This window comes from Mytilus edulis, chromosome 3, assembly GCF_963676685.1.
Source record: "Mytilus edulis chromosome 3, xbMytEdul2.2, whole genome shotgun sequence".
NCBI lineage: Eukaryota > Metazoa > Mollusca > Bivalvia > Mytilida > Mytilidae > Mytilus > Mytilus edulis.
Window position 1 is genome coordinate 55,262,298 of NC_092346.1, and position 72,089 is coordinate 55,334,386.

General features: G+C 33.0%; 2 protein-coding genes across 2 annotated transcripts; both read right to left on the minus strand.

Moving 5' to 3' along the window:
• Positions 1–14,278: 14,278 nt before the first annotated feature.
• Positions 14,279–18,738, minus strand: LOC139514892 (uncharacterized). Its single transcript, XM_071304483.1, has 3 exons — positions 18,513–18,738; positions 17,703–17,761; positions 14,279–15,036 (listed from the first exon to the last, which is right to left on the minus strand). The coding sequence occupies exons 1-3, from the start codon at positions 18,646–18,648 to the stop codon at positions 14,641–14,643; spliced, it is 591 nt and encodes a 196-aa protein (XP_071160584.1). The 5' UTR covers positions 18,649–18,738; the 3' UTR covers positions 14,279–14,640.
• Positions 18,739–25,026: 6,288 nt separating this feature from the next.
• On the minus strand, positions 25,027–30,624 carry LOC139516883 (ribosyldihydronicotinamide dehydrogenase [quinone]-like). The gene is made up of 4 exons (XM_071307303.1): positions 30,322–30,624; positions 29,052–29,302; positions 27,929–28,030; positions 25,027–25,424 (listed from the first exon to the last, which is right to left on the minus strand). Exons 1-4 carry the CDS (start codon positions 30,500–30,502, stop codon positions 25,179–25,181), a joined length of 780 nt encoding a protein of 259 aa, XP_071163404.1. The 5' UTR covers positions 30,503–30,624; the 3' UTR covers positions 25,027–25,178.
• Positions 30,625–72,089: the final 41,465 nt, after the last annotated feature.

The following is a 72,089-nucleotide window of genomic DNA, read 5'->3' on the forward strand; positions in this document are numbered from 1 at the left end:
CAAAAATTTCAAAAATTTCAAAATGCTCCAAATTTTTTGAAACTTCATAGTAACGATGAGCAACTTTGGTAGATGCGTAATTTGGCGTTGGAATTTCCAAAATGTCTGCCGTTACCATGGAAACAATGCATAAGTGTCAAAATGCTCTAAAAACCTCAGGGTTTGGTAAATAATTTTAGTATGCTAGAACTTGAAATCATCAAATTTTTACACAACATAGTTCTCCACTATATACAGGTTTTGAATGATTTTGACAATCATTGGAACTCTTCTGTTACCATGGATACAGGACCAAATATTTCAAAAATTTCAAAATGCTCATAAATTGATTAAACTTAATATGATTGTTGACTGCCAAGTCTGGATGAGACTTTTGACTTTGGAATTTCCAAAATGGCCACCGTTGCCATGGAAACTGCAAAAAAGTCAAAAATTCTCTAAATGCTTTGAACTTAATGAAACTTGATATTATTGTTAACTGGCAAGTAAAGATGAGACTTTTGACTTCAAAATTTTCAAAATGGCTGCCGTTGCCATGGAAACAGCAGAATTGTGAAATTTTTTAGAATGCTCTCAATGTACTGAAAATTTACAGAAAGATGTATTGCCATGCATATATGTGCATTCACTGTTAAACGATTCTGAAATGGCTGCAACTTAGTGGCAATGGGGGGAAGGGTGACATCCGCTATTGCTTGCAATGGCAATTCTAGTTATTATGGCACCCTCAACGGAGTTGGGGTGACATATTGTTATTCTACGTTTCTTTTTTTTCTTTTTATTATTATTATTTTTATTCTTCCACACATTTTGTCCATACTATTTCTCAGAATTGGTCAAACCAATGTTGATGGAACTGTACCATAATATGAACCGCCATGTTAAGTTGTGCAAGAGACATTGGAATGGTAAAAAATGGCCGCTGTTACCATGGAAACAGAACAAATGTGAAAAAATCCAGTTTTTAGTTTCGGTGAACTGTTTGGTTATGCTTTAACTCAGAAGCATTATATTTTAATACAATATAGGTGCCCACTATATACAGGTGTTTGATGATTTTGGCACTCATTGGAACTACTATGTTGCCATGGAAACTACTCCAAAAAATTCAAAAATCTCAAAATGTTCCAAACTTAATGAAACTTCACAGTAACGATGAGCAACATTGGTAGATGTGGAATTTGGCGTTGGAATTTCCAAAATCGCCGTTGTTACCATGGAAACAATGCAAAAAGGTCAAAACTTTGAATTTTCACAGAACATTCTAGAACATAAATGCTTAATTTATTCTAGAGACATTAAATGCTATATGATTGTATATGATTATGGAGGGAAAAAATTGCAGCGGGGGTTTGACTTTGGAATATTCAAAATGGCCGCCGTTACCATGGAAACAGCAAAAATACAAAAAACTTCAAAATGCTTCAAATTTATTGAAACTTATAACAAATGTTGCTCAGCTAATGTAGACTTGACTTTTGAGTTTGGAATTTCCAAAATGGCCACCGTTACCATGGCTACCGCTCGCCTGGCAATAGGGGAGGGTGCCATCCGCTATTGCTTGCAATGGCAAATCTAGTTATTATTTTTATTCTTCCACACTTTTTTGTCCATTCTATTTCTCGGAATTGGCTTGAACAATATTGATGGAACTATACCATAATGTAGACCACCACATTCTATAGTGCAGTGGGGTATGGCACCATCAAGATGGCTGCCGTTGCCATGGAAACGAAACAAATGTGAAAAAATCCTGTTTTTTGTTTTGGTGAACTGTTTTGATATGCTTAAACTCAGAACCATTATATTTTGATACAATGTAGGTGCCGGCCATATACAGGTGTTGGATGATTTTGGCACTCATTGGAACTACTATGTTGCCATGGAAACTATACCAAAAATTTCAAAAATATCAAAATGCTCCAAACTTCATGAAACTTCACAGTAACGATGAGCAACATTGGAAGATGTGGAATTTGGCGTTGGAATTTCCAAAATATCTGTTGTTACCATGGAAACAATGCAAAAAGGTCAAAAATTTCAAAAAAAATAAAAATGCTGTAAACTGGATGAAACTTTACAGGAATGGTCACTAGCATAAGCAAAGTTGACATTTGAAGTTGGAATTTTCAAAATGGCCGCCGTAACCATGGAAACAGCAAAAATGTCAAAAACTTCAAAATGCTCAAAACTTAATGAAACTTAACAAATATGATAATTTGAATGTGCAGATGCACACTTTGACTTTGGAATTTTCTAGATTGCTGCCGCTCGCCTGGCAATGTGGGAAGGGTGCCATCCGCTATTGCTTGCAATGGCAAATCTAGTTATGGCACCCTCAACGGAGTTGGGGTGACATATTGTTATTGTTCGTTTCTTTTTGTCTTATTATTATTATTATATTTATTCTTCCACACTTTTTTGTCCATACTATTTCTCCGAATTAGCTTCAACAATATTGATGAAACTATACCATAATGTAGACCACAACATTTTATAGTGCAGTGGGGTATGGCACCATCAAGATGGCTACCGTTGCCATGGAAACGAAACAAATGTGAAAAAATCCCGTTTTTTGTTTTGGTGAACTATTTGGATAGGCTTTAACTCAGAACCATTATATTTTAATACAATGTAGGTGCCCACTATATACAGGTGTTTGGATGATTTTGGCACTCATTAGAACTACTATGTTGCCATGGAAACAACACCAAAAATTTCAAAAATCTCAAAATGTTCCAAACTTAATGAAACTTCACAGTAACGATGAGCAACATTGGAAGATGTGGAATTTGGCGTTGGAATTTCCAAAATGTCTGTTATTACCATGGAAACAATGCAAAAAGGTCAAAACTTTGAATTTTCACAGAACATTCCAGAACATCAATGTTAAATTTGTTCTAGAGACATTAGATGATATATTGGTATGCCTACATGTTATGACCATATTAGGAAATTCCAAAATGGCCGCCATTGCCATGGAAACTGGACAAAAGTTTAACATTGACCCTACGGGAAAATACACTTAAGCTGCATTTTTTTTTTAAATATAACAACAATTCCACGCATATCGTAATCAGGAGTATGTGCACGTAATGCTGTACTGCTAACCTGTACTAGAATATGCTAGAATAAAAATATGTATTTTATTTAACGTGCTTCTTTTCTATACAAAAATCGCGCTTTTAAGAGAAAATCGCCATCGACAGAATGAGAAACACTCAGAGTACATATTACTGACATTTCTGCACTTGCGTTAACGTACATATCCGTGAATGACACACCTGTTAAAATCTACACATTAGCTGAAATCAATCGATAAACATGTAATTTAATTGTACACGATAAGTTACATGTATTGTGTGATACGCGAGCTATTGAAGAATAAATTGAACAGTTAGTACGCCGCTCCGTCAATATATACACGTGTTGTCTGTCCAACGTCCCCTCTAGAAAGAATATTAATATGCTAAGTCCACGATAATATCCTTGAGTATCACGTGACACCACCTTCCTACTTGCGGGCGTGTCTAATTTTACATTTAAAAGGATTCCCAATCTATGTATAGAACTTAAACGTATTCAACGGAAGAGAAAAAAAAGGGGGGGGGGGGGTGTTGTCGTGTGTGTGAAGAAATGCTGATTCCCACATGTATAATAGATATTTGACTTTTGTACACTCATAAGTATTGATGCTACTGTGACCATGTGCAGTACGGGGTGCCATCCTCAGCTATTGCTAGCAATAGCAAATCTAGTTATTATTCTTATTCTTCTCTTTCTGACCCCTTAAACTGTCCTACCATTTTTTGGGAAGCAGTACAGGATGGAAATTTTATATTTATTCTGGGTATAGGTCTGCATCATGGGGGTTGCAGAACCCAATGTCCATGATACCAGGGTGTCATCTTGGCATAATTAGGGGGGCTCAAAGATGGGTGGGGTAAATTTTTTTTTACATATCCTAAATTTTCTGCTGTATGTAGAGTAGATGGAATTACAATTTTTTTTATAAATGTTTACAGACACATGTCAGCTTCAAGTTGGAACCAATTTCATTTCATTAGGGGGTCTCCTTGGCATAACTTTAGGGGGGTCAATTTTTATGGAACATTCCAGAACATCAATGTTTAATTTGTTCTGTATACATTAGAGAGTTTATGGTGATATATAATTATGGAGAGAACAATTTGCTGCAAAAGTTTGACTTTGGAATTTTCAAAATGGCCGCCGTTACCATGGAAACAGCAAAAATAAGAAAAAGGTCAAAATGCTTCAAATTTAATGAAACTTATAACATATGTTGTCAGGCTAATGTAGACTTGACTTTTTAGTTTGGAATTTCCAAAATGGCCGCCGTTGCCATGGAAACTTCAGAAATGTATAATTTTTCAAAATGCTTCAAAATTGATCAAACTTAAACAGTTGTTGTTTACCATAAGCAGACATTACTTTTGACTTTAAAATTTCCAAAATGGCCGACGTAACCATGGAAACAGAAAAAATATGAAAAATATGAAAATCCTTTAAATTGAATGAAACTTTACACACTCGTTATGCGGCATCATGGATACCACAGAACAATGATTTGGGGTCCGTTTTGGTGACTTTTGTGTTAGCATCCTAACACAGGATTACTTGTTTAAACACTGTCTTGCATATCTCATGGAATATCAAAACAGGATCAGTGTTTTCTTCTGGTGTTTAACGTAGACGGAAATGCTGCAATTGTTCCCGAATTCATCTTTAAGTTTTTACCATATAAACAGACAGTTATTGTCTATACACTATGTCTTGATGTCTTTATAACCTTTAAAAAGGTTCAATAGATTTAACACCAACACATAATTTTCCTGTACCGGCTCAAGCAAAAAAATCAATCTCGTTGAGATAATCAATGATAATCTATAAATATTACCAAAGACAACCACTCCCCCAGCCTGAAAATGACGTCTCGGCATTTTCTGCTAAATAGAAGCATTGATAGATGACTTCAAAATATCCAGAATGGTTCGACCTGTCTCTGTCTGTAGATCTTTGGAAAAAGTTGTCTGGTCTGCAAAATATTTCTAAAACTGGATCCTCTTTTCCCAATCAGACATTGTGGTGATTGCAGACTTGCCATTTCGAATTCACCAGTGGTAAACCGGAGTGTTGATCTTCATTCTCTGGTTGAATGACGAATAGGAACCGGTTTATCTTTATCATCTGTATCCGCCTGAGAAGTTTCATGTTCAGGAGTATCTACTTGAACAATCTCATCTTGTGAAGAGACAATAACAATCAAAACCAAAGAGTAAACAAGACTCACAAAACCAAAGGACCTTTACATCAACAGTTATAAATAAAAGATAAGAAACAACACGAACTCCACTAAAAAGGGGGAAGTGAAATCAGGTGCTCCGGAATGGTAAGCATTTCCTGCACCGTATACCGCACCCGTCATGTTTTTTCTTTATTCAGTTCGGTAATGATGGAAGGTTATTATGACTGTCAGGTCCTCATCAGCACTAACAGTGTTTACTGAAGATTGGGCGTCCCATCCTGTCCCTGTAGTCTGTAATTCATCAGTTTGAACGTTGAGTCATTTTTAAGTGATGCTTGAATCAGTCTCCTTGTCCATCTTTGACGACATATCCCCAGTTTGATTCCCCATCAGATGTTGTATCCTCAGAGTAGTCATTCTGAGTGGTTGGCGCGGTCCCTTCTGTTTTGTCTCCTCTTGGCAGGTGTTGGTCTTTTTCGGGTTATCCTTGGAGCAAGTGCTGGTGTCTTACTTATAAATCCTATAGGAAGGAGTAAATTCATGTGGAGAGTTCTTATTCTTCCTTCGCCATTTTCCTTCTTAACTGAAAACACTGGTATGTCACTGTTCGGTTGACTGATAACATGATAGGGGTCATGCTCTCATCTGCCAGCCAATTTGTGTTCCCTCTGTATCCTGGTTAAATGGTACCACCTCTGACTTTCATGTTGTAGGTTTTCTTTTATTTGGTTCTTATCTGGCCTTATCTGCTGAGTTCGTGAGCTTGAGTTATCCTGTGGCGCAACTTCTTGGTGTGTTTCGAGCTTGGTTCCTACACGTTCTCTCTTAACCCAAATACTACGTCCATTGGCAATCTTGGATTTCTACCAAACATATGCAGATAAGGTATCTGTCCAGTGCTGTCATGGCGCGTACAGTTGTAGGCGTCACGTGGTAGGCGTGAACTAGTGAAGCAACATAATCTTTCCAAGCAGCTTTCTTGTCTGGTTCCAATGATCCTAATATGTCCAATAGTGTTCTGTTGAACCGTTCACACATTCAATTGCCAATAGCATGGTAGCTGGTAGTTCTGGATTTTTTTCATGCCAGTGATGTAACACAGTTTTTTAATCACTTTAACATCAAAATTGGCTCCTTGATCCTAGTGTATTCTCTCTGGTATCCCGTAGTGGAGAATAAAATGATTGTACAACGTTTCAACTGTAGTCTTGGCTTACTGGTTTCTTGTTGGAATTACCCTGGCAAATCTATTGAAATGATCTGTTATCACTAACAATTGTTGATGACCTCCCTTGGATGGTTCCAGTGTCAAGACGTCCATGCAGACTAGTTCTAACGGAGAAGTAGTTGTGATGCTCACTAAAGGTGCTCGTTTGAGTGGTGGTCAGGATCTTAATGCTGAAACTTTTCCCAGTCAATAAGGTTACAGGTGTCTGTTCCTCTTGGATCATAATCATCTAATACTAACTCTGGGTTGACCGTCAGGTTTTCAATGTGAGACCTTGAAACCATGGAAGTACTGATGGCTTGAACCGCTTCAATGCTAATAGTTAGACGGCTAAGAGCATCTGCATCTGCATTGTTTCGTCCTGGTCTATACTGTTTGTCAAAGTTGAATGCTACAAGTGCTGCCTTACAACGATGGCCTGTTGCATCAGACTTTGCGGTGGTCAAAACATAGGTTACTGGATTGTAGTCAGTGAGGACTGTGAACTGTGGCCGTAAATATAGTCCTTGAACTTGTCGCAGATGTCCCACTTAAGTGCAAGGAATTCTCTCTTATGTGGTGGGTAGGAATAAGATTTTTCAATGGCCTACTGATCTTATTTCAATCTTTATTGATCTCCTGTAGTATTCTACGAAACCTAAAAATCTACGTACATCCACCGGTGTTGTTGGTTGATGCCAGTTAACTACTCGGTCTGTCTTGTCCTAGTCGATCTTACTCCTTCTTCAAAAACTACATGATCAATGTACGTCACCTTCCTTTAAATAAAATCACAGTTACTTTAAGCTTCAGGTTGACCTCTCTGATACGTTGAAATACAAGCTGTAAATTTTCCAAGTGCTCTTCGAATGTCTTTCAAAAAATGATAATGTTGTCAAAAATTATGCAACAGATCTTAGGGGCGTTTACATTCCTTCGAATGGTCAAATCTTATATTTCCGGGCTTGTATTTCCTATCACTATTTCCTTAATAGAGGATTGCCGCTCACAAGGAAGCTATGAAACCAAGAGTTCCAAATGCTGCAGTTGAAATCATCCCTCTGTAAAAAGTTGTACTGTCTTTGATTTTGCCAATTGTTGTTTTGTCTTTGATTTTGCCAATTGTTGTTCTATCCTGAGGTTTGATTTCAGCCTTTGTGGCCTCCCCTACCCCTACCTCTATACCTACCATTACTTCTGTATGGTGTGTGTTCCTGTTGACGTTGATCACATAGTTCCGTAAACTGACGGATCAACTGTTGTACCATACCTTTCAATTCCTCAACATCCTTTGTTTCAGTTGAAGTTGTAGAAGCTGCCTTAGAAGTGTTAGGTTCAGTGGCTTTTTTCGGTTGATGATCTTTCTCAATCTGTCTAAGTGCAACTCTAAGATGGCCACTAACATCTTTCAATTCTTGTCTCAATCCGGTCCACAACAAGGATGGTGTTCATCTCGGGATACTGAATAATACCCTTTTCAACTCCTTTTCCTAAATGCCTCATATCGCCTTTTAACGACAGATCATCTATGGACCACTCATAGAGTTGTTTTAAAGATTCATTAATTTCTCTTTTGATGTATGTTTGCCAGATTACAGTTGCCTAGTTGACCATTTTTATACCCTAGCTAACCCTTGGGGCTTTGTATGATTGTAACAGACTTTCGCCATAAACATTTTTGGTTATTAGGGCAAATGCCTTCTGCTGCCACTCAGTTTACTTAAATCCTTATTTGTTTTATGAATAATTACCATATAGATCGATGAGATATACCGTAAAACAAATGTTAGAAGATTGCATGTTCGATAGGAGAAATAAATATGATAATGTAAATAAGTCTAGAATTTCATTTATTTAGATAAATTTTCAAATTGTAATCTCTGCAAACATATGTATAAACCTGTGAGATAGTAAAATAATGGCAGAAACTTAAATAAAAAGTAAATATGAAATAATAAAATTGCATTTTACAACAAGGAATAATAAAATTGAGAATGGAAATGGGGAATGTGTCAAAGAGACAACAACCCGACCATAGAGCAGACAACAGCAGAAGGTCACCAACAGGTCCTCAATGTAGCGAGAAACTCCCGCACCCGTCCTTCAGCTGGTCCCCAAACAAATATATACATCGGCCCAGCGAGAATGGACGCCATACTAAACTCCAAATTGTACAAAAGAAACTAAAATTAAAAATAATACAAGACTAACAAAGGACAGACACTCCTGACTTGGGAGTTGGGACAGGCGTAAATATGCGGCGGGGTTAAACATGTTTAAGCGATCTCAACCCTCACCCTATACCTCTAGTCAATGCAGAAAAGTAAACGCATAACAATACGCACATTAAAATTCAGTTCAAGAGCAGTCCGAGTCTGATGTCAGAAGATGTAACCAAAGAAAATGAACAAAATAACAATAATACATAAATAACATCAGACTACTAAAAAAACTGATAGAAAGATTATGTCTTCATCACATGAATATCAGGTACAATCCTTCCCGTGAGGGGTTTAGTATCATACCATCATAACATATATCAGAAGAACATAACCCGTGTCATGCCAACAACTGGTTTTTAAATAAATGTGTTTAGTTCCGATGCAAAGACCCTATAAGTGAATCAATATTAACGCCAAAATATGCAATTTTTAATGACCTGACAACAGTATCGTAACTATATCCCTTCTTAATAAGTCTATTTAAAGGTTTTGTTAGCTTCTGAGGTGAATACTGACATTTATGTGCTTTATAAAGAATATTTCCATAAAATATTGGATGTGAAATACCTGAACCTTTAAGAAGTCTGCATGTTGAGCTATATTTACGAATGAAATATGCTAGGAATTTCTTGATTTAATCCAACCATGAAGAACTATTCTAAAAGCTACGTGGAATTTTCTGGCGAATATTTTTTGCACCCAGTGCAGAAATGAATGTGCCTCTTTCAAGACTCGCATACTTATGCTCATTGTTTTATTTTATTGTGTTTCAGGTCTCATTGACTTACACACAGCTTCTGATTTTATATTAGCGTCAGTTACTGCGAATACTCTCAGATCTGTACTATGTGTATTTAGTTGTTGATAATGATGAGGGATTGCCATACACCCTACCCTTCTCTCTCTCTCTGATTTTGTTTTATAGATATAGGAAGATGTGGTGTGGGTGCAATTAGACAACTCTCCATCCAAATAACAATTTATAAAAGTAAACCATTATAGGTCAATGTACGGCCTTCAACCCGGAGACTTGGCTCACACCGAACAACAAGCTATAAAGGGCCCCAAAATTACTAGTGTAAAACCATTCAAACGGGAAAACCAACGGTCTAATCTATATAAAAAATATATGTATCGATCAAATGATATAACCCTTTTTCATCTGCATGATTTTTGTAGTTTATTCTTATCTTTTACTGTTACACTATTGTCGACGGTTAACGGAGGGTTGATGCGCCTTCAAACTAGTTAAAGCCCATTACATTCTGTACGTGCCTGTCCAAAGTCAGGAACATGTTACTCAGTGGACTGGTTGTTGTATATCATATTTGTTCTTCGTTCGTTATTTTAAACAAACATCAGCCCGCCGTCGTTTGATTTGTTTTACATTTGTCAGTTCGGGGCCTTTTATAGCATGGTATTTGCTCATGTCTCATTGGCAATCGTACCTCATCTTTTTATTTTTTTTATTTGCATACGTATGGTTTTTTGTTGTTGTATTTAGTCATTCTATATTAGCGTAAACTATCCGTGTTACGATTTCAGTATACAAATAACACGTTGTGAACAGTAATATTACGATTGACTAAAATAAATATAAATATCATTCCTCGAAGAACGAATTCTAATAATAAAAAAAAGATGTATAACCTGTAATTGTGTTAGTCGGTCGGTTATCAGTTGGATGATTTTAAGGATAACATCAAATTGTTTTTGTAGAGATTATATTAAATTGAGGTCACAAGTCCAAAAATTATTGAACACCATATTTGTCTAAGATACAAGTGTCAAGGCAGATATTTAAAAACTAGCTTAGTCAAAATATTTGATTTGATGAAATATTTGATCTGTAAACAAAATAAATCCGTTAGATAGTTGATGTTTTCGAAAAACCACGAATTATAACATACATTTTTATAAATACGTATAACTTGTCACAGTACATTTAGAAAAAAAGTAAATAAATTGCCTTTCATTAAAGCAAATATGGTCTCTGCTGTTTGATGATATCCTTATAAGATTATTTTTTATTTGTAGCTTCCAATGAATTTATACATCATAAAATTTTCCATCTTTTGATAGCGAAGTAGATTTGTGCTTCATTTGTTCATGAATAAGTTGAATTTTTTAACGTAAATGCGGACAGCACATAATTCATACTTAAAATGTATAAGTGTTAAAATGGGAAAGCCTCGAAGACCGCAGGAAACAAAATAGGCTATGCATGCTGTTCAAAATCCAACATGATCTGATAGACATAGATAGGCACCAATATCTGACACCAAACGATAGCCGGACCAGAGGTAAAAACCGCTTCTTCCAAGAAAGGGCCACAACAGACGCCTTCGGACAATCATTTTTTCCAAGGACCATTAGAGACTGGAACCAACTTCCAACATCAGCAACATCAGCTGACACAGTTGATGGATTCAGAGCTGCCCTGAAGGCATGCTCTGCTAAAATTTAGACAGTAACATCCTGTAAATAGTTTTAATTGTATATATATAGAGAACGTTTTATCCTGTAAATAGCCAAGAGAAAACTTTCTGTGTTGTCCGACATTGCGTTAGTTTTCGCGGGACCTCATACATTCAAAATTTGAATTCGGTTCCTTACCTGGAAGAAGAAGAAATGTGCTCACAGTGAATGCTTTCACAACCCATGATTAGAATTCTTTGCGATTGTTGTCATCCAATGAAAAGTACGAATACAAGGCTTAATAAATAGACCCATGATATAAGGCAAAGTTGACCTACAAGATTTTGACTGTTCTGTATTTTTTATCCTGCTAAGAAATGTTTATTTTGTAAGGTACTATAACTTTTGGTCTAGGGTATTCCTGTTGACGGTTGTTCTACAATAAAACATTACGTTTGTTCTTCTCTACTCTTACATGATATTCATATTATTTAACATATATAGTCAACCCGTAAAATAATTTTCGTCCGTGAAAATATGTTATTTGTAAACATAAAAGCATTTGTATTTGAATTTTAATTGATATAACCATATTAATTTGCGGAGGTGTGGTATGATTTAGTAGTGTTTTATTTGTCTTTATGAATTTTACTGTTACTGTTTAGTCTAGTTTTGGTGGTATCCATTTGACGTAGCTCTATACTTATACATCCCGTAATTGTGTTATTGTTCTACTTGTCTTTCATTTTTGCTAATATGCCTTAGCTATATGCCTTGTTTGGTTTCTTTTTTTTTTTAGATATGACGTGGCTCTGTACTTGTACATCCTGTAATTGTGTTATAGTTCTATAAAAGTTTTGAATACTTGTCTTTCATTTTTGCTAATTTGCTTTCTCTATATGGCTTTTTTTTTTTTTAATTTCTTTATTAGATATGACGTGTCTCTGTACTTAAACATCCCGTCATTTGGCTCTGTACTTACACATCCCGTCATTGTGTTATTGTTCTAAGATAATTTTTGTAAACTTATCTTTCTTTATTCCTAATATGATTTGCCTATATGACATTTTGTATTTCTTTGTTACATATGACGTAGCTCTGTACTTATGCATCCCGTTATGATGCCATAGTAAATGTTTGTTTTCATAAATATTGTTTTAGAGTGATTACGATAATAACACTGCTGTACCCTAATTTTGGACATTTTCACTTGTGATTTTACTTTTTTACAACAAGACAACAATCTAATACGACATCCGAATAACGTCGGTTTATTAACCAACAGTATACTGCGTTTAACAAATAAACAGATGCCCAAGGTTTTAGTAGTACGAACAACAAACACATACTTAGCTCTCTCTTTCTTGCTGAAATAAATGGAATAGAGTTTTAAACATGCTTAAGGTTAATGACCCCTTCAGTAGCCATTTTTGTACGAATTTTTCAAACTTCAATTGTATCAGAACTACAGATATAAGAAATAATAGAGATAGGCCATTTTGTACATATAATAAGGGGAAACTTGATGCAAAGCATTACTATTTATTGATTCATTGCATTGAGTAGAAAAAGAGTACTTTGTGGCAAATAAATCAAGATTTTTATAGAAAATCCACAGCATTTAATAGAGATTTTTGTTATAAAATTTGAAACGTAGATTACTAGCCCCTCCATAAAAATCAAATGGTAGCTCCCTAACCAACCTGTAAATTCCAAAATACCTCGTGCTGAGTCACTAAAGTCGAGCGCACTCTAAAATATGTACCTGGTTTGGTCAATATTTTTATTTGTTTTAACCAATAACTACGTTAATAAACTTGTTTTAAGGAAATTAATGCTAGCACTGCATGCAATAAATAGGATTATTGCATAGCAATATAATATTTCCCACAGAAAGTAACCAAAAGTTAGCGTGCAATAAATCTTCAACTTTTACTTTCAAATATTATATTGCTATACAATAAAAGGGTTATTGCATGAATATTGGGAATAGTGTCTCTACTCACAAGCTCGTGAAATATAAAATTTTACTCGGAACAATATTCCCCAAATATTCATGCAATAACCCTATAATATATACTGACCGACTTTAGAAACGCAACACTAGATTATTATTTTTTTTTTTTGAATGAATGTGTCACCGTTAAAAGCGTTGACTGCCTGTTACAAACGCCAAACTGATTGTCAAAAAGGTCAACAAACTGTCTGACATGTTTTGGGTTTGTTTTACGCCTTCTGATTTTGCATTTGTTGAACCATTTAATTGTTTTTGGCAATTATGCGGTCGGAACTTGAGGGCTTTAAAGGTTTTCCTTCAGTCGATTATTTGGCACTTCAGTTGACGGGAAACATTTATGGCATGAATCTGTACGCAATGGCATTCAGCAATTTGATCAGCAATTGACGTTGCGGCCGTAAACATGTCTGGCAAATGACGTTGCGTAATCAAATTCTGTTGACGTTTCATTGTTACTACACGTTGATCTGTTCATTGATGGCCAGCAACAAATCTTGTCTACTTGTATCGTTGTCGGGAGTACAGTAAGACGAGTTTCTGAAGTCATACAGTATGGTTGCAGCACGTTTTTGTTTTCTTGTTTGCAGTATTTTTAAGGGCTGATTCAGTTTTTTTATTTCTCAGTCTTGGTAATATGGAGATGCAACATTTTTAAACTGGTTTAAGTGAGACAAAGGATTAAAAGAACTGTTTCACAAAGCAAAAAAACTGAAACAATCTTTCATGGGTCCCAAATTTCGCTTTAAGAAATTCGTGCGACTTCAAAAATTCGGTATGTTCAATAACCACAGGTAAGTCAGATTTAGATTGTTAGTAAAGAGAAAGAAGTATGGTAAGCATGAAAAGTAGTTGTAAGAGAATCAAACAAGATTTGTTAAAAAAAATCAACAAAATGAGTGTTGCGTTTTTAAAGTGGTTCAGTATATCAGTCATCAAACTGCTAAATATGAAAGTGCAGGAATAAAAGCTCCGCTGTGGATTTTCTATAAAATTTCCATATGTTTAGCATTGAATCAACACAAGGGTACATAATCCTTAAAGACATCTGAAATTGTAGAATGATTGAATCTCAGTGTATGTCAAAGGTAGATAACACTTTTATTCTGTTTTGCCAGCAAAAATATACTTTTATAATAACTAGGAAATCATTCTATAAAACGTGCTTTTTATTATAACAAAACAATTAACAAAAGGTATTAAATAATAACATATTTACACGCATGGAAGACATTGCTTACGTATATATGTGCACATTATTAATCATAACAATAATATTCATAGTGGTGTACAAGAATGCCAACAGCCTACAGTTGAGTTTTCACTATCAAAGACATAACATCCAGACACAACAAAAAAGTTCAACAAAATGTAAAAACTAAAATTATTTATCAACACCTTTATATTTCATTTGTAAATATTTTTTGAGGTCTGTTAAAAAAAAGTCCTCAGGATATCACTTAGTGATTACTACTCTTATAACATATTAATATGATATATTATAATCTTTTTTTTACAATATTGTACATGACTGCATTTCCATCCTGTCCCCCTGTGGGATTAAAACAGATGAAATAGCCTTGTCAATAACCTGTTTAACTTTCCTCTCCATGTGTGGAGCACATTCAACATAACAGGCATAATCTGTACGTTTTGACAAAGCGTATCCCTCATTTTGTGACACGGGCTTCAAACCTTTGTTCTGTAGTTGTTTTAGCACAGCTGGGTTTTTGCGTAAATCAGTTTGGGTTGCTACCAACACAAAGGGGATATCACCCATGAAGTTTCGGATTCTTGGTAGCCATTTTTCTTTCACATTTTTAAAAGATTGAGGTTGTACCGCTGAATAACAAACTACGAACACATCTGCGTCTGAACATATTGTCTGTATTGTGGCTGTAGAGGTTTCCTATCCAATGTAAGACATATTCAAATTAAATAGTGATTTCCATGTTTTGTGTTTTCTTGTAAACAAGTTATTTCCATTAAAGTGTACTTGTTTCCCCTTGTCTGCAAATCTTTAAATAATTTGAATACTGGTTATAGTTTTGCTTATAAAACTTCATTAATGTTTAATTTAATAAAGATTGATCAAGTTGCAGAATTGTCGTGCATAAAGGAATTCAGGGCGAGAACATTTCAAAGGTCTTGCTATTACAATTTTACAGAGTGTGTATACTATATACATAAACACAATGAGATGTGGTAAGATTGCTAATGAGACCACTATACACCAACATTCAAATAAAGTGGATGTAAAAATTATTGGCAACTGTATGGTCTTCAACAATGAGAAAAACCAATACCATATAGTTGGTTTTGAATGGCGCCGACATGAAAATTATTAAAAAATTTAACTGAGAAAACCAACGGACTAGTTTATAACTAAACAATTTAACAAATTATGAGAGACATGAACCACGGAAAATCACTGAACCATACAGACTCCTGGCTTAGGACAAGCAAATACAGAATTAGGCGGTGGTAAACATTTTTGTGAGCTCTCAACCATCTTATAACTTGGGACAGTGGTGTATTAACGCAACATCAGATCGATACAAGGGAAACATAAAAAAAAAACACGGACAGGACGGGGCAGGCTATATCAAACTTATCCCTAACAGCAAAAAGACCCTAATTACAGAAATGAGGGTGCTCGTAGTTCAAAATGGTTTGGAAGTAAAATACTTTAAAAAACCTTTGAGGTTTGACATACTGTTTGGCAATAAAAGAATATGGTAAACAGTTTTTGATCAGCATCAATCCAATTTTGTACAACAATCTTCACAGTTTTAAATATCCGCACACATCCGCTCTTGGATGCTTGTTAGCGAAAGAGGTGATCTAACAGAATGTGTTGTATTTGAAATAAGGTAAAGCGGAGTATTGAAATGCCTTTAAGGTATAATAGACAACACATACATTATATGGAATTTCAATAAATGACAGCTTGTTGTTTAACTGGTAATATTTTAAACAATTTCCTGTTGTTAACCTTGTAGATATCGTTTAACGGTTTTTATTTGAATTTGTACTTTTACTTTAACGGTCTTATTTAAATATGTAAGCAACAAACATTGAAATAATCAGATGTGCCACAAGTGCATGATAAGCCCGTCCCCCAGCAATTGTCATACAAGTTTGTGATTAATTTGAAAAGAAATGACTAAGTAAATGTTTTAAGAATAAACTGGAGTTATTGGGAGAAACGCGATCACCTTATCTGGGCCATTTGAATCATATAACTATAAATTATAAAACGGAAAGTCGTCAAAAGTATACAGATCATCCGTAATATTTTTTTTAAGCATGCAGTTGGGTCTTTCGAGGACAACTCTAGTTTAAGTGCAAGACGTGTCAATTAAAACTCCAATAACTTTGAAACGAGAAAAGTGAAAATCTCCAAAACGATTACAGATCACCATTGCAATTATTTTGAATTGCAGTGCATCGCTCAAATTATAGTGTCTTTCTATGTTGCGATGTTGATATACTACTGTTTCAGAAAAGGGAGAAGGCTTGGTACCATTAAAACGTTTAATCCCGCTGTATATGTTTGCGTGGGTGAGAGATTTATACTAAAACATGTCATATGTTTTGGAAAGTAGTGAATATAGTTTGGTTTTGTTTTCAAAAGTAAAGATGGAATGTTGTGAAAACATTACTGTGGCTTTCAAATACTATATGCAGGTTCTTGCCTGAAGTCGGGAGACTGTTGTCGTGGGTTGATGTCTGTTTTGAACGTAAATTAAACTGGTTTATTTTCTTATTATTTAAAAAAAAATTAAAACTCAGAAACAGTTTAATGCATAATTTACGACATGGGTTTTGCTCATTGTTGAAGGCCGATATGTAGGTTTTTTTTTATCATTTCTGTTAGTCTCTGGTGGATAATTATCTCATTGGCAATCATACCAAATCAGAGTTTGTTTTTTTTTTATTAGATAAGACTTCAATTTAAATTTGATCTCAGTGACCAAGTGATCAAAAACTAAGCACCCCCCCCCCCCCCCCCCCCCGAAATTTTAAGTAAGTTTAAACTCTATATCGTGACTTTCCGATTCTTTAACCTTGTGTATACTATATTATTTGAAAATTATATCAACTTGATATACTCTTCTTCAGGACATGAAGAATTTTAAGTACGTGTTGACAATAGCTTATAAACAATAAACTTCAAAAGATGAAACCAATAAAAGAGATCGTATCGAGTGTCAACATTAATTGATCTATATACAATAAAATGACTTAAATAGGGTTATTTTGAACTATTAATATTAATGTCAAACATAGGAAGTAAAGATAATAATTCGGACTAGAACATTGTTTGTTTGTCAATGTTCAGGTAAAATCACAAATTTTGATTGATATATGTAGTTAGGTAAATTAAAATTTCGAGTTTAGTTGGCTATATTTCTGATGTAACGATGAAGGTATTTCAAGGACGTGCAGATAACCTCATATTTCAGGTGTGGTATGTAGAAGGGTTTATATTGTATAGATAATATAAAATAAACTCATCATAGATAACTAAAAATGAAAGTTCTAACTTGAAAATAAATATCTGTATTTTACCTGTTCTAAAGTATCAAGTAACTGCATCTGTCTTTGCTTTCCTGACAAAGATATTACACCTGAAAAAGAATAAAAGATTTATAAGCGTTATACTTAACATAGATCCTAGTTATATGAATCCAGTTTCCGATTCCTCTGATTGGTTGAGGTCATTAGTAAAATACTTAGTGTGACGTCCTTTTTCGCTGAACTAGTACACTTTTTTTATGAAGCCCTCCGGGTGCAAGATTTTCTTGCTGTGTTAATCCATTGGTGGCCTTCAGCTGTTTTTTTGGTCTTTGGTTGGGTTGTTGTCTATTTGAAACATTCTCAGTTTCCATTCTCAATTCTATTTGAATCTTTTAGAAATCTGATGCAGATTATTCCAAAAACACACGTCCCGTAGTCAATGACACTATCGATAGATTAGTATGAAATGGCATCAGAGTGCTCTAACCACAACATGTCTTATACTTCAAAAATGATTGCTGATTTAGCGTATTTTTATCGAGATCCGACTCCCAACAATACACAAAGAACAATTGAACGTGTAAACGTTAACAAATATCGACGACAACTAACTAATTTTTAGTTGTAAATCATACATTAAGTGTGCACCCATTCTCATACCTAACCTTATCGCAAACATGTCTTCGATGTCATATGCTCCATCAAAAATCCGAAAAAAAAGAACTGGTTTGAGGTGTCATAAGTTAATAGACATCAGAACAATTTAATCCCCATCCCTATGAATAAATAAATAAAAAAAACCGCCCAAAACACAAAGCATCAAAGAAACCGACATCGAAAAGACAAAAAGTGATCACTTACCAGCATAATTGTCAAAGGCTGACGGAATACAGTTAGTGGGGAACCTTTTTGTAGCATAACTAACAAGCATACTAGTTTTCCCAACACAATCATCTCCAACTACTACACATTTAATATAATTAGCAGGTACCACCATTGTATTGAAAATAATTGATTATATCAATCGCAAGTTTCATATCAAAAATAAATATTACTAAACTTCGCGCCATCCTATTATACGCCCTGAAGTCACGTGAGGTATATATCCCACATGTTTTACTGTTATCTGACGACATACCTTGTATACCTTTCGTTTACAAACAAACTTGTTCAGGTATAAAATCAAAACAATCGTAACGTACAAATCCTATCTATGATAATGTGTATCAAATATAGACGTTTTAAATATGTCAATGGTGTTGTTCATATATTTTTTCATAAATGATTTTAATAGTTCAAAATAGATGATTTATATATATAAAAAAATTTTAAGACTTGATCCTAGTTTTTAACATGATTATGCTTTTCCATCTTTAACCAGGACACCATGACTTTTGTCACGCAACTGTGTCCTATTTTCGACACTTTAATAAATCATAGATATTTTATTTGTAAGAAAAGTCTCTTTAGATGCTCACCCTTTTGGTGCATCCAGTTTCACTCCGTACAGAATTCATTCGATTCCGTTTTTTTACTGTCACATTTTATTGTGGTAACTTTACCTGATTGAAAGGTCCTTACGAAATGTCCAGTGGCAAATAGTCCATGTATTCAGAACGAAAACAAAGTTACAATATATACAAAAGATTGGCTCTTCAAAGTGGGTTGACCAGAATTAAGGGCAGTAAATTGAGACTGTTAATTGAAAATGCGGGTATGTTGGATGAGTGCAGACATGTTGCTTCACATCAGGCCATCCATCAAAGAGTTGTAACAAAATTCTTAAAGGTGCTCCATTCGCTGCGCATAAGATTATACTCCTCCATTCTAATCGGACGTGGCTGTGTATATATTGATCCCGAACAGTACAACTGGAAACTTTTTGGACGTGTCGTACGTCGCCAGAACGGATAACCAGGGACATTTGTATGCCACGGGAGTTTTATGAAGTCCTGACTTGAAAGAGATATGACGTTGCGCACGATATTGGTGTCACTTTGGAAATATGGGTTAGAAGGCGGGTTGTTCAAATCCAAGCTCTTGTCCTATACAATAAATATCCATGTTATGCATATCATTCGAAAGGAAATAATCCACAGAAATCAATAACATAGATGATTTTGTGCTTTGTCTATTTTTTAATGAAAAACTTTGCTCATTTCGATGCCTATAACGTCATTTCAAGGGTGTCCCGCTGTTACAATTTTGTTTTATGTGAGTCTTTAAAATCCCAGTGCGGATTCATTAGTAAGTAGAATTGCTAAATATTTTGCAATTGTTTTGTATACATTTAACCTAAAATGAATTAACAGACGTTTTTGATTTTAAGAGAAGGAAGGTCGTCAAAAGAGTTTAATTAAAAAATAGAAAAAATGTTCCAATTAGCCTCTCAACCCGTAATTTTTTTTTCTGTCTTCACTTTCATAAGATATTATGGACGAAAATGGATTTTAATAATATCAGAAAAATTATACATGTCCCGAAGAAGCTATCTGAAGTCATCATTAAGTAACTGCGGTCTTATTTTAAAAACATCGTCATTTTTCCCGTGTCCAATAAAATGTCCTGATGGACAAAATAACACAAAGAATAATTCAGAGGCTTTTTATCAAACGAAATTATACTATATCTCAATTTTTTAACACCTGTTTACTGATATGAATGGAAAATACATTTAATTTCCTTTAAAATGATATGATATGTACTTTTGTTTGAGTTGCTGTTAGAAAATCCGAAACGATCTAAGATGTCCAATGAAATGTCCCCGTAACCGTAATTTGACGTTCGCGTTATAATAACGTTATGTTAAACTGTATACGAATTTTCTTGCATATTTGGCATAACATAATTTCATGATATTGTATGATCTATATAAAATAAAGTTCTCGTTTAATATGCATTAAAATATAGATCTGCATTGTTTCAAGGATATAAGATGTCGAAATATTTAACTCGGATACGTCATTAAGACAAGACCTCGGAGCTATAACAAAGAGATAACTTACTAATGACCACACTCCCACTTTATAAAAGCAAGATACATTGAAAAAGAAAATGCGATCAAAAGTTAAATCTTCTTTATTATCCTCCTAAGCCAGATAGTATCTGTAATTCGAAGCTATACACATGAATAAAAATTCTCACAAAAATTTTATGAGAAAAAGTACACCTTAGTCGTGAACATTTCAGTAAAACGTGCAATCATTTTTTTTGTCGCATCGACTCATTTAACAAAACGTTTTATCAGAGAAATACTTGTATGTCATAAATATTTCAGTATAGCTAACGATAATTTTCTATCTACTGTGAGTAGAACAATTCCTAGTCATCTACCTAGCAATATGTGTTTGAAAAATAAGATTATTACGCTTAGGAGTAGTGTGGCAGAATGAAGATTATTTTCTCGAATCTCCAACAGAATTGCCTGGTACATAGGCATGTGATGAAACTAGTTTATTGAAATTTGAAACTTTTCTTTTACCATAATTTGAGAAAGAACGAAAGAGAGAGAGAGTGAGAGAGTAGTTGTCCGACATATATGATGGATGGCATACAAACATGTAGCAGTTAGCTCCAAGGTATTAATTTACAGACACTCCCAACTCATTCTAGTATAGAGATTTGACTTTCGTTTTTGACTGGTAACCGATCGTATAAGTACGCGGATATCATCGAGTGCAAAATAACATTTCTTATCGCTTGTTATAAATTCACTTCTTCAATGAATACTCATAAGAACAGAAATTTATAATACGAAAATATTATGTCGTTACAAATATTTATATGCATTAAAAGATGCACACGTACAGAAAAATTGTGTTAACGCATGCGGAAGAATATCAGAAGAAAGTTTTTTGGGAAAATATGAATGTCTACTCAAATCCAATCTATTGGAAAAATCGAATTGTTATAGAAGAGTGTCCATCATGCACTTGTACTGCACTTTTATTAGAATCGTAGAATAGAACATTTGATATACAATTGGATGAAAATTATACATACATGTAACTGCTATATACAATTATAAATATAATATATAACAACAAACCAGAGTATATGTATTTGTATCGCCACAATATAATAGATATTAAAGCAGTGAAGTTGAATTCCTTGTCAATTATTCATCATCCACGCACGAACTTGTTTCAGAAAAAATATATCTCTGTACATAAGCCTCCGTTTTCCTGTATAGAAATGCGACTTTTATTCTGAGACAAGTGCTTGTGACCATCCACAAGAACTTGCGATCATCCGAGGTTCAGTACGTCAGTACTTTGATTATACTTTTAAAACAATGTAAAACGAAACCAAAAAGATTGAAACCGAAAACATAAAAATAATCAGATGAATGTCAAAGAAGATTTTGTGTAAACCGATACTCAGTTATATGTTGAAAATGGAAGCGCGGAACCAAAAATATTGTTGAGTATAAAAAATGCATGAAATGCATTCCTGACGGTCCATAGTTGTTCGCTTGAGAAAACACTGAACTATGTAAACATGCACATATAGCAGTTACTTAAAAAAATCACATCTAGTAAAAAAAAAAAAATGTATTATTCAAAATCGGATTTCGACCTGCTGGTAATCTGTGATGTAGGTATTGGTCTGTGTAAAAGTTTTCCATACTTTGCCAAATTCTTTAATTTCAAAAATTAAAAAAAAAGTATTGATTGCCGACCCTTTTTTGAAGCTTGAGTTTGTGAAAAAATATCAGATGAAAGGATAGCTTACTAAATATGTTTCCGAAAGCAAAAACAAAACAATACATAATCACGGTTCTCATTTTCACAATTAGGTAGAATATGCGGCCGTGTAAGACCAATTAATAAAAAATAATCAATGAAAACGTTTTCTTTTTGAAAAAAATAATCTAGACCCCGACCATCTTTAAATCATTGAAAGTTGGCAACGGCAACATAAGAGCACGTATTTCTTTTTCAAACATGATGCACATTTTGTAAAGTTTTTTTGTTAGAGATTTTTGAAATAATGATATAGTAAACATTTTCCATAAAACCAGGATTGATGTTAAGATTGTGGACTTACTTATACGTAAAAATAAATAATATGAATTGTATTTGTAATTATAAGTCACTGTTTAAGAAAAATTAAATAAAACCAAATTCTTGGAATTTTATATTAACGCTATAGTATAATAGTCTCAGGATTAAAGTGTTGATAAAATAAGATTATGAAAAGAAAAATAGCTTGCGATATACTACCTACATCTTTCACATAATCAAAGACATATCAAGAAGCATTTGAATATTTATTGAGGGAGCGAAATTACCAAATTACAACAAACATATGCAAACGTGTAATTGGGGAAAAGAGACAGAAACAATAAACGAAATATTTACAATTTCACTAGCAAAGATAGGAGACGTCTTCTGGCAGAGAGAGCATTGCTTAATTTTAAGAAATAGAAGAAACTGATTGTTGAAGGCCGTGCAGTGACCTATATATAGTTGTTAATTTCTGTGTTATTTTGATCTCTTGGGGAGAGTTGTCTCATTGGCAATCATATCACATCTTCTTTTTATATACTTAAATCATTTTACAAGACATCAAATTGTCATTTTGTGCTATTTTTGCAGACAATTCTTCGCAAAAATAAAAAAATTTTCATGTATCTAAAATTTTGTTTTAATTCAATGGAATTTTGCATTTGCACCGGCTTGAAAAAATAAAACCATATAAAGAAGCAACTTCGGACATCTCTTTACTTTAAGCGGCATTTTCAAATGAGTAGAATATAAGGTCAACGTTTGAAACTTTCCGTGGAACAACGTCAAAATCGTCGATTTATTAGGAACGTCGTGTAACGCTGAGTGGCACCAATACCGTGCGTAACGTCATATATGAACATCGGTATACTACCTTGATATTCATCAGTTTTCTTTTGTGATTAAGAGGATAGTTTCGAATAAATAGACACCAACTGAAGAGACGATATCAACGAAATTTCATAATTATGGAATACAAATCGCGAAGTCTTGACGCTTTCAACACAGTGTTTTAAGAAGCTAACGGTGGTATATGATTTATGTTGACCTGAACTATCATGGCAAAGTTTTATTGGTTTATGTTGAGATGTTTGTCGTTCACGTAATAACAATTTTATTGTATGGTGTATTTTGCCAGTGGTCATGTTAACAACGTGTACTATTTTTTGTGAGAGGCTTTTGTTATTCTTTTGGTTCAACTATGATCAACCGCTATACATAGTATTGTTTAGCTTTTATGGTAGTTTATAATATTAAAGAGTCACAAGCTACGATTTCAACAAAAGAATAAAATATGTTGGCACCAATAAGAGCAGAATAAAAATAATAACATTTCGTAACAGTCAGTTTCGCTCAATTTCGTCAAAATAAGGTAAAAACATCACTGGTGTATTAACGACTTGTAAAACAATAATTCAGCCCATTTGAATCCGTATTTATGCATTGTTTCAATTTGGCCTTCAGAGGAGTTGGACGCGCATGTTTTCATCGTGTGGCTCATGATTAAAAAGAAAAAAATTGAAAGTGAAACAAGGGATCAAAAAAGAAATAACATTTCGGTTGACTGATCCGGACCACAAAAAAAATCATTCATATGCATATAAAACGACGATTTACATACATCTTAAACCTCTAACATGAAACCAAACAGACCTAGAAATATCAGACTGCATGTGCTCACAGACTATTCATAAGCATGTTTATATTTGGTTTTAAGACCGTTGGCAGTTTTCAGAGGTCATCTCTTGTAATAAGTTGACGTCCGTTCTTAATAAAAAAAACCCGTATGAAATGATGATACCTTAGAGCAACCCTGTGCCTTGTTTATTTTTTCTTTTGGACTTTTTTTGTAATTTGAATATTCATTTTTGTATGTTATGCTATAAAAATAGGAGAATTTGGGTAAAACCGATGAACATGATTTTGTTTGCTAATGCCTATTACTTTTTAGTCTGTGGTGCACCTCAAAAATAAACTAACCAATCTTTTCTAATCGTATTGTGATTCATTTAAAAAAAAAAGAAGAAGATTAAGACATTAATGAGCTGCAAAAATAAATAAATAAGACATTGCTACCACGGACAGTGTAGGTATTTTGCCTTCGATAGCTTTATATTTATTTTGTTCCATATTCATATCTTTTTAAACAATAAATATGTTCTCACGTTTAGATATTATATATATAAAATCGCCGTTGTTTATCAATAAAGAACCCACGTTACATAAAAAAATGTTATCTTATGCATTGAAAACGATCTAGTATACTCTATGACAGAAGCGTCTCTATTGCTACTTCTGAGGTTTTTTTTTATCCAATTATTACTGAAACTTATTTGACATTCAAAACTTTGGCCATGATAAAAAAATAATTTCAACTTTTTTTTAATAAAAAATAGGGGACAGATGTATAAATGAATGCAGCTATGAATAATGTAACAAAATGGAGAACAAAAGACTAAAAAAAAACTACAATAAATAGTACATGTATATCACAGTTACATCAACGTTGTAAAATGTTTCATGGAATGATTCTATGTCCTATAGAACTCACTCTCTTTTTACCATTCTCTTCGTGTAACATTAATGATTTGTGATCGAAGTCTGATAATTTAGGCAAACTTAACGGTTCTTCAGAAAAAATGTTTTGAAGCCGGCATTTCCAGTCTTTGAGATACTGTTGTCGTGTGGGCTCCTCTACTAGTTTTGTTCCATATGATATCTGTGGTGACAGAACATCAAATCCACACATTCTTAACGTGCCATACTGAAATAAATCAATACTTTGGATATATTATGTGATGGATAAAAACTGTACATTATTTATCAGAGAATTGATGAATATTATGTTTTTCTGTTCGATAAATGTCCAGTGGTAAATATTTCATTAATATTCACCACGATAACAAATCTTACAATAATCTATAGGGACCAAGGGTACGAAATTCGGACAAATGACAGTTAAAGATGTGTTTGTTAGGGACGTACAGTTTGTCTTGCATCAGGCCACCTACGTACGCCTTTGCTCTTGTAAAGGTTGTTTAAAAAGCACAGAGCGTAACACTCACATTACTCGAGGCGTCGGTTATAAAAGTTCTATTCCAAAAATATCTGTCGTAATTGCGTTATTGCGTATTTATCATGTGACATGCCGCACATTCAAGCGTACTCCTAACTTTAGTAAGGGTTTCAATGCCGGACGTGAGAAGTCCAGGGATTATGTCTATGCCTATTTCAACCCTTGGTGTATTTCGAATATGTATATATTCCAGACCGTATGAGTATTTGGACCGTACGCGTACGGTCTGGACCGTATGCGTACTTTTTCAAAATACGCATACGGTCGGACCGTACGCGTACGGTCTAACTAATATTTAAAAGAAGTTGGTCAAGTTTATTAGATACACATGTATATGGCAGATCAACATAACTTATATCTGAAATTAATATAAAAAGTTTAATAGTAATTGAAATAAAAACTTTTTATATTATAACTATTTAAAAAAAATCACGTTTATTTAATCTGTTAATCTCCTGTATTTAGCATGTCAGTAATTCATTAATAGCAGCCCAGTATGCTCATTGAAATTGAAGTTATCGGAAGTAAACATAAAGTGGGAGAACAATAGTTTTAGAATATTTATGAACTTTACAAAAAAATGTATATGCAAAGGAACATGCATGAACAAAACATGTTAATGTAAAAAAAATATGACGTTCTTTGTGGAAACCAGTGTCACCTTGAGTAACAAAATAGAATTATCGGATAAACAAATATTTAATTTCAAGTATTCGCTTATTCACTTTATCCATCTAACTGTAATTATAACAATTTGTATAACAAAAAATAAAAATTTTGATAAATGTTTGTTTGAATTTAACCCATATGATCCAAAAACATGTATGGGCAGCTGGACCGTACGCGTATACTCATACGGTCTGACCGTACGCGTATGGTCCGACCGTACGAGTATACGTAAACGGTCCGGACCGTACGCGTACGGTCCAAATACTCGTATGGTCTGGAACATATACACAGGACCAATTAATAATGAATGAAATTAAAGTTTTTAGGAGTTATACGTTCAGCAGGTATTATAAGAATTATGTTCTTAATTTTCTGAAAATTTAAAGATAAGACCGTTGGTTTTCCCGTTTGAATGGTTTTACCCTAGTAATTTTGGGGTCCTTTATATATTGCTGTTCAGTGTGAGGCAAGGCTCCGTGTTGAAGACCGTACCTTGACATATAATGGTTTACTTTTATAAATTGTGACTTGAATGGAGAGTTGTCTCATTGGCACTCATAACACATCTTCCTATATTTCTTTTTCTATTTTTAAAGTATGAAGATATGTCGTATACTCCATTCCATTTAAAAATTTAAACATCTTTGATTTTATTATATATATATATATTATATAAACCTTTCTGGCATTCACGACACGCAGATAAACCAAACAGATTAACATATTAAGACGGCATACGCTGCACTAGTATTAAGCAAGATTTGATCACCCTTCTGAAGCACATAAGATGACACCCGGTTTATGAAGGTGTTCGTGTTGGTCAGTTTTTGACCGTTTTTTTTTATTTTTTTATCATGGTATTGTTGGTTTGTTTGCAACTAATGCATTAAGATGTTTCTATATGTTTCTTTGGTATCTTTCGCCTATCTTTTATATATTAAGGGTTGGTACACTAAGGGATGGAGTTTCTTTTTGTTTGTTAGCAAGTAAACTTGACATAATATAAAAGTATCCATATATGTTGGTTTATCTATTTTGTAATAAAGCAGGATGTATCTTGATTCTATAATGAAAATCTACAAGGAAAACGGAAAATACGGAAATTCAATGTACCTTGTCATTTATTGGTTATGCTAATGACTTTTTTCTTTTGATCTTCAAAAATGTGTTTTCTACTAAGTTAAATGTTTTCTACTAAGTTAAATGCATACACCCACTCCCTTTGTACATTATATTAAGGCAAACCAGGATTCAATATACCTTTAAATTAACCGAGAAGTTTTCCAAATAAAATTTCCAAACACAGGCAAACTAGCTTTCTGGTGCGCTTAAAAGCAGAAAATATAGACGATAGTGTTTATTCTAATGTTCATTATATAGTAAAGCATTGTTTCCTTAAAAACTACAGGTCAGCATGCATTCTTCGACTGGTGTACACTACTGAGTTTTGTCTGAATAATCAGATTTTAAAAATGTATTCACAGTTGGTGGGAAAAGGGAATCAACTCTTTTCAATTTCTTACTTGAATTGGCCACAATAAAACATTGATATCGCTACTGAGACCTGTTGGAGATAGCATATCTCTGGTACAACCAGTTGTCAACGAAAGTACTGCTCGTTTACCCTAAAAAAGAACACCACAAAAAGTGAACAACACTGTAGATAAATAGATACACACTTATGTTGATTTTAGCATTAGATTAGATAGTATATAGAATGAAATTCAAAACAGTGTGGCTGTGGCCATTGATTGACACATTAAATTCATCCATTGACTGGGACAATTTACGTGAACGTTTGTCTGTAACGACCACTGATCACGACGAACCTACGATAGACATTTAAACTGTGGGATCACCAAAGGTTTCTTAACGCCTTTAATTATAAAATAATTCGAAAAATTAATCAGGAATAACCTTTATGTTTTGATTTATATAATTGATATAAATCAAAACATCGTGTTATTTCTGATTAATTTTTCGAATTACTTTATTAAGGTGTTGAGAACCTTTGGTGACCCCATAGTTTAAGTGTCTTTAAAAAGTACATATAGTGAGCAGTGGTCGTTACATACAAACGTTCACCTAAATTGTCCCAGTCAATGGATGAATGTAATGTGTCAATCAATGGCCACAGCCACACTGTTTTGAATTTCATTCTAGTAATAATGAAATTATGTAAGTCAGAGATATTTTAAATATCAATTAATTTTGAATAAACAATCGGCATATTTGCTTATTATATTGAATATTTGTTTTCTTCTAAATACAGCTGACACAATCACATGGAAACAAGTTACATGCTACAATAAACTTGTTTGATCTTCCCAAACGTTGAATAACTGGACATTTGTTTTTAAATGCGTGACCACAGAGAGGTAATTAACATCTAACTGCATTGCATTACAGAACATCGTCACTCAAAAATTAAAAAAAAGATGAGCTATGATCCCTGGTAAAAAAAAAAGCATAAGTGCTTATACTATAGTCATCTTAATGTTGTTTGTTTCCAATTAAGCTCTTAAGTTTGTTGATTAAAAACTTGTCTCTGATGTACACACGCCTCATGCCATTCCCTTAGTAAAATATGCATATGCCCATGGTCGATTTAAACAGCTTGAAGAAGCATTACTATTATAAAAGTACCTTCATAAATCCCTGATCCAAAACATTCTGAGATTCGAAGTCAAAAGCAAAGCTATCACACAAAACACGATCAAACCATCCTTTCAGAATGGCGGGTACGGATGACCAGTATAATGGAAACTGAAATATTATAAGATCTGCACGTTTTAATTTGTCTGTTTCATTTGCTATATCGAGAGACTGGCAGTTATGTCTATAAGCATGTCTTCCTTCTTCGCTGTAGTTAAACAAATTGGGATCTTGCAGAGGACCTGAAAGTCATATGACAAAATAAAGTTACTGTTTTGTCTTACTGCAAGCATAGCCTGCTCATTCCGTTTCTTAGTACTGTCAAATAATGATAATAATGCATTCATACTTGATTACAACAACTGCAAACTTACTCAGTCTTTAGATTTTATGTTGTATTTTCTGTACTATTGTTTCTCTTTTTGTCGTCTTTTTGTTTTTTCACCCATGGTATTACCAGTTTATTATGAGTTTGAATATCCCTGTGGTAACTTTTGCCTCTCTTATACATTTAATGTGCTTTGAAAGCAATACAAAAAAACAAAAACAAAAAACACACCAATACTATAATAAGATCCCAAGCTTTTTTCTCTTTTTCAGTCGTGGGTAGTATAATTATTTCGTCATTTTTTTCCGCTCACGTGTCTGTAACCAATATTTGAATTCAAATTTTCGTATGTGTATTATTTTTTTTTATTTAAAAGAGGGAAAGGTTGGTAGAATCGTAAATCGTTCATGAACCATATATATCTAGAATTGATGTCGAAAAACGAAGGATTCTTGTAAGAGCAGTGCATATCCGAGTGAAACGAAAGAACGAAATAGCCTGCTTCATATTTGATAGGATATTTGTTGAAATTCAGGATGAGAACAAATTAACAAAATGTTAAATAGGAAGTTCAATCATGAAGTTGAAGATCTAGATAATAAAAATAAAATGTGCGAAATAATTCTTCAGTGACGCAATTATAATCTGATTTTGTTTTGTTTATTTTGAAGTTGCTGTACCAACAACAATAATCCAATGTTTATGTTTATATGTGTAGCTCTATAGTGAGACTGTTAATTACAGATGTTTTTGTCGACGTGAGTTTGTGATGTGTGTTAAGTGTTTTATAATAAGTGTTGAATTATAAAATGTAGTAAAGAACAATTCCAATGGATTTCGTATTAATTCAATTCTAACTGTATTCTAAAGACTGGTTAAACATTATTTTAAAAAAGTTCAATCTTACATACTAGTATATGTTCATGTACTTACCCCTTATATCATTTTTTGTTGCACGTGGTTCAAATTGTTGTGAATACAAATCAGAGACATCAACCGAATGTCCCAAACTCCGTAATGTATCTATGGCAGTATCCTTCAGAGCCCCATTGAAGGATTTCCCGTCTTGATGCGCAAAAACAAGGAGCACATGTTTTTGACTTGGATCACACATAACGTGTACACACGTGTTACACAGGAGCTTTAAAATTGTACTTTACAGTTTGAACACTTCAGTAGTCACATTTTTAACATGTCATAAGTCATCGATTTAAAAATTTAAACTGCAGTTTAATTTAATTCAGTGGAGCGTATTGTTGTTTCATGGGCAGATGAAATCGATTGCGTCAGCTATTCATAGTGGATATTAGTACAAAATGTTCATTAACGGTTTCAGTTGAAAACCTGATTTAAATAACCATTATTTGTTTATTTGTATTTAAATGTGTTCAATGTTACCATTAGTTATTATTCACTGCAAAAAATAATAAAAAATAATCTTTTTATATCATTGTTGGACTATTTAACTACAATTATGTTTCTATTGTGTTTCTATTATTGTGAAATTATTATGAAACTAAGGTTACAACTCCCTCTGTCAGAGCTAACCTTATATTGGTTTGACTATAATGTTTAGGCATCTCTTGGTCATGTAGCTCTTTACGTGATTCTGTTTCTTGTACAGCCTTGTCGTTTTGAATGTCCAATATCAAGGCAAATCCAGAAGAAAAAACGTTTTGGATGCAAACCATATTGTAAGCAATGTTTGACGAAACATTTACATCGTAGCAAAAAGAACAATAATTTATTGTGATGTTGTTTCAATTTTCTTGTTCTGTATTGTAACGCTAATCTCTACAAAACCATTATTTCCATATTTGATAGAAAAAAATAAGCGACAAAAAGTTCAATTGTGTTTTCGTTTCATAATCAGATAACGATTTGTAATTTGCGTATTTATTTTGTATGATAATATAGTCTGTAATACTGGGCACTGAATATCAACATTTTATCATATTGTCCTATGTTATAATAAAATTATATGCAACCAAAGAGGAATAACTCTGGGTTTATAGAATCGCTTCCTAAAGTTAAGATAATTTGTTCCTCTGCAGAGGCGGATTTAGGGGGGTGGGGGGGGGGGGGGGCAGGGGACCCGCCCCCCTTTTTGAGAAAAAGTTTGGTTGCTTATATAGGGAATCACTGAAGCGTGACTGGAGCGGGCCCCCTCTTAGGCCAGTCATTGGGCCCTCACTTACAAACATTTCTGGATCCGCCACTGCTCTGCACGTATAATTATCCAAAGAATAACAAATTAATACTTATCCATTTTAAGATGCGCATGGTTAATAACTATTTTTGAAAAAATAGACTAAAACTATCAACTATGGTCGCTGCTAATCAACTTGCGACTATAGAATAATATTCAAAACAGTGTGGCTGTGGCTATTGATTCAGATTGACGACCTAAATTATCACATTGACTGGGACAGGTTGTGTGAACGTTTGTCTGTAACGACCACTACTTTTTAATGACACTTAAACTGTGGGGTCACCAAAGGTTCTCAACACCTAAATAAAGTTATTCGAAAAACTAACCAGGAATAACACGATGTTTTGATTTATATCAATACTATAAATCAAAATATAAAGGTTATTCCTGATTAATTTTTCGAATTATTTTATTATTAAAGGCGTTAAGAACCTTTGATGACCCCACGGTTTAAATTCTATAATAAGTAAGTAGTGAGCAGCGGTCGTTACAGACATACTTTCACCTTATCTGTCCCAGTCCATGGAATAATTTAGGTCGCCAATCAATGGCCACAGCCACACTGTTTTGAATATGATTCTATTGTTTAAGGAACGATTTCACTATAATTTACAAAAAGTAGGGATCAAATTCTAGAATTCAGTTTCATTAAGAACTCTGTGCTCTCTAGTTGTGTTTGTCATTGTTTAATGTTAAACTTTTCTACATACCACCAGTAGAAATAATGATTTGACGTTATATGACCATTATTTTCAAGCCTTTATAAGTTAAAAGTTATGTATACACCAATATATGCATACAACACGTGTTCCCGAAATAAGCATTACTCGGTACGCCTTCGAGAGAAAATCTTTTGAAAGCCAAATACATGAAGCATTATATTAACGACAAATGGACTTAATGTTACTGAGTGATTGCTGTTTGTTGTAGTATATTTGTTCTACGTTTTTTGTTTTGTACTCAAGCGTCTTCTTGAGTTATGCTGTTGCATTAATGTCCTTGGTTAGGGGAGGGTACGGCGCCATATATCATATTGAACCCCGTCACATACTGTAATGTGTATGTCCTAAGTCGGGAGTCTGTAAGTCAGTGGTTGATTTCGGTTCACGTCCATCATATGTATTTTTCGTGAATTGGTTTTTGATATAAATTAGTTTTTCATAACTGAATTTTTCCAGCTATTAAATGTAACAGCTTGTTAAAGCCCGGCAATAAGATATGGGTTTTCTTAGTTTTGAAAGTCGTATTTCGCTCATAATTGCTAACTCCATGTTTTTTTTTCTTCTCTTTTTTTTTATAATCACACAATGTAGCAGGAGCATTTCAAAGTTGGTCTACATATTTCTGAATAAATAAGGTGCCTATGAAAATCACGGCCGACACTCGGCTAACCGAGAGATTGGTCGGTTAATCTATATTGAGTATGCGGCTATTTGGGCGTTTGGTCTGTTAATCGGGTTGGTTATACGTCTGTTAAGAGTAAAAAGCTTAATTTAATGTTAAACTCTATTAAATAAACAGATTTTTGGCATGTTATAAGCACAAAATCAAAAAAAGAAAAGTGTCTGACAAAATGATATCTATCATAGAACATTTTGCACTTGTAAAAACATTTTTTAGTTTGCGCAGTTTTCAGTAAAACTAAAAGGCGTCACGCAAGTATGTAGTATTTATGCTTATATGCATAGCAATTTTTTTAATAAAAGGCGAAACAAACAAATTTAGATATCATTTAAAGGACAAAAAATAGTACTGTGGTTCTAAAAAATAAATCGACATTAGTAAATATTTCATAATTGTAAAATAACGTGAATAATACCATGTTTTAGTGAAAATTATGGGAAAAAAGTCTGTTAATGGGTTGGACAATTGAAATTGTGTCAGTTAAGAGTTATTTAGCCACGACAATAATTTTGCTACCTTTATATTTTACCCTTGAAAAATTTAAGAATGAGATGTTCCTGAGTAAACAAAAATGACAATACGGTGCAACAGTATCCTAGAAAGAGCATTTTTATTTTGACTTTCTTTGCATTTTATTGAAGGGCGTGTCACTTCAATATAGCGTGATATGTATTGGCCTCTGGAATATGCATGATTTTTTTTATTGACGTTTTCAATCAGCCTTAATTTTTGTGTCTGTTCGAAGTAGCACGTTCTCAATTCCGACTGAAAATGTCTTTCTAATACAACACAGGGTACATATAACGTGTTCTCGCTCACATATTAACATAATATTTGTCACTGGACGTTAAACCATAATTCGTCAGCATCCTCCAATTGGTTCTTTTCTTCTATTACTTAATCATATATTGTTTACAAATCACTCTAAAGAAGTAAACGGAAAGGAGCGAATGCAGCTACATTTGGTTATTTTAAGTTTCAAATCATTTTATTCCGTTTAGTTCTTTTCTACATAAGTGCAGAGGAGAACTACAGTTGTCTATGGTGGCCGGTGAAGTCTATTTCGCGTTTTTTCGATTTCGCCTTTCATGTTCTATAGGGCGAAAACACGAAATCGCGAAAAGGCGAAATCGCGAAGTCGAAAACGAGAAATCGGTTTCGCGTTTTCGCCATATAGAATATGTAAGGCGCAAACGCTAAAGCGCTAAAACGCAAAATGGCATTAACCTGCCACCATAGTTGTCCGTATGTAAACTTCTAGAATTTGTCACCAATATAAGTACATCGCAATCCGTTACTGTTTCAACAGCCATCGGTGTTTCATGTGTGTATTCTTAAACAAGTATTATTTTTCTCTCGTTTTTAGCAATGTATCACTCTCTACTGTCCTTATATATTATTCTATATTCTGCGTTTCTATCCAGATTCTCGTGTATACCATGAGGGTCCGGATTGGGGGTATTGTTTATTTCTGTATTCTTTAAATTATTATGTCATTTTTTTCTACATTTTATTTATCTTACTCATTATTCTTTCTTTATTTTTCATATTTTGTCATCCCAATATATTTTACTTACTGATTTTTAGTTACATTACGACGTTTATCTCTTATTTATATACTGTTTACAAATGTAGATGACAAATTTGTGTCATTCATGACAATTAAACAGAATCAACATGATATATGCGATCATTCTTGGATGAAATTAATATTACTTTAATATTACACTTTTTGAAACCATTTTTATCAATTTTCAATTTCATGTGTTGTTTCCGTATATGTTATGTTTCATTGCTCATGTGTTGTTTTCGTATATTTTAGCCGCTCGTCTTGAGCCTACTCATTTCATCCGATAACACCCCATATAGCAATAAAATTATAATTGTATTGCCATTCATAACTCTTAACAGACCAATTAACAGACCGGGTTTTATACATCCGACCCATTAACAGACCAGGTTTTAAATAAAGATTGATTTATGTCACCAAAATACAGATTATCGTGTAGATTTTTCACACAATGATATCAATATGGTTAACAAACATAATGCCTTTTTTTTTTCGATGTTCAAAATATTGAATGCAAGTAAATTTAACCAATGTGTCATTTTGTGTACATTTTATGTGTGTAAAATGTGTATAAATTTATTGATGAGTAACCCGCCTTTTCATTTTATAGATCGTACATCGAAGCTAGAAAAATAATAATTACACCACTGAATTCAGTACATTGAATTGTTTTGTTAGACATGAATACTTTTTATGATGAAAATATATTTAGAAAGTTATACAATGAAACATGCTGAACTTTCAATGATTTTCTCGATAACACCTGATTAACAGACTTTAGCCAACCCGATTAACAGACCAACCGCCGATATAGCCGCATACTCAATATAGATTAACAGACCAATCTCTCGGTTAGCCGAGTGTCGGCCGTGAAAATGTGAAATCAACACCGTATTTTCTATTGAATTTAAACTGTAGGATATACCAAATGCATTCACTTCAGAGTTTCCAGAATTGGAACAATAGCATGTGGCGGAGATTACTAGCTTTTTGCGCCAAAATTTACTCCTTGGAATATGCAACAAAGTAATATATACATTTTTGTGTGATTAAAATGCTAATAAAACATGAATGATAAAATAACTGCTTTTAATTTTAATAGAGAAAATTTCACCTGAATTATTTACTGGTTATTTAAACATCATGTACTTAATGAGGTGAAGTTCAAGTGGACACTGCCAAAACAACGAGACAGCTATTATTTACTGGCCATAGTTCTGGAAGTACTCATTAATATATGTAAATAGTGTATTATACCTTTAAGATATGATATATGATATGAAGTACCAGAAGTAAGACGCATGCCAGTCCTGTTTACTTAGAACGTGATAACCAGCAAAGGTACATGCCGAAGCTGTCTGAATTGGATTTAAAGATGACGTCAAAGACGAATATGTTAAATCATTTAAGACATTCTGAAAATTTAAAGAATTTACAATAATATAAATGTACTTCTTACAGATCTAGATAAGAAAATTCAATAATTATTCAACTGACAGTTGTATACTGTTCTTTGTCTTTTGGTCGTGTTTTTTTGTGTGCCATGGTGTTTAGACATAATTATTATTACATGTATGCTAACCAAGTTTCAAAGTGTAATTTCAAATGTATAATATACTGACTGGCTTTAAAAACGCAACACTCATTTTGTAGATTTTTTTCACCAAATAATGTTTGATCTTCATACAACTACTATTCATGCTCATCATATGTCTTTCCCTTTCGAAAAATAAACATCTGACTTACCTGTGATTATTGAACATACCAGATTTTTTAGATCGCACGAAATTTCAGAAAGAGAAATTTCGAGCCAATAAAAGATTTTTTCCGGTTTTTTTTCTTTGTGAAACAGTTCGTTCAATCCTTGGACACACTTTAATCATTTAAAAAATGTTGCATCTCCATATTGCCAAAACTCAGGAATGAAAAGCTGAATCAACTCATTAGAATTCTGCAAACAGGAAAACGTGAACGTGCTGCAACACAAAAACTTGACGTCAGAAACTCGTCTTAATGTCCTTCCGACAATGATACCGGTAGACTGGATTTGTTGAAGACCATCAAAGACTAGATCAACATTTACTGAACTGGCAAAGAATCGACTGCAGAAAAACATTTAGATCCTTAAAGTTTAAACCGCATAATTGACAAAACACATTGTAATGGGTGGAACAACGGCAAAAGCAGAAGGTGCAAAACAGAAACCAAAACGTGCCGAACAGAAATGGTTGACCTTTCTGACAATCATTTTGGCGTTTGTTACAGGCAGTCATTGCTTTCCACGGTGACACGTTCATTGGTAAGGGGAAAACATCGAAAATGACGTAATCAATTCAACTTTCGAAATGCATTTTTTTTCCAAACATTTAAGTAATGACAGAACTTTCTATTCATAAGTTTGTTTACTAAAAAATGCATAATTAAAAATGAAAATTGAAAAGAATAATCTAGTGTTGCGTTTCTAAAGCCGGTCAGTATATATACATGTATGTATTGTCATATATTAAAATGAATATCGCAAACAAACCGACTTTGAATAGAATAATCATATTTAGTTCCTTGTTAAAAAGAATAAATTGAAGCATATACATGATTGGATTATAGATATTTTAAGTAACACCAAGAACAAAGGAGAAAGAATGATATTTCACTTTTTAGTCCTTTATGAAATCTGTATAGTTACTGAAATATGTTTAATGTATATGATATGTGCAAGGTAAACGTTGTATTTCTTGATTTTTCAGTGCCAGCTAATTCCTAGACTAAATCATGAGGTGGGAGCATTGGTTATTCATGTACCTCCGCTTATAATCTAATTCATCCAAAAACGAAACGAATGTTTGAGGATAATATCCAAGAGAACTATTTATTTAAAGATAGAGAAGTGTTCCTGAATATATTCAAGAACAACATCAGCTAAAAGAGGGGCGAAAGATACAAGAGGGACCCTCAAACTCACAGATCGAAAATAAACTGGCAACGCCATCGCTAAAAAGAAAGAAGACAAAAGACAAATATAAGACCACAAGACACAACCTAGAAACCTAAACACCCCAGCGGAAGGGTAAGCAGATCCTGCTCTTCATGTGGCACCCGTCGTGCTGCTCATGTTATCACAAATCAGTAAATAGTATAATTCAGTAGGTGACATTGGTTAAAAGGAAACTGGACAAAAGGAACATATCTGATATCATTTGTGAAACAGATATTCGATAACGGTCAACCAACTCGTGATGGCGTCCGTAAAATTTACGAAGGTATGATTCCAACTTCACCACTTGGAACTCTAGCTTGGTTTAACAGCTTCCTTGTGAGCATCAACCCTTTAACAAAGAAATCATGATAGGAAATACAAGCCCGGAAATATCTTATCAGTTGGGAGGAATATACTTCGTATGCAGGCGCTGCTGGAATGTTGCTACATAGAAATGGAAATTTCACAATTGGGAAGCTTAACTTGTCACTTTTGTGGTAGGGTTTGGGTTTCAACCTACCCTAATTGTCAATTTCTTGATGTAAGTCAAGATATGAGGCAGATTCAAATGTAACTGTTGTATCATTTATCTCTAACTCGATAAGATAGATGCATTTAATATAGTACCCACTACCCCAAAAAGTCTTGAAGGCTAATACCCATATACAATAATACGTTAAAGAGTAATACTATTATAATGTGGTAATTCTATTTGTCAATGCAGATATAAAACATATTGAAACTGATACATTGTAGATGCATTAGTTATTGTTAATCTATAAATTATGTGCTCTAATTGTGTTCGAATTGATTATCAATACAGAAACTGTATTATCACATTTTCTATGATATCTGCAGAGCATGTTCGTATTTAGAAACAATAACCTATATTTGGACATTAAAAAAATTGCATGCGACATTTATCTATGTAGTATGTAAAAATCTGGCATGTTAATGACGTAAAATTATCCTGATGACGACCGAAATAGAAAATTAAACCCATTACTAATTTAGCGATTCAGAATTAAATGCAACATGAGGTTTGGTACAATTACATAATGGATTGGTAATTCTAAACCTAGAATGTCGTGTTTTGATTGTTTTTGGGGTGGAAATATGCACCAGGGAAGAGGGCAATTGCCCTTCCACACTTTCAAAATTAAGTGAGGGGACAAACACTTATTTCTTTGTTTGTTTGTTTGTTTGTACGTACATATGTTTATTTTTCTGGTTGTGACACAAAGTGACTACGAGTCTTGCAATCTCTATGTTAGTATATTTCTTTCCGTACATATTGACACCTCAGTTTTTAACGTGTGTATTGCGTTGCTGTCTCCTTGCTATAACACACCACATACATTTTTTAATCAAATTGTTTTGATTCAGTACAATTGGTGATATATATATATATATTTTTTAAAGATATTCTATATGAAATAAAATAAATTCATATTTTAACAATCGTCTTAATAATACATAAATAGATAGGGGGTTTCCAATCTGCCAATCCTTTATCAATAAGTTACACTGATTTTGTTTGTTTTTAAATTTCAATATAGACGTCTTATAACGATAAGACTGAATAAAATACAGGTTATAAAATGAAAAGTATTCAACATTAAAATCGTGTATCTTTAGAAAATCACACAAATATCTTCATATTTATTGAACTGACCGAAACGGACTGAAGTATATGGCGTCTAATGCCAGGCTGTAAAAATAGGTTCGAATCTAGATATATACAATCCGAGGAATTTAAATTATGTACAGTCATATAAATTATTCAAAGATTCGCAGTAGAGAACAACAATTTTGAAAGTCAGGATGATCATTCATTATTTAGATTAAATATATATTGATCCAATATCCACCCGTATATAGTATCATATGGATCAGATTTCCGACCTTACGTTGATAACGTGCTACATTGTACGTGTACAATGACTCGAGTTCTCAAATATCAAACACACATTCAACATTGGAATGCGTTTCCCTCGGTTTTAGTTTGTTACCCCGATTTTGTTTTTTGTCCATGGATTTATGAGTTTTGAACAGCGGTATACCCCTGTTGCCTTTATTTAGTGCAATATTTTATGATTTACTCATTGCTGAACTAAATTTGACACCATTTCCTCAAATTCAAAGGTGAGACCTTTTTTTAAGAGACGCCGAGAAGTCGATTGATATTTAAATTTAATATTGCCATAAGTTGAAATGTCTCGTGAAAATTCTGAAACGATCAGACTGAAATATTTATTGACCATAGTTTTGTGAAGTATTCAAAGTTATAGTTGTAATTCTTTTGTATAAAATGTTAAATACATATACATAAGCGATATATACTTATTGGCAAACAAATCATTACACGTATAAGGAGGGAATTCTATATTGGACTTCAAGATGACGTACATATGTAGAATTTAATACATTTAAAGAATGTATCTTCAATGACCAATGACATTTCAATCTTTTTCAAATAAATAACTTTCTACGTAAATGTAAAATTGACCAACAAGCCCTGTTAGTTTCGTGCATATTATTAGTTACATAGTGTGCTAGTGACCTAATACGGTATATATGGGGTCAGTAAATTTAATATGGGGTGAGAGCGGAGCGGAGTTGTTTTTTGTTTGTAACAATGTCAAGCGAACGTGTTTATAAAGACTAGCATCATTGTTCTTGTCCACTTATAGTTGACTGTCCCTCTGGTATCTTTCATCCCTCTTTTACAAACTATTTAATAAATTGTGACTTGGGTGAGAGAGTTGTCGTATTGGCACTCATACCACATCTTCTTACATCTATTTAATGTTTTGATGCTCAAGGTAAATTATAACTATGATCGAAAATACCTTAAACATGATTTATTTGCGCCCATCGAATGAACTGAACTTTTTACCCAAAGCATTGATTTGAATGGATTCAACATTCCTTATTGTGTAAGATAATGAGGCTAATCTTTAAAGTGAAAAAAAACAACAAAAAACGGTACCTCGCCCAAAAAAACCGTATATGTGGGTAGTAAATAACTGTGCACGATTCAAATATTATTAAATGCATAACCACAAATGCGTTTGTCAATATCAATATATGTCACCAAAATAATGGAATTATTTCAAATGTATTGTGTTCTTCATTCTTCATAACGTATAAATAGATGTGTCGGTGCTATATTTGTATATGGTAAATTTTTTTTCTTTTTAAATTGACACCATAATAACTATAGATTAGTGATTTTGTTTTAATTCAAAGAGATTGAAAATAGCATGGTAGCATCAAGATCAAATTCATCAAATGAATTTTAAATGCAAACACAGTTGCTGTTATTGATCTATGGAATTTACCTACATTTAATGAAAGCAAAGCTTCGTGTACTTTGATATGCATTATATAACAGTGACGTCATAATTGTTAAGATATGACGAAAGTCGAAATGAAATACATGACGAGGGTTTCCTTTTTTCGAGCGATGTTTATGTGGTATTAAATATACATAGACATGTTATTGTCCACGTAGGCACGTATATGTAATTTTGATGTGAATGTTAAAGACCAGTTTCATTAGTTGCAAGACAGAATATTGACAAAAATGCAATACTCTGAGAAAAAAAAAAAACTTTTAATAGGAATGAGAAATGTAGTAATTTAAAACCATCAAAGACCTATCTACAGCGAACAAAATGTGTTCGTCTTTATCTCTCGATCTATAAATGACGCCGAAAAATCAAAGGGTCTATATGCTGTACATCAAGGAAAATAATGTGTTTTTTTATGTAAATATGTTGTTCTTTATTCATAACGATTTAAGCAAACCATTTTCAATGTATGCATTAGAACTAGTTGACCGGTTTTTTCTCTCAACTTTCATTTTTACTATTCTCTCAGATACACTTTAAATTTCCAAAATAGGTGTGACTTGATGTAGAGTTTACATCAGTAAAACCATGGACCTTTCATTGACCCAAACATCTATTAAGAAGTCTAAGACATAAAACAAGGAGCAGGTAGAATAAAACCATAATTTGTTCCTTGAAATTATAATAAAATCAAGCCTTTTAAGGTTAGGTTAAATTAAATCGATAAATGAACGATTAACAAAATCTGAACACTTTGGTGCAAAAATATTTGAACATTTAGTCGGTTAGTGGCTTTAGATACTAACGAATTAGCTGAGACAGTTATTTTAAGACAAAATTAGTTTCATTACTCGTTCTGCGATAAAATATGACAGTCTTAATATCGTAGAACAAGAACATCAAACCTTCAGAATTAAAAATTGTTACGGAAAAAGAACTTTTGATCTGAAATTAGACAATTCTTAAATTACATCTTTCTACTATATTTTAGTTACTACAGTTGAATTCTTTGATTCGTCGTTTTTACGTCATACTGGGTAACAAATCGGACCTATTATTTTACATGTTAAAATAGTATAGATAAATATATGTGACGAAAAGTTTACATGCAAAAACTAAAATTCTATAGGCTGTTAAAGTGAAATACTTTGGCATCGTTTAAGAGTAAATTTGCAAAATCTCTTCTTTATATCGCATCCTTTTAAAACCATATAAAAAGAATCTTGTCTCCATTTTTATGGTTGGTAGTGTACCGAATGTAACCGTGACCTAGAATAACGAAGCAATTTTTCTTATCTTTGAGGGGGGATTGTAGGAGGATTTTGAAAATAATGAAAAGTGAACATAAATGACTGCGCAAGACAGGGTGAAAATAAATGTTCTGCAACATTAAACGCTGGATAGAAATAAATATACGCAAATTGACCAATCAGAAGGGAAAATCTTCCATCCACTCCACCCCGGGAATATCAAACGGTCGAACCCTTATATCGTTTCCATGATTTTATGAAAAAATGTGTAGTGCGAGTCTTATTTGGCAATGTGTGATTAACATACAGATTACTAACTATCGGCAGACAAAGCTGTTGTACACGATAGCAAAACAATTGTACTGAATTGCAATCGGGAACACATCATGCACCTATTGTATCTGACGCAATGAAAGCCAACCATCGGCTGTTAATAAATAATAATGGTTTGCCTATCTTATTATGTTTTATACAATTTTATTCAAAGCAAAACAAAGGTATCAAATTATTAACCGAGAAAGAGTACGTGTATAACAGTGGGGAAAGCAGCTTATATAATAGTTCTGTTTCTTTAACTGTGTCAGGTTGCTACCACGAATACATGAGACAACCATGAAAAGCTTGAACTCACGTATTTTGATTTAATCAAATTATTTTTTTAATTTCAAAGTATCTGTACGTAGTCAGGCATTAGACAGTTATTCTCAAGTTTAATCCATCTTTTTGTTTTAATTACCAGGTTCAGAAAAATTTTCAAGCAACTTTCCATGAAGACTAAAAAAAATGTAGCGGCAATGACAGGTCACTTTACGGTCTCCAACAATGAGCAAACCCTATACCATATATTAAACTATAAGAGGTATGACATCATAAGATTTAGTTTCTTTAAGAAAACAGTTTTTTACACCACCATGTGCTTGTCAGGAGCCCCTTATTCAGTAGTTTTCTTTTTTTGTATATACAGTTTGTTTTTCGTTTGTTCTGTACATACGTCCGTAAGTTTGTTTGAATTGTCGTGCGTTTTGATATGTCGGTGTCTTTTAGTCTCTTCAAACACCGGTTTAATTTGCAAAAGAGATCATCATAGGGTTAGAGTTAGGGTTACGTTTATTGGAAATGGTAAGAATTTCATGAAACACACTTTTTGTACAAGTCACGCTGAGTCTTTAACTCATAAAATGATGGTTTTTATAGATTTAGAGCCGACAGTTTCTTATTTTAAAAAATGCCACATTTTTGTGGGCGAAGCAGCAAATACCAATTTTAAATTATCTGACTTCTTCCGGTCGTTCAACCAATCTACGACCCTCTCACCCAAAGCAAGAATGCTACCACGAGACCATTATTCATTATTGATTTGTGTGTTGATATGGACAACGCCAAAGGGGGAATGACAATAACAACAAATATCAAAATGGTTTATAAGAAAATAAGGAAAGAAGATAAAAAAAAAAAAAATGAATTGACAAAATACATATGCACAGTAATACTTCAGAGTAGAATGAACTCGTCAATTTTAAAGAGACATTGTCAGCAATAGAACAACTCAATAAATCTTTAACATGTCTATTTAATAAACCTTCGAGCAACTTAAGTAAGCAAATTATCTCTGGGTTACCCATTAAAGTCTTTCAAAGTTGTTTCTTGAATCAAAAATATTAGATTTATAATTTGTTACGGGTTACTATCCGATAAAACATTGTTTCTTTACTAATAAATAAACATTCACCATGAACGAAAGGAACATGATTTAACATCAACAAAACCATAAAAAGATTCACAAAATATTTAGGACATTGAGAGCTTTTTTGATATGATAATACTTACTTTTTGCTTTACTTTACATTTACTGAAAAACACTAGCCGAAGTCGTAAAAATAAGATAGCCCATGCATTTTATATATCATTGATTAATTCGTCAAAGAAATGATTCTTTATAATTATATATAGGTTACAGATAAAATAAGCTGTGCGGTAAATAATTTTTAATCAATGATATATAAAATGCATGGGCTATCTTATTTTTCTCTGTATAGTTATATGGGGGTCAAATGCATGTTGGTATTTTTTTTATGCCTCAAATTCTAAAATTTTGATCGTTTTTACGACTTCGGCTAGTGTTTTCGATAGGAATTAAAGTTTCACTTTTTAGCTGACTTCTTTTCAAAAATAAAAATTGCTGAGCTTATTTGAAGAGGCGGATATAGGGGAAGCTGTGAATATTTCTGTATCCACCACTGATATGCAACAATTTCTAACATCGTAGATTGCATATGTTTATTTATGTGGTCAAATTATTGTCTTGAAATTCAATAATCATTTTATATCGCCGAAGTCTTGAGGCTTATTTTGACAAAAACTGACCTAAACTGTCTACTTTTAATAGATAACTAGTGACACGATAGTCAGCATTTTGGTCTTGTCAATTTTTGACCCCCCCTAAAAAAAAACCCAAACAAAACAAAAAAAAAAAAAAAAAAAAAACCCAAAAAACCAACTAACACGACATACTTTATTTGGTTCAACTTTTACTTTCGAAATCGTAATTAATGACGCTGTAAAAAAGTTGTCTTTGATAGTTAATAATCTTTGAAAGTCTGTGTTAAGTATTGTCATAAATTGGAAAAAAAAACTCAACATTTTGTACACACTTGTAAATTGTTGCAAACCGCGTTGTTGACATCTCATTTTCTGGTAGTTTGAGAATGCATGTATATACTTTTGTTTTATTGCTTTTTCATTGTTTGATATTTCACATCTCTCTTTCATTCAGTGTGCAAAGAGATAATTCCAATAAAACAGGATGTCTTGTGCACCATGCATCGTATTTTTGTGGATTTTTGGTAAAACAAACGACGAAACTTCCCAGAGATAAAAAAGATAACGCAAACATAGTGTAAAAGGGAATGAACTATGCTAAGTGTTTTTTTTTAGGAAAAAGTTGTTAACAGGATTTTACGGAAAGTAATATGCACTTTATATGCAAGTTTAAGTCCTGTAATATTATGTTGTCATTTTAATGTTATATTTAACATTGCCATTAAAGTGCGAGGTTTGGCATGCCACAAAACCAGGTTCAACCCACCATTTTTTTCCTTAAAAATGTCCTGTACCAAGTCAGGAAAATGGCCATTGTTATATCATAGTTCGTTTCTGTGTGTTTAACATTTTAACGTTGTGTTTCCGTTGTGTCGTTTGTTTTCTCTTATATTTGAGTGTGAATTCACATTACTATAAGACGTGTCACGGTACGTTCTATCCCAAATTTATGTATTTGGTTTTGATGTTATTTTGTTATTCCCATCTGATTTTGTCTTATGCTTAGTCCGTTTCTGTGTGTGTTACATTTTAATGTTGTGTCGTTGTTCTCCTCTTATATTTAATGCGTTTCCCTCAGTTTTAGCTTGTTAAGCCGATTTTGTGTTTTGCCCATAGATTTACGAGTTTTGAACAGCGGTATACTACTGTTGCCTTTATTTAAAGGACAATCTAAAGATGTAAATAGTTATCAAAGGTACCAGGATTATAATTTTGTACGTCAGACGCGCGTTTCGTCTACATAAGACTCATCAGTAACGCTCATAAGAAAATATTAATAAAGCAAAGTTGAAGAGCATTGAGGATCCAAAATTCCAAAAAAGTTGTAAAACTGTATACGTAGGAATAATAAAAATAAATACACAGATAAACAGTTTTCGGAAAACAGGTAAAATTTTAATCAATACATGTATAAAGATTGGTGTCAAGTGCACACACTGTATACTATCTATTTACTTGAATGTCTATATGCAAATGCACCAAACTATACTATGTTCAATTTGAACAGCATACTGTATCGACAACTGTCAGTTTATGCAATTGAAAGACGACTTTTTGCACACAAAAGCATATTATCAATGCATATCAAGGTTCTCATGTTAATAGGATTGAAATAATAACCAAGGAGAATTTACGTTTTAAGATACATTATAAGTATTGCCATGTGTAGTAAATGTGCTTTATAATCCTAGTCTGGAACCTCCTCATTGGTTGTCTGGGCCGTTTTGTCCTAGTTTGTGATTCAAGGAAAGAATTTTATGTTGGTTACAGACTTTTGGAAGTTTGCATAAAATGTATTCACATCTGGTATATAGCACCTGCTGATTTTAGACTTAACGCTATGGATGGACAAATTCCAATCGTCAAAGAATGTATGCTGACCTCCAGATAGTTTTCTACGTACGGATGCAGTCATTTAAGTTATTCCATATCTCCTTTGTATTTATACCCTGCTTTTACCGGCATGCCGAGATCAATTTTTAGTGTGGTAGTTCTTAATTGTAAAATTAAAAGCCAACATGTCAGTGAAATCAACCTCGCAAAACATGTCAGTGATATCAACCAAGCGGGACACAAATCAATGTCACATACAAAGAAACATTATTTATATCAACCTACCAGGTAACATGTCAGTGATAACAACTAGGACACATATAAGTGATATCAACCTACCACGATACATGTCAGTGATATCTACATAGCAGGAGATATATCCGAAATCAAAAGACGCATATCAGTGATATCGTCATACCAGTACACATGGCAGAGATATCAACCCAGCAGGACACATGTCAATAATATTTATATAGCAGGATGCATGCCAGTAAAACCATCCTAGCAGGACATATATCAGTGATATCTTCATTGTACCTATCAGGACATATAACAAGTGATAGCTATACATAGCAGGAATTAATGTCAGTGAAATAAATCTAACAGAACCGTTTATTTTGGTTCTTATTATAAAAAGCTGCATGAATGGTGGGGGAAGTAGCAAATGCCAGTTTTAATATATAAATGACAAGGTGGGATATGATGTCTAGCTTGACCTTAAATGCAACTATATTTAGAAATGTATTCCACAAAACCACAAACGACTTAATAAATACATTGCAGATAAGTAATAATTGACGTATTTGTAATTCTAACAATTCAAATGAAAAACAAACTGTTGATTTGTTCGCTGCAAGCCAATTTTAACTTTTGGCCGCATTTTTAAAATCAATTGTCTTGTTGTATTCTTGTTGGAAGTTGTACTGTGTCGTTTATAATCTTGTATTGTTTAATGTCAACTCAATCAAAGACGGACACAAAAGGTTAGTAGGTTTAAGAAATAATTGATGCAAGCTATACTATATTGTAGTTTTAACATGGGTTGGCATTATATTCGTGATTGTTTTTCCCGAGCGATAGCGAAAAACTACAAAAAAATGTGTACTAGTTCAGTGAAAATGAACGTCATTCACTTAACTCCTAAACAAGTAAATGAACTAAAATTAATAAACTTATATGATTAGCAAAGGCCAGAGGCTCCTGACTTAGGACAGGCGCAAAAAAAGCGGCCTGTATGATTTCGAAAAAAATGCATATTTTTAAAATTATCGAAAACAAAATTGTCTGTCCAATTGAAAAGTCGAGGCCCAAAAATAGATGAACGGTGCATTATAGAAACATAGACGCCGGTTGCAAAATTTGACGACAATATAACTTGAGTATAGCTTATATGCTATTTCCCTAGAAAGATCTACAAATTGCCTTGGCTGTTTTCTGCTTTTTAATCTGGTTGTTGTCTTGACAATTCAATTCTCATTTTTATTATAGTTATATATAGCTGCATATATATATATAAGAATATGTGGTGTGATAGACAATCAGATAAATTCTTTCCAGGGACCAACAGACTTTCGCAACTATAGATCACCGTATGACCTTCACAAAAAAAATTCACACTGTATAACATGAAAGCTTTAAAAGGTTTTGACATGACAAACACCAAAATTAAGTGGATGATAACAGAGCGAGTGAAAAAACACGTTTACCGCATGGAAACTGGCAAATGGCCCGCAATACTACTCTGGTCAACTCACTTAAATGAAATAAAAGACCTATACAATAACGTAAATGAAAATTTCAAAAGGCCTGATCCAAATAGTTTTTTTACCGTCTAAAAAAGGAGGTCCTGACAGAAGTATATTTTGTCTATATGTTTTGTATTTGCACACTTTTTGAAAGTTGATCATGCATTCATTCAAAAAAAAAAAATTGAGACCAAATAAAAGTGAAAAAAATGATATAATTCGACAACCGCAATTGATAGATCGCTTTGACGTCCGAAAAAAGATAATTATTAACACTGCCTTGTAACTGTTAAAGCCAGTTAAATCTATTTTTTCTGAAGGTACTTGCGATATCATAAAAATGGAGTATTAAAACATAAAAACCTTTGGTGACCCCACAGTTTAATTAAGGAATGACTGTAATATTTTTTCTGTCTATGAAGAAATAACATAACTTTTTAAAATTTTATTTCGAATAGACAGAAAAAATATTACAGTCATTTCTTATAATTTAACTCTAAATTCCATTTTAAACCGTAGAAAACCATGAAAAAGCGTTGACGACGTCACGGTCACATAACTAAATTATGTCTATGGGCTGATAACAAAATAACGTCAGCCAATCAGAAGACGCGTTACTTCCAAAATTAAATTATATGTCTATAAAAAGTACGTCGTCAGCAGTGGGCGTTACAGACAAACTATCACATAATCTGTTCCAGTCAATGGGAGAATTTAGGTCGTCAATCAATGGCCGTGGCTACAGTGTTATGAATATGATGTTATATGACCTTTGAATTAGTTTACGACAATTTGTACTGTCACTGAGAAATGTTTTAAGTATATAATACGCTCAAGGTAAACATATCCTGCTTCAAAGAGTACTTCTTTTCCTCGATTTATTCAGGTGATTGTTCCTGTTCCTTTAACTAAATGATCACAAAACAGTGAAAACGCAACGAATATTTTGAGATGATATTCAAGAAAACTATAAATCGAGAAGTGTTCCCGATATAAAACAAATTGTCCGATATCCAAGAAACAACGTTTACGAAAGTACCCTCCCCAAAATAGTCCTGATGGAAATATTAAACCACATACAGAAGATAATAGTTAAAGAGTTAAAGAGAAACTGATACATTGTACATGCATTAATTATTGTTACTCTATAATGTGCTCTAATTGTATTTAAGTGATTATCAATACGGAAACTGCATTATCACATTTTCTATAAAATCTGCAGACCATGTTCGTATTTAGAAACAATAAACTATTTTTGGATATTATGAAAATTGTCTGTGACATTCATCTATATTGTATGTAACAATCTACCTTGATAATGAAGTAAAATTATCCCGATGTAAACCGAAATAGAACATTAAAACCATTTCTAGCTTAGCGATTCAGAATTAATGCAAAATGAGGTACTATTACATGATGGATTTGTTATTCTAAACCTAGAATTATCACTTATAATATGCCATGGACCAAGGAAAACACATCTTCGCTAGCCAAGGGTTACGATCAACTCCCGCTCTCGGGAGTGGATCGTAACCCTTGGCAAGCGAAGATGAGGAAAACAGAGTGGATGGTACATTTCAGATAAGTAGCCCACCGGCAACAGTAATTTTAAAAGTACAAATGAATTTATCAACAAAATGATCACATTTAAACCAATCAATCATCTAAGCCAAATATGTGGTAAGCTCTTTATACTTTATTATCTGGCGTCTAAAGGGAAAATCAGTGTATGTTGAATAGGCAAACCATATTCCTCAAAATAGGCCAAATACAGACCCCTTAGAGAGTTACACGAATTTTTTTTTTTATCTCGCAGAGAGAGTTGCTCTCACCATTCGCGGAATTAACGTCCAAATTTCGACCGAATATGGCTGCGTATTCATACATCCCTTTCAATCGAACAGACCCTTTGCGTTTGCGAGGGCTTAACTGCTGGACGGGAGGACCCAATGGAAGACTCCTTTGCGTTAAAATATAATGCAAATGTATGTTGATTGAGTGAAACTAAAGCGACCTCCATTACTGCTATTTCAAAATCTTGTCGGCTGTCTAGTTTAATTTAATTTGGCCATATCAACTTTTCGCTCCATACATAATGCACAAAACAAAATGTGGTATTTTGACATAACAATTGTATAAAAATGGTCTTCAACAGCGATGTATAGCACCAAAAACAAGTCTTTGGTGAGTTGAGATAACTACACGTCGTATTAGAACCAAATCTTGATTCTGACGGAAAATGTATGCAGTACCGATCTCACTCATTTTGTCGCATAATTATAAATCGACGATGTAGCATGATTGCCAAACAGACAACTCTTCACAAGAGACCAAAAGACACAGAAATTAATAACAATAGATCATCGTGCGGTCAGTTTTGTTTTTTAAAGAAGAGCATCTATGTAACTGAAGTCTGTAAATTGTGAAGTGCATGAGCAGAGGGTAGGTTACTGATGAGAAATGAGAAGTAGACCATAGGAAAGTTAAAATCATACGATTTTCATCTACTAGTCTAAAGTCGTTCATCTGTGTCAATTTCTTGGACATTTTTATTAAGATCAGGATGTAAAGCAAGCCTTAGTAAAAGTACTAATTTTTTTTTAAATAATTCTGTATGAATTCTGCTTTATATGAGTACAAAATCAAGTAAGCATGTAGATGTACATTAAAAGTACTTAGTGGCATACCAACTGTCTGTTGAAATATCAAACCTACAAAACCAAAGTCCAGTATTCTAGTGATATCATCTTTGGTGTATTTGTTTTTGGAATCAGTATGGTTCTTTTTCAAGGAAGTTTTTTTTTGGGTACCTAAACAAGACATTTTACGTATTCCCTTCATTGGTTTTATGAACAAGATACGACATATCTGTATAGGTTCAAGTTAACAAAACTGCTGATCTCAAACACACTAACATTGTTTACGTTGATATTGAAGTATAATTTTATACATAAAATTATTCGAATTTTCGTTAAATAGTCATTAAAAAAATCTGGAGGTTTGGCACTTGGATATCGAAAATTTGCTTGAATATTTTGTTCTAAAGTACGCCTCGTAGGATAATACAGGACATCAACAATGACGCAAGAATCGAAACAAGAATCGAAGCATCGGTTTTATATTGAAAATCAGTAATCAGAGGGCAATGACTCAAAGGTAAATAAGGTGTTTTCCAATCTGCCAATACTTTATCAATAAGTTAAACTGATTTTGTTTGATTGATTCCAGTATAGACGTCTTATACCGATAAGACTGAAAACAATATAGGTCATACAATGGGAAGTATTCAACATTTAAATTGTATCTTTTAAATAATCACCTTTTTCATAAATAAATAAAACAAGACAAACCGCTTCACAAATATTTTATACATTTATTCAACTGTCCGAAACTGGCTGAAATATGACGTCAAATGTCGAATCTAAATATATACAACTTGAGTAATTTAAATTATGTACAGTCATATAAATAATTCAAAGATTCGTAGTAGTAAACAACGACTTTGAAAGTCAGGATGACCAAGCAATATTTAGATTATAGATATATTGATCCAATATCCACCAGTATATAGGAAGGATTACATTTCCGACCTTACGTTGATAACGTGATACTTGTACAATATCTCGAGTTCTTAAATATGAAACACACATAAAACATTCGATATTTAGTGCAAATTTTTATGATTCACTCCTTGCTGAACTAAATTTGACACCATTTCATCAAATTCACCAACTTTGAGATTTGGTTAAACCTTTTAAAGACGCCAAGTAGTAGAATGATATTTGAATTTCTCGTGAACATTCCGAAACGATCAACTGAAATATTTATTGACCATATTTTGTGATATATTCAGAGTTATAGTTGTAAATCTTTTGTATAAATTGTGTGATACAAATATACAAATGCGATATATACTTATTTACAAACAAAACCACGCATAAGGAGGACAATTCGATATTGGTCTTTGATATGACAATTAAATGTAGAATTTCAAACATTTAAAGAAAGTATCTTCAATGATCAATGATATTTCAATCTGATTCAAGTAAACAGCTTTCGCTGTAAATGAATGAGTGACGTCGAATTGTTAAGATATGACGAAAGTTGAAATGAATTTCATGACGAGGGTTTCTTATTGTCTAGCGATGTTTATGTGGTATTAAATATGCCTGAACATGTAATGTGTTCCCAAAGAAGACGAGTATTTTGAAAGTAAAGTAATTGAATTTACATTATGTTAATTTGAAATGAAAGTTAAAGACCAGTTTCATTAGTTGCAAGACAGATTATTGACAAAAATGAAATACTCAGAAGCAAAAAAAAAAAAAAGGGTAATGAAATACAGTATTCTAAAACTATCAAAGACCTTCCTTCGGCAAACAAAATGTGTTCGTCTTTTTCGCGCGATCGATCTATAAATGAAGCAGACGACTCATAGGGTTAACATGCTGCATATATATCGAGGAAAATAATAGGGTTTTGACGTTATTATGTTGTTTTATTCATAACTATTTTAGCAAACCATTTTCAATGTATGCATTTGACATCGGGATATTATAAACTATTTAAATACCGCAAGTGATTAGTTCACTCGATTTAAAAGGTTTGCAAATGTTTTGCCTATCTGTGTTAAAATAGGCATAGAGTATGGCATTATAGAATTATTCCTAAACCATATATGTGACCCGCCATGACATTTGCAGGCTTATGGAGGTAGAACGTCATTGTTAGAAAAATTATAAACATGATAAATATCGAGATTCAATGAAATACGTATTGCAAAGAAGAGATGAACACTTTCCTTGGTTTCCTTTTTGCGGACGCCGAATTATACATCATATATAAGTTTTGAAGAAGTTTAAGTTTATTGTGTGAAGTGAAAAATATTTGAATCTACATTTTAAATTGATAAAAAAAAAAATTCTGCTCTATAGATTTCCTTTCATAAATGAAGTCTGAAATATATCCATAATAATAAATGCACCGTATTAAATGCATTTAAGAGAACACCTACTTATAAACTGTTACGTGTTGCATACTATGTAGAGACATGCATAATAAATCTAAAAAAAAAAAAGGGAATTCTTACAGCTTATTTTGACAAATTTTAAACATATTTCAACAAGTTTAAATTACATGTTCTAGAATAGAGCTACAAACAAAACAAAAATGCAGAGACTGCTCTGAAGATTTTTTTTCAAAAATGAAGTCTGAAATATATCCATAATAAATTCACCGAATTAAATGCATATATGAGAACACCTCATAAACTGTTACGCGTCGCATATTATGTTTAGAGACATGCATAATAAATCTAAATTAAAAAAAAAAAGGAATTTTAAAAGTTTATATTGACAAATTTTAAGCTAACTTCATTTCAACAAGTTAAAATTACATGTTCTAAAATAGAGATCAGAATTGTTTGTATTGTAGGAAATTTAAGTCTTTGATATTTTATTCAAATACGCTATTGAACATCACCAAGAGCCAATAAATACAATTTTGTGCTTTTGTGCCTTCAATAAATAAAAGTCGTCATAGAACAGTCTCATTTCCATACCGGTATTCGAAATGACTCGTTGCTTTTACAACAAAAATGTCATCAAAACATGACTAGATCTTCTAGATAAATATACAAAAAGCAAATGTTAGACAATGTACCCTCCTAAGCCTTGAAGTGGTTAGTCACATATAGTTAATGGCGTTTTTCTCACAATGACTTTCTACCTCCATAAGCCTGGATATGTCGTGGCTGGTCACATATATGTCTTTGTTCTGACGCTTTATTGTTGTTGAGGTTATAAAATTGTTCTAAAGTCTTTGTTTTGTTTCTTTCAAATTTAATACGAAATTAGTTATAAAAACTGTTTACTATTTATGATAAATATATACTTGATTATCATTTTTAATCGTTAATGAATTTTTAGTTGTCAATCTCACAACTTCAACTGCGTACTTATTTGTCAATTTTAACTATTTTTTATTCGAATGTCACTAGTGAGTTTTTTGTAGACGACACGTGCGTCTAGACATTTTACGGCTGGTTGCTATTATGAGTTTATTCTTGCCAAGGCAACAGTGTCATTATATCTCCTAAGTGAGAATACAAATTCAAAAGTCGAAGAAAGAAGTCAAAACATGACAAAATCAAAAAAAACGACGAAAAAACCAACTGCAGTCTGTCTACAAAATACTAAATAAAAGCCCGAGCAACACACCAAATGAAAACATATTAAGCACGTGTTCTTAGTGGTATATATAAACAAATAAACCACAGGCATTCAAAAGTACTATATGGTTTTGGACGATGTGCGTGAACACAAACTCGTGGTTTACCGTTCCTGTTGTAATTCTAGTATTACAAAACTCACAAAGAAGGGATATGAGAAAGAGAATCTTCCTGCCACCTCCATCCCGGTAATATCAAATGGTCGACCCCTTATATCGTTTTCATGATTTTATGAAAAAAAAATGTCTAGTGCCAGTCTTTTTTTGGCAATGTCTGAATAACAAACATATTAATAACTAGCACACAGACAAATCTGTTGTACACGATAGCAAAACAATTGTACTAAATTGCAATTGGGAACACATCATGCACCTAAAGCCAACCATCGGCTGTTCATAAATAATAATGGTTTGCCTATCTTATTATATTAAACAGTTCTATTTAAAGCAAAACAAAGGTATCAAATTATTATGAATAATAAGACCCTACTTCATTACAAGTTATGAAACCTGGCATTGAAAAAAGATAGTTTTGTGTTAGACAAACGCACAATAATACTATAAAAGTGAGTAGTGAAATAATCTAGTCTTAGGAAAGAGTACGTGTATAACAGTGAAGAAAGCGGCTTATATAATCGTTCTGTTTCTTGACCTGTATCAGGTTGCTATCACGAATACATGAGAAAACCATGAAAAGCTGGAACTCACGTATTTTGATTTGATCAAATAATTTTCATTTGAAAGTATCTATACGTAGTCAGGAATCAGACAGTTATTCTAAAATTTAATCCATCTTTTTGTTTTATCAGTAGGTTTAGAAAAGTCTTAAGCATACACAGACATGATTTATTTGTACTTTAAGAGCAATTCCACTCTAATAAAGTGACTATGATATTAAAATAAGGAGATGTGGTATAATTGCTTATGATATACTACTTTCCACAAACACCATAAGGACAAAATGCTAGATGCAATGTGATTCACTGTACGGTCTCTAACAATAAAGCAAACCCCTTATCGTATGAAAGCCTTAGAAGGTATGGCAACATGAGATTTTGTTACTTAAATAAAATAGTTTTGTTTAAAACCACCACATTCTGTATGTGCTTTTCCCCAAGTCAGGAACCGATAATTCAGTTGTTGTTTTCTTGTATATTCAATTTGGTTTTTTTTTGTTTGTTCTGTACAAACGCCAGCAAGTCGTTGTTTGAATTGTTGTACGCTTTGTTACGTGGGTGTCTTTCATAGCTTGCTATGCGGTTGAGTTATGCTCATTTTTGAAGCCATTGTTGTGACCTTCAGTTGCTAATACCAACGGCATTTGCTACTGATGGATAGTTGTCTCATTTGAAATCATACCCTCAAAACCGTCTGTACACACAATTACGAGTTAAATCCTTTTTTGAGTGACGATCCTTCGACCATTTTGTATACCTTCGACGTCCATGCGCCTTGTATTGTAAGGATAGAATTTCTAACACAACACCAGATCCAGCCTTCAAAAAAAGAATTGTAACATTTGCTTGTCGCGGAAGCTCAGTAATATATCTTGTCTATTATATACACAGTGTTTGATAATACCAGGGGATTTAATTGCTATATATGCTATCAATTAGCTGCAGGTATATAAATATATATATATACAATTTATATATAGAACAATTTTGAATTATATTTAAAGATTATCTGCCTATGATAGTAAACACATATATATATAATTATACATGTATTTCATGTTTACGTATATGATTGCGAATGAGACTATTTTTCACATGACTTCAAATGATGTGGATATAAAAGGTCCCGCCAATATACTGTATAATATAAAGGTCCCGACATGACAAATGTAAATGAAGTAAAACGATTACTTATTTCAATTCATTTGAAAAAGGATAAACATTTGACATTCAAATGAACATATCCAATTTTTGAATAATGTTAACGTTTCAATTTAGAAAAATACCAAGTGGGTTACATTAAATTGTTCGCAATAAAACATATTTACAAGATGGGTACCTGCCTGACGAAAGACGAAAGACAATTTACTTATTAAATTCCATATCAAAGGAACAAATCTTTTTCCTATCTTGAATTAAAGTTAAGTTATTGTACAATTCGATTTTTTTCATATATTAAAGTTGGACACAGTGTCAGAAGCGAACGGTAAGGAATATGGTTAAGGGTAAGGTTAGGGTTACGTTCGTGATGGGATAGGGTTAAGAGATTATGATATATCTTTTTGTACTAGACACGCTTAGTCTAAAATTCATAAAACAGATTACGAGCCAACAAGTTTCTTCTTTTTAAAAAAATACCACATTCTTGGCGGAGAAGCAGCAATACCAGTTTTAAATCATTTAACTTCTCCTGGTCGTTCAACTAATCTATGACCAACTCGGGTCCAAAACAAGACCTACGCTACCACGAGATCATAGTTCATTATTTTGTTGTTTGTGGATAAGAACAAAGCCAAAGCTGGAATGACAATAACAACAAATATCAAAATAAAAAACTAAGTAAAGAAGATAAGAACAACCAAATGAATTGACAAATTACCTATGAACGGTAATACTTCAGAGTAGAATGAACTCGTTTTTTTAAAGAGACATTGTCAACAATAGAACAACTCAATAAATCTTTAACATAACTATTTGATAAACCTTCGAGCAACTTAAGTAAGCAAATTATCTCTGGGTTACCCATTAAAGTCTTGCAAAGTTGTTTCTTGAATCAGAAATATAAGATTTATAATTTGTTACGGGTTACTATCCGATAAAACATTGGTTCTTTACTAATATATAAATATCCCCCACGAAAAAAAGGAACAAACAGGGTTTAACATCATAAAAAGATACACAAAATATGTAAGACTTAGAGAGGTTTTTTGATATTACTTATTTTTTGTTTTACTTTTCCTTTACTGAAAAACACTAGCCGTAGGCGTAAAAACGATCATCATTTAAGGATTTGATGCATCGAAAAATACCAACATACATTTTACCCCAATATAACTATACATAGAACAATAAGATAGCCCATGTATTTTACATATCATTGATTGAAAATTATCTACCGCATGGCTTCTTTATCTGTAAACTATATATAACTATAGAGAAGCATTTATTTGCCGGTAGAATTAGTCAACAAAATTCTAGTTTCACTTTTAAGTTGGCTACTTTTCAATAACATAAATTCCTAAGCACATTTGAAGACTGTGGCAGATATACGGGGAGCTGTGAATATTTCTGTATCCACCACTGATTCGCAACAATCTCCAACATCGTAGATTGCATATGTTTATTTATGTGGACAAATTATTGTCTTGGAAGTCAATAAAAATTTTGTATCGGCGAAGTCTTTATGCTTATTTTGACAAAACTAACTTAAACTCTCTACTTTTAATAGATATAACTAGTAAGATAATAGTCAGCATTTCATTCTTGTGAATATTTGAAAGAAAAAAATACACATACTTTCTTTGCTTCAACTTTTACTTTTAAATTTAAAAGTATTGTCATAAATTAGGGGAAAAAAAACTCAACATTTTGTACACACTTGTAAATTGTTGCAAAACGCGTCGTTGGCATCTTAATTTTCTGTAATGCCTCTTTCACACGTACAATTAATTCGAATTGAATCGAACTCTAATCGCGTTCACACACTTTTTTTTTTTAAATCGAATTGGCTAAATCGCATTATCCATTTCGAACTCTCTTTCATTCAGTGTGCAAAGAGATATTTTCAAAAACAGGATGGCTTGTGCAATATGCATCGTATTCTTGTGGTTTGTTGGTAAAACAAACGATGAAACTTCCCAGAAATAAAAAAGATAACGCAAATATATTGTAAAAGTAAATGATATATGCTAAGTATTTGTTTTTTAGGAAAAGTTGTTAACAAGAATTTACGAAAAGTAATACGCACTTTATATGCAAGTTTAAAGGACAACCATATAGATGTAAAAATGTAGGAATGATAAAAATAAATACACAGATAAACAGTTTTCGGAAAACAAGTAGAATTAAATCAGTTTAAAGATTGGTGTCAAGTGCACACACTGTATACTATATATTTACTTGAATGTAAATATGCAAGTACACCAAACTGTACTCTGTTCAATTTGTATAGCATAATGTATCGACAACTGTCAGTTTCTGCAATTGAAAAACGACTTTTTGCGAAAAAAAATACATGTACATTAGGTTCGTTCGCAGGTTAACACAATTGAGATAAAAACTGAAAAGTTATAAAATTGAGAATGGAAATTGGGAATGTGTCAAAGAAACAACAACCCGACCATAGAGCAGACAACAACAGAAGGTCACTAACAGGTCTTCAATGCAACGAGAAATTCTCGCACCCAGAGGCGTCCTTCAGCTGGCCCCTAAACAAATATATACTGGTTCAGTGATAATGAACACCATACTAAACTCCAAATTGTACACAAGAAACTAAAAGTTAAAATAATATAAGACTAACAAAGGCCAGAGGCTCCTGGCGGGGTTAAACATGTTTGTGAGATCTCAACCCTCCCTCTATACCTCAAGCCAATGCAGAAAAGTAAACGCATAACAATACGCACATTAAAATTCAGTTCAAGGGAAGTCCGAGTCTGATGTCAGAAGATGTAACCAAAGAAAATAAACAAAATGACAATAATACATAAATAACATCAGACTACTAGCAGTTAACTGACATCCCAGCTCCGGACTTCAATTAAACTGATTGAAAAATTATGTCTTCATTATATGAATATCAGGCACAATCCTCCCCGTGAGGGGTTTAGTATCATACCATCATAACATATATGAGAAGAACATAACCTGTGTCATGCCAACAACTGGTTTATTAATAATAAATGTGTTTAGTTTCGATGCAAAGACCCTATAAGTGAATCAATATTAACGCCAAAATATGCAATCTTTAATGACCTGACAACAGTATCGTAACTATATCCCTTCTTAATTAGTCTATTTAAATGTTTTGTTAGCTTCTGAGGTGAATACTGACATTTTTGAGCTTTATAAAGAATATTTCCATAAAATATTGGATGTGAAATACCTGAACGTATAAGAAGTCTGCATGTTGAGCTATATTTACGAATGATGTCCTTATACCGATGATAAAATTTAGTAAATGTTTTGACTTGTTTGTGATATCGAAAACCCTGGTGTAATAATTTTTCAGTAATACACACATTTCTCTCGTTAAAATCTAAAACATTGTTACATACGTATGCCTTTTAAAAGACACTTTTTCAAACCTCCGTCATCATATGTAAATTAAAATTTATTCATACCAAAATTACAGATAGTACTAGTTGATTTTAGACTTAACGCTAGGAAAAGACATATATATGTCAATATTGAACTACGTTTACTGACCTTCAGAAACTGTTTTTTTTTGTTCTGTAGGGATATATGCATTTAAGTTATCCCATATCTCCTTTGTATTTATACCCTGCTTGGACTGCGTTGACCGGCAGCCCAAGTTGAATTTTTCAAATTGGTATTTCTAAATGTAAAACTTGAGAGTCCATATGTATTCGACATCAAGTGTCATCAACCTAGCAAATCTCATGCCTTTGGAACCAACCTAGCAATACACGTCATTGATATCATCCAAACAGTTCACTTGTCAGTGATACCAACCTAGCGGGACACAAATGAGTGATAGTAGTTTAACAGGATACATGTCAGTGATATATCAACCTAGCAGGATATATGTCAGTGATTCTTGAATTCCCTAGCATGACATATGTCCGTAATGTCAACCTAGCAGGACAAACACAAGCAATATGTTTATAGCAGGACTCATTTCAGAGATATCAACTTAGAAAACACATGTCAGTTGTATCTACATATCAGAACATATGCCAACGGTATCATCATAGCATGTCACATGTCAGTGACATAAACTAAGCAGGACATATGTCAGTGATATCAACATAGCAGGACACGTGTCAGTGATATCAACCAAGCAGGACACATGTACGTGCTCGGTATCAACCTAGAAGGACACATGTCAGTGATATCAACTACGCAGGACTCGTGTCAGCCATGTCAACTAAGCAGAACACATGTCAGTGATAACAACCTAGCAGGACACATGTCAGAGATATCAACCTAGCCAAACACATGTCAGTAGTATCTACATATCAGGACATTTGCCAGTGGTATCATCATAGCATGTCACATGTCAGTGATATCAACTAAACAGGACATATGTCAGTGATATCAACCTAACAGGACACATGTCAGCGATATCATATCAACTAAGCAGGACTCATGTCAGTGATATGAACTAAGCTGGACCTATGACAGTGATATCAACATAGCAGGACACGTGTCAGTTGTATCAACCTAGCAGGACACATGTCCGTGATTGGTATCAACCTAGCAGGACACATGTCAGTGATCGGTTTTAACCTAGCAGGACACATGTCAGTGATTGGTATCAACCTAGCAGGACATATGTCAGTTATATCATCATAGCAGGACACATGTCAGTTATCGGTATCAAACTAACACATGGACACATGTCTTATAATAGGTATATAAAATAATATGTATACTTTCAAGTATCATACAAAGATAAGATAATAGTTTTCTAAATGTATAATTTCAGGCTGGGGTAATAAGATATCAGTCGAACCTCCATCTTTTGAAAGCTTAATTGATTTTAAACAGTTTTGGGTTTTGGGTTTGGTTTTAATTTTTGGGTGGGGGAGGGTATGACTTACATCCAAATAAAAACTAAAACAGCTTCAATGGTTCATTATTGCAATTGATACTAATTAATTCTATCTTTTATCATTAGTTAGAAGTTCATATTCTGAATAACCTGTATTCTAGTTCGCGTAAAACACTTTTTAAAGCAACTAGCATCCGATAAATTCCCTCTAACGCAATATTGTATTTATTTAAGCTAGTAATTTTCGATGCAACATTAAACTTCTACGTAACTTATCACAAATTGTTTTCTGTGAAAAGCGGTCTGTTTAGACTATACAGACGTTAGATATCTTCCAACCTTTGTCTGTGTTCTATACATCTATACATGTTTTGAAATAACTTGCACTTGCTTTTTAAATGAGTTTTTTTCTTCAATAAAAATAACATTTTCTTAGTGGTAAATATAAAAAAAGAAGATGTGGTATGATTGCCAATGAGACAACTCTCCACAAGAGATCAAAATGACATAGAAATTAACAACTATAGGTCACCGTACAGACGTCAACAATGAGTAAAGCCCTTACCGCATAGTCAGCAATGTATTTACAATTCAAACGAGAAAACTAACGGCCTTATTTTTGTACAAAAAATGAAGGCTATTATATGAAAATCAACATCACCACGGACAAAGGAGCAAACCCGATTTAAATAATTACCCATAACGTTAGTAATTTCTGCTGATAATTTTCTCTATCAGTTTTAAATTCCAGTAACTAGTTTCGAATATGTTTTCATAATGTTTGTGTTTCTGTTCTGTCGAAAACATTATTAATTAATTTTAAAGATTTCCTTTTTTATGACAATTGTACTGTCACTGAGAATTTTTAAGTATATAATACGCGCATAGTAAAAATATCCTGCTTGAAAGAGTACTTCTTGGATTCGAATTATTGCCATCAATGTTTTAATATACTCATTTTAGTAATTATTCCTGTCCCTGGTCCTTTAACTAAATGATCACAAAACAGTGAAAACGCAAAAAATATTTTGAGATGATATTCAAGAAAACTATAAATAGAATAGTGTTCCCGATATAAAAAAAATCTGACCGATATCCATGAATAACGTAAACGAAAAAAACCTCCCCAAAAAGAGTCCTGAAGGAACTAACCCACACACAGAAGATAATACGTTAAAGAGTAATACTGTGACAATGTGGTAATCTACTTGTTAATGCAAACATAAAGTGGTTTTCCTTCTCGCGTTGAAACTGATACATTGTAGATGCATTAATTATTGTTAATATATAATGTGCTCTAATTGTATTTAAGTGATTATCAATACGGAAACTGCATTATCACATTTTCTATAAAATCTGCAGACCATGTTCGTATTTAGAAATAACAAACTATATTTGGACATTAAAAAAATTGCACGTGACATTTATGTATGTAGTATGTAAAAATCTGCAATGTTAATGACGTAAAATTATCCAGATGACAACCGAAATAGAACGACAAAACCATTTCTAATTTAGCGATTCAGAATTAGATGCAAAATGAGGTTTCATACAATTACATAATGGATTGGTAATTCTAAACTCAGAATTATCACTCATAATACGCCGTAGACAAAGGACAACAGAGCAGATGGTACATTTAAGATAAGTAGTCAACCTGCAACAGTAGTTTTTAAAGTACAAATGGAATTATTTACAAAATGATCACATTTAAACAAACCAATATCGTAGTCAAAAAGAAGTTGGCCCTATTTACCAAGAAGATTATATGTCGACTAAACGGAAAATGAGTGTATGTTAAAAAAGGCAAAAATATGCCTCGAACCCCTTATGAAGTTACACCCCTTATGAAGTTACACGTATTCTTCATCTTACAGAAAGAGTGGCACTCACTTTTCGCGGAATTAACGTGCCCATTCAGACCGAATGTGACTGCGTATGTATACATCCCGCTCAATCAAACAGACGCCCAGCATAAACGATTGTTGTATTGCCAGACGCTGGGATGGAGCTGGTAGGTAATGTCTACATATTAAAACTGTTCAACATAACTGATATTCAAAAATCTTCTTGTCTAGTTTCTATTTTCGCGCCTTATTAAGTTTTTTCAATATCAAATTCATTGAACAAATTGAGGCATTTTTGCATGAGCAATATTTCATAAAACCAGTCTTAAACAGCAATGTGTATTACACCAAAAACATAACTCGCTAGTGATTTGCCTGACAAGCGAGTCGTATCATTCATCTAATTCATGATTCTGGCCGTCAACCATATGTATCAAGTCAATTTAAGTCGTTCTAACGCATAACTCTATTTAGTCAGTTTGTATGAAAGAAGAAAATATATGTTTAAGAGGTCAGAACTGTGTGATGAACACCAGTGTAACTTTAATTGATTAAAACGATTGTGTATGTTACTGCTGTGAAATGGGAATTTAAAGATTTGGCAGAGGGTATTTTACTGTTGAGAAATGAGAAGTTGCTATTTAGGAAATTAAAAACCGTCACAATTTTTTTTTCTTCTTAAAAGTGACGTTAACACGGATCTGAACATGACCAGTCGTTATAATATATATACTATTATACACGAACCTGTCGTGTTTGGGTTGTTTTTTAGGTGGGGTGATGCACCAGAGAAGAGGGCAATTGCCCTTTCGCACTTTCAAAATTAATGGAGGGGACAAACACTTATTTCTTTGTGTGTTTGTTTGTACATATATTTGTTTATTTTTCTGGTTGTGAAACAAAGTGATAAGAGTCTTGCAACTTCTATGTTAATATCTTCTTTCCGTACATTGTGACACCCCAGTTTTTAACGTGTGTATTGTATTGCTGTCTCCGGCTTTGCTATTATAACACATGGCACACATTCTTTTTATTCACATTGTTTTGATTCAGTACAATTGGTAATATTTTATTTTATTTCAGATATGCTACATGAAGTCAAATAAATTCATACCTGAACAATCGCTTAAATAATACATGTTCTGAGTTCATTGACTCAAAGGTTAAGAAGGGGTTTTCTAATCAGCCAATCCCTTATCAATAACTTACATTGATTTTGTTTGATTAATTTCAGTAGACGTCTTATAACGATAAGACTGAAAACAAAATAGGCCATAAAGTGGAAGGAATTCAACATTTAAATCGTGTATCTTTTGAATATCGCTTATTTCATAAATAAAACAAGACGAACCGCTCCACAAATATTCTATATATTTATTGAACTGTCCGAAACTGACTGAAATATGAGGTCAAATGCAAGGCTATTAACTCGAAATTGAAATTGAAAATTAACAATAACAAGGAATTCAAGTACAGTCTTATAAATTATTCAAAGATTCGTAATAGTGGACAACAATTTTGAAAGTCAGGATGACCATGCATTATTAAGATTATAGATATATTGATCCAATATCCACCCGTATATATACTAGTAGTATTGATCACATTTCCGACCTGACGTTGATAAAGTGATACGTATACAATGTCTCGAGTTCTTGAATATCAAACACAAATGTTTAGTTGGTGTTTTATACCGTCCTCCAAACTCAAATTCTAATATATGGGACTTATTTAGTGAGTCAGTAGATAAAGCACTTGATTGTAATTTGCCAGTTTTCCTTTGTGGTGATTTCAATTGTGATATAATGTCAAACTCCAGTAACTCTTTTAAAAAGTAACTTAACCGGTTAAACTTAGAAAATGTTGTTTGGGAGTCTACCAACTTTACAACTCAAACTGGAACTTGTATTGATTTATGTGTGACTAATCGCAAGAATTTAATTAAATCAGTAACTGTAGGTACACCGATATGCATTTCTTATTCCCCTGTTTCAGTCGAAATTTCATTTAAAATTTTTATAAACAACACTCGTTTAAGAGACAAATTCGAGACTTTAAGTTTGCAGATTATGAAGTAGTCCAAGATTACTCTGATGTCCAACGGCTCGTCCCATATCAAAAAGTGGATATTTGCCAACCCAAAGAATAATCTTCCTTTGAGTTTACAAAAATCACCAAGTTTGGGTATATTTAGAAGTGGTCTGAATAAGTTTTATAGGACTGATGATATATTTAAACCTTTCAATTATGGGATAAGGAAACTTACTATAAGTCATTGTCAACTCAGAAATAATGCTAGCAACCTTAAATCTCATTTGTTAAATCAGTTCTTATCCGAGAACACTGTTGAGGATAACCAACATTTCTTTCTTTATTTGCCCTAAGTATAATAATGTAAGACAGATCCTTCTTGATTCCATTTACTCCATTGTTGATAATGTTGACATAAATATTGAATTACTACTATTTGGTAACAGATTATTTTCATATGATTTGAATATTGCTATTTTTAAATCTGTTCAGAAATATATCAGTGACACTCAACGTTTTGTTTGAAACTTACTTAATTTTTGTTTCATCTATTTACAAATATCCTTTTCATATCGTAATGAATAAAATATGTTTAAAATCAAATCAAACACAAATTCTACATTGAATATTGAGTGCAATGTTTTATGATTTACTCATTGCTGAACTAAAGATGACACTATTTCTTAAAATTCACCAACTTTCAAATATGGTAAAACCTTTTTAAGACGAGATATAAGTCAAGCGCTGGAGATGGCAAGTCAAGCACTGGAGATGTAAAGTCTAGCGCTAGAGATGCAAGTCAAGAGCTGGAGATGTAAAGTCAATCACCGGAGATGTAAAGTCAAGCGCTGGAGATGTAAAGTCAAGCACTGGAGATGGTAGGTCAACGTTGGAGATGTAAGTCAAGCGCTGGATATGTAAAGTGTATGGACTTTATATCTAAAGTGCTGACTTTACATCTACAGCGTAGTTCGGTGATCAGTTCTGACCAACTTATTTTTTAAATAGATGCATTACGCCCTTGATAAAAGAAAATATACGGAATGCTGCATTGTTAGCGATCTCACACTATTTCTTATTTCTTATATATTTATAAAATAAAAAAATAAAAGATCAAACAATTTATTAGAGTTATTGCTCCTCGGCTACAAAAAGTTGACGCTGGAACATTTTTCAATATTATGCAAAGGCATGTGATATATAGCATAGTTACAAAGAATGTTTTAAACAAAATGTCAATCAAACATTTCTGTAGAAAGACTAGCATGATTGTTCTTGTACACTTATAGTATACAAACTATTTAATTGTGACTTGGATGAGAGAGTTATCTTATTACCACATCTTCTTAAATCTATTTAATGTTTGAGGCTCAAGGTTAATTATAACTATGATAAAAAAAAAATACCTTAAATATGATTAATTGGCTCCCTTGAATGAAATGAACTTTTTACCCAAAGCATTGATTTGAATGGGTTATTGTGTAAGATATACGAGACTAACCTTTAACGTAAATAAAAAGAACGCGACCTAGCACAAACAATATATATGTGGGAAGTAAATAACTAAGCACGATTCAAATATTTTGTATTAAAGGCATTACCACAAATGTGTTCGTCAATATCAATATATTTCACCATAATAATAGGATTATATCAATTGCTATGTGGTATATGCTTTATAACTTATAATATAGAAATGTCCGTTCTATATTTGTATAACTATCATCATTTTACGGTAAATTTCTTTTCTTCTTAAATTGATACCATCATAACGCGAGCTCAGTGATTTTGTTTCATTTTAATTCAAAGAGATTGAAAATAGCATGGTAAATGAATTATAAATACAGCGTAATTGGCATTATTGATCTCTAGAATTTACTTACATTTAATGGAAGCAAAACCTTCGTGTACTTTTATATTCATTATATTACAGTGACGTCGAATTGTTAAGATACGACGAAAGTCAAAATGAAATACATGACAAGGGTTTCTTGTTATCGAGCGATGTTTATGTGGTATTAAATATGCATGAACATGTAATTTTTCCTCGAAGTAGACAAGTATTTGGAAAGTAAAGTAATTGAATCTAAATTATGTAATTTTGAAATGAATGTTCAAGACCAGTTTCATTAGTTGCAAGACAGAATATTGATTAAAATGCAATACTCCGAGTCAAAAATAATAGGGCAATTTGAAATGTAGTATTTTAAAACTATCAAAGACCTTTCTTCTTTTTTATCGCGCGATCAATATACGAAGCAGAAAAAAACAAAAGGTCTATATGCTGCACATCAAGGAAAAAAATGTGGTTTTGATGTAATTATGTTGTTCTTTATTCATAACGATTGCAGCAAACCATTTGCAATGTATGCATTGGAACTAGTTGACCGGTTCTTTCTCTAAACTTTCATTTTTACTATTCTCTTGTAAATCCGTTTATCTTAATAAAGGCAACAGTAGTATACCGCTGTTCAAAACTCATAAATCCAGGGACAAAAAACAAAATCGGGGTAACAAACTAAAACCGAGGGAAACGCATTAAATATAAGAGGAGAACAAAGACACAACACCGAAACGTAACACACACAGAAACGGACCAAGCATCAGACAAAACACCACGAGAATAACAAATATAACATGAAAACCAAATACATGAATTTGGGATAGACAAGTACCGTGCCACGTCTGATCTCAATATCTCAAAAATAAGAGAAAACACAAACGACTCAACGTTAAAATGCAACACACACAGAAACGAACAATAATATAACAATGGCCATCTTCCTGACTTGGTACAGGACACTTTTAAAGGGGAATAAAAGTGGTGGGTTGAACCTGGTTTTGTGGCATGCCAAACCTCGCACTTTAATGGCAAAGTTAAATATAACATTGAAATGACAACATAATATTACAGGACTACAGTACAAATAAATAGGAGAACATATTAGACAAAGAAAAACATGATTAATAGATAACAAAAAGCATCAGGTTTAAAATTCAATATGCCAAAAACGCGCCTTGTCCACACAGGACTTACAAGTGACGCCCAGATATAAAAGATCGAAAGTGAAAAAAGTACAAAGTTTTACAGCACTGGTGATAAAAAGTTGAAAAGGTTTCGCCAAATACGGCATTGTTTTTATGCCCGGGATAAGAACATTCTTATTATATAGAACAATTCATGCTATTGCAAACAGTAAATTTTATCAAATGAATATGAAAGAGATATACATAAAGAAACTGAAGTATTAACTAATTACAGAAAACTAAACCCGAATACATAACGCCCATAATCTAACCTTTTACATTTCTTTGTGTTTAATTAATTCTATTGTTAAATACTATATGTTTGTCGTGATGGAAATCACTCTGACCATGACAAGTTAATCCGTTGGACACCAATACTTTTCTATAGTAACTGTTTTTAAGGTCTGTCCCTTTTCTATAAGGAAAGACCTTACTGTATTTCTTCTGATTATTTTTATTCTGTCCGCCAAACTGTAACGACATTTCCCCAAAAAAGTACGCGACATGTTAAAATGATATTAGGTATCTAGTATCGGTTGACCAAAAGCTATCTTGTGGTGAGGGCACGACCCGTAACATTTTCTTTATAGGGGTTATCTTCCCTAACACCGAAAACCTTGTTATCATTCTAACTCCGTAACCATAATAGGTAGAAAAAAACAAAGGGTGGAATTTGTTCAGGAACAGACCCTGGTTCTTCGTTACATATGGATCGAAAAAATTCAACGACTCATTGGTAGGGTTATGCCCCTTCGAAAATTTACCGATGTCGGTTGGCCACTAAAACTCAGAAACCGTAAGTTGTAGCCACCTAGAATCTTCACCAATGATCATCAATTTACGTGTCTAAGAAAACTGATCTAAGGTCTAAGGTCAAGGTCATGACCTAGATTTTGACTTTAGCTTGTTATCAGATTTACTCAATAACCGTAAAAGATGGCTGATAAAATATAACGAAGAAAATGTGTGTCTTGTCCAGATCTTCATGTACATTTGTTATGTTGGGTTCAAAATTATTGGACCAACTATTATGGACCTAGGGCACAAAGACTGTTTTTCGCGTCCGAAATGATCTTTTTTGCTTATAACTCAAAAGAGGTTAGAGATAGAAAAAAACTTTGAATTGCAAAAATGTTCAGCATAATAAGATCTATAAATTAGGTCAAGGTCAGAGGTTAAAGTCTCTAGCAACGACATAAACACCTTAGCAACCATATATTTTTGAACTTAGAAGGCTATGAATAATATAAATATGAAATTTTTAATACTGTAAACGACATTTTTGTCCCTAACATCGACATATAAGTCCTTATATTAGCAATCACTTATTTTTTTAACTTGAAAGACTATGAACAGTACGTACATATGACATTTTTAATACTGGAAGTAATATTTTTATCCTTAGGAATGATTTGTGTCCATAACAGCCATTTGTTATGAACATAAAAGTCCTTAGCAACCATATATTTTTAAACTAAGAAGGCTATCAATAAAAGAAAAAAAGGACCTTTCAATTGTTCATGAACAATTGACTTTTTAATTTATATATGCTTTTGTATGTTATTTTGTAGTCAGTTTTGGTCTTAGGTCTGGTACTGTCCGGACCTTGCTAATAAAGTTTAAAGTATTGGTATTCCGTCTTTGAATCACTATAACACGGAAAACTCCCGGTTATATTTACGTCAGTAAAACCATGGACCTTTCATTGAACCAAAAATTATTTAAGAAGTATAAAACATTAAACAAGGAGCAGGTAGAATAAAACCATAATTTGGTCCCTGAAATTATAAAAACAATTAAGATTTCAAGCCTTTTAAGGTTAGTTTAAATTAAATTGATAAATAAACGATTAACAAAATCTGAACACTTTGGTGCACAGATGTTTGAAAATTCAGTCGGTTAATGGTTTTAGATACTAACGAATTAGCTGAGACAGTTATTTTTAGACAAAATTAGTTTCATTACTCGTTCTGCGATAGAATGTGACAATCTCTATACGGTAGAACAAGAATATCAAACCTTCAGAATTAAAAATTGTTTCGGAAAAAAAATTTTGTTCTGAAATTAGACAAGGTATAGACCGTAATTCTTAAATTACACTTTTGAACTATATTTTATTTATTATATATAAGTTGGATTCTTTGATTCGTCACTTTAACGTCAAACTGACTAACAAATTTGACCTATTATTTTACATGTAAAAATAGTATAGATAAATATATGTTTTCTGACGGACGGACGGAGAACTGTAGCTCATTATATGTCATTGGCGTGGGTATGCCATTTTTATGCTAACAATAGAATGATTTCCTCGTTTTAATAAGGAACATATTTCAAATTCTTCTAATCTTAGTAATAAATGTAAATATGAATATACCCGTACTTACCTGCATTCTGACGTCACAGTATGATAGCACTTGGACAACTCTCGATTTTCTGTTTGTCTATCTATTGAACTTCGTGTAGTACAAATATTTGCAATTCACACCTGTAGAAGTACCTTATACTGATGATGTATTGCTACTTGAAATTGTTATGAAACTTAGAGCATACAATTATGTTGAAAATTCTGTAAATAAAAAAAGGGACGAAAGTTTTCATGCAAAGACTGATCAACTTAGACTAAAATCCTATAGACTGTTATGGTGAAATACTTTGGCATCGTTTAAGATGAAATTTGCCAAATCCATTGTTGTCGTACCACTTGTAAACAAGAATCCGGTCTCCAGTGCAAAGTGTTCTAGAGAAATGTTAAATTTGTTATAGGGTTAGTCGTGTACCAAAATTTAACCGTGATATAAAGTTACGAGGTGATACTTTTTAAATTACACTGCAAAAGAAAATCAACCAAATGTATCAGTCAGTAAATGCATTAGTATTTGGCCGTTATCATATCTGAAGACGCCTGTAGGAGAAAATGGTTACGTTTGAAGGAAAATAATCTCAGTTATGATTACATCAAACCGTCTGTTGCTTTTGAATTTTAGACCAAGTTAATCTCGACTTTTTCTTATATTGTTTTAGTTTTCGATTTACATTGTATTCTTGTGTTTTTTTATTTTGCGTTTGAAGAATTTCAAACTGTTATCTTTAAAAGTTATCTAGAAAGATTAGGTATAAACGATCCGAAAATTCCGTTTTTGTATCGTCTGCAGATGATGTGCTAATGATAAATCATATAAGAATGCCACGCTTCCTTTTGGTTCTGGATGCTGTTATTCAACTGGATTAATGAATGAATATAACACCAAATGTATAGAACAATAAGAGAATGACCATATGATTTTTCAGGGGGTGGGAGGATAAAAACAAAATAATAACTTTTTAGCGGTGGTGGTTGTAGGAGGATTTTGAAAATGAATAACGTCAAAATTGGCTTGGGTAAGAACTTCTGCAACATAAAAAAAAAACACAAAATAAACCTGCGTAAAATTATCAATCCGAAGAAAAAAACCTCCTGCCACCTACACTTCCGAAAATATCAAATGGTCGACCACTATCACTGTTTCATTGATTTCTATCGAAATAATGTATAGTGCAAGCCTTATAAGTCTTTATGTTTGGTAATGTCCGAATAACATATATATTACTAACTATTGGCACACAACATCTACTGGTACCTTTGATAACTATCTACTGTACACGAAAGCAAAACAATTGTACTGTATTGCAATCGGGAACACATCATGCACCTATTGCAGTGGCGGATCCAGGGGGGGGGGGCGGTTCCGGGGGTTGGAACCCCCCCTTTTTTAGTCGATCAATGCATTTGAATGGGAGCATAAAGTTGGAACCCCCCCTTTTTACTCTGGGTTGGGAACCCCCTTTTTAAAATGCTGGATCCGCCACTGTATTGTATCTGTCGCAATGAAAGCCAACCATCGGCTGTTAATAGATAATAATGGTTTGCCTATTCTGTTCTGTTATACAATTCTATTCTAAGCAAAACAAAGGTATCAAATTACTTTAAGTAATAAGACCCAACTACATTACAAGTTATGAAACCTGGCATTGAAAAAAGATTCTTTTTTGTAAGACAAACGCACAATAATACTATAAAAGTAATTAGTGAAATAATCGAGAAAGAGTACGTGTATAACAGTTTAGAAAGCGGCTTATATAATCGTTATATTTCTTGAACTGTATCAGGTTGGTACCACGAATACATGAGATGAGAAAACCATGAAAAGCTGGAACTCACGTACTTTGATT

What these genes read in the sequence shown, in the direction of transcription:
- LOC139516883 (XM_071307303.1), bottom strand. Translation starts at nt 30,502, where the DNA reads ATGTGTGATCCAAGTCAAAAACATGTGCTCCTTGTTTTTGCGCATCAA. An exon ending in TGGATCAGGGATTTATGAAG is followed by an intron (nt 28,031 to 29,051) that starts GTACTTTTATAA and finishes GTTCTTTTTTAG; the next exon opens with GGTAAACGAGCAGTACTTTC. An exon ending in TTTTATTGTGGCCAATTCAA is followed by an intron (nt 25,425 to 27,928) that starts GTAAGAAATTGA and finishes GATTTATTTCAG; the next exon opens with TATGGCACGTTAAGAATGTG.
- LOC139514892 (XM_071304483.1), bottom strand. Translation starts at nt 18,648, where the DNA reads ATGGTGGTACCTGCTAATTATATTAAATGTGTAGTAGTTGGAGATGAT. An exon ending in AGCCTTTGACAATTATGCTG is followed by an intron (nt 17,762 to 18,512) that starts GTAAGTGATCAC and finishes ATTCTTTTTCAG; the next exon opens with GTGTAATATCTTTGTCAGGA. An exon ending in TACTTGATACTTTAGAACAG is followed by an intron (nt 15,037 to 17,702) that starts GTAAAATACAGA and finishes TACATTGGATAG; the next exon opens with GAAACCTCTACAGCCACAAT.